General features: G+C 30.4%; 2 protein-coding genes across 2 annotated transcripts; one reads left to right on the forward strand and one right to left on the reverse strand.

Annotated features, from left to right (window-relative positions):
• Nucleotides 1-23850: 23850 nt before the first annotated feature.
• On the reverse strand, nt 23851-24753 carry LOC112274495 (chloroplast envelope quinone oxidoreductase homolog). The gene has a single exon (XM_024504058.3). The coding sequence runs from the start codon at nt 24669-24671 to the stop codon at nt 24252-24254; it is 420 nt and encodes a 139-aa protein (XP_024359826.2). The 5' UTR covers nt 24672-24753; the 3' UTR covers nt 23851-24251.
• Nucleotides 24754-45657: 20904 nt separating this feature from the next.
• Nucleotides 45658-51417, forward strand: LOC112279189 (uncharacterized). The gene is made up of 13 exons (XM_024513384.3): nt 45658-46029; nt 46700-46855; nt 47149-47400; nt 47539-47658; nt 47839-47919; nt 48043-48150; nt 48428-48520; nt 48703-48756; nt 48908-49114; nt 49441-49569; nt 49932-49997; nt 50244-50555; nt 50826-51417. Exons 1-13 carry the CDS (start codon nt 45880-45882, stop codon nt 51315-51317), a joined length of 2220 nt encoding a protein of 739 aa, XP_024369152.1. The 5' UTR covers nt 45658-45879; the 3' UTR covers nt 51318-51417.
• The last annotated feature ends 20672 nt before the right edge of the window (nt 51418-72089 follow it).

The following is a 72089-nucleotide window of genomic DNA, read 5'->3' on the forward strand; positions in this document are numbered from 1 at the left end:
GAAATTTTCAAAACGTTGGTTTGGACCATATGTAGTAACAACTATTCATGATAATGCGACTTACTCATTACGGGAGTTAGATGGTACCAAATTGAAAATACGAATTGCAGGGAAGCGAGTAAAAATATTTAAACGAAGACACGCGGAGATGAATATGGAAGACCTTAATGAAGGTATAGAGATTTTGCAGCAAGAAGATGAAAGTGATTTGGATAATGAAGGTGACGAAGACGAACAGGACAAAGACATAGAGGATATATTCTGAATCAAATAGCAATTGGGTAAATTGGTGCATACCGGAGGATGCACAGGTTCAGAGGGGGTGGATGTCGTGTTGTAACACGAGTATACCATGAAAATATAAAGAAAAGGGACTTTTATTAATGTTTAGTTACCTCGAATATTGGGAGCAACGACCAACTCCAGTGCAAATACTGAGTGGCCAGGTTCAGTCACCCCGTTACAGTTAGCCGGGGCATACTGAAATGCTCCATTCGATTCCAATAACGGGAGTCAGTAGGAAGAATAAGGACCAATTCACACGATGGGTGAGCCTGGTTCGAAGAGCTAATTGGATCCAATTTCAAGAATCCAATCCGGGTCCTCTTACCCAATATGAGACCTACATTGGTCAGGCAATCCAATGCAGTCTAATTACGGAAAAATCCAGGTCTTACTACGGGCCTCAGCCAGTTTGACGCGAAGGACCAATTTGATCCAATAACGAGAAAATCCAGATCTTACTACGGGCATCTTACCCAATATGAGACCTGCATTGGTCGAGCAATCCAATGCAGTCTAATTACGAGAAAATCGTTTATAAAAGTGTATTCCAACAGTCAAAAACTGATAGACTGCTTGACTATTGGTGAATCTCCATACTACCTTCTACAGCGAGACGTCCGGCGCATTCTCAAGCAGGAAAGCATGTAATACGACACCGTCCTTTGTGTCGTTCCGGGAATGTCCTTTCAATAAAAGGATCTCTTAAAGGTAAAAACGGAGGAGAATGCTCTGACGACGGAGCCAATTCTGGATCCAAGACGAAAGATTGAAGAAATTCAGAGGCTAGGGTTTGAAAGAGGGGAGAATTAGAGTAAAAGGGGACGATAGGTTAAGAAATGAGAAGGGAGAGAGAATAAGGTTTTGGAGGGGAGAAGGGTCAGAGAGCAAGCTTCATGCTTCGGAAAAAGGAATAAAGATAGAGAATTGGATTTTTTTTTCTTCATAGGATTTTGGGAAGACTAAGGCAATCGTTGCTGAAGTCAATGTTGTACTGGTGAATCGGGATTTTAATGAAGTGGATGTGATTACTCTTAACTGTTTTGTGAAATCAAGTTACGTCTATGATGAAGAATTAAAAGGATGTCTATAGGATTGAATATGCGGAGTGAATGAAATTTATTGGGTTAATCTAACAAGACAGTGAGTGGATACAAGGTTATGAGTATAAAGCGGTATCGGAGATTAGCAGATCGGATTGTTTGGGATTCTCTGTAATGTCTAGAGACCTATCGACTGGGGCAAAAAAGATTTCGGCAAGCAATCGAAGGACATTCGTATAGATTTACAGGATATTTTCTTGTAGTTGTTTATATTTCAACAGTCAAAAACTGATAAACTGCTTGAATATTAGCGAATCTCTATACTACCTTCTACATCCAGACGTTCGGCACGTTCTCGAGCAAGAAAGCACGTAATACGATACCGTATATATGGTGGCTCGACTTGAAGCACCTTTTAGATAATGATGCCATTCTTAAAAAGAATCCACAATTGCAAGAAGTTCTTTTGATGGATCTCATAATTGATTTCTGCTGGTGAAAATTTTCTTGAATGAAAGGCTACTGGATGAAGTTTGTCATCTGTTCCCATTTGTGATAAAACCGCACTCAGAACAAAGTGTGATGCATCTGTTTCCATAAAGAATGCTTTGAAAAAATCAACACGATACAAGATTGGTGCAGAAACAAACGTTGTCTTCAAAGATTCAAAAGCAACTTCTGCTTCTTGATTCCATTAGAGTTTGTCTTTACAAGTCAAATGTATAAGTGGAACTGTAATTCGAGAGAAGTCTTTGATGAAGATCCGATAGTAGTTGACAAATCCCAAAAAACATTGGACATCTCTTACCGTTTTTGGGATCTTCCAATCTATAATAGTTTGAACTTTCTTAGGATCCATCATAAGTCCATCATTTGAAATGATGTAACCTAAGAAATCGACTTGAGTAGTGTAGAGTACACACTTTTCTATCTTGGCATAGAGTCCTGCATCTCTTAATTTTTGTAACACGACGAACATGAAGTTCATGTTCTTCTAGATTCTTAGAATAGATCAAGATGTCGTCTAGATAACAGACCACAAAATTATCCAAAAACTCTCAAAAAATATTATTCATTAGATGTTGAAAAGCTACTGGTGCATTTGTAAGTCCAAAAGGCATGACATTGTATTCAAAATGTCTATATCTAGTTCGAAATACTATCTTCCATTCATCTCTTTCTTTGATGCATACTAGATCGTATGCTCCTCGAAGATCTATTTTTGTATAGATCTTTGCTTGATTTAGTTGATCAAGAAGTCCAAATATTAATGGTAGTGGATACCTATTCTTGATGGTAATCTTGTTGAGTCCTCAATAATCAACACACATCCGCAATGATCCATCTTTTTTCTTCACAAATAAAATTGGAGCTCCTGCCGGAGATTTAGAATGGCATATGAAATTCTTGGCTAGATTTTCTTCAATATACTCCTTGAATTAAACCAATTCATTTTGTGATAAACTGTAGATTGATCCAAATGGCGGTTGTGCTCCTCCTTAAAGGTGAATTGAACAATTATAGGGACGATTTTTTGGGAGTGTATCCGCATTTTTTTTTTTGAATACATCTTGAAATTCTTGATATTGGATTGGAATGCCACTTGAAGTCTTTTTATTAGTAGAAACAAGTGTGGCATAAATAATATATGGTGATTCTTTCATAGCAGCATGCAAGAAAGCTTTTGCCATTATAAATATGGATTTAATTGAACTGGACTTATGACTCTCTACTTGATTAACTACACTGTTAGTTATACTTTTAGAGAAAGTAAGAGTTCGGAAAATCCAATCTATTTGAGGGTTGTATTTTTCTAACCACGATAAGCCTAAAATGACTGGATTAGAAGGAGATCTAATGATATTAAATACTACAAAGTTGTATGATCATTGATTATTACTTCTATAGGAAGGATTTCGTAAGTAATATCCCGAGAAGATAATGGACGACCATCTATGACTTCTACATAAACAAGTTTAGTTTTCTTTATTAAAGATATGCTATGTCTTTTAATAAATTCTTCATCTAAAAAACATTCTGAGGCTCCTAAATCTAACAAGGCAGAGACTTTGTAATATTTAGGTCTTAAAATAATATTTAATGTAAAACAAAAAGAGGGCTCTGAGGAGAGAATAGGACCTTTAGTAGATATTGTACAAGGTTCCAGCCGCACGGTCCATATTGTAGCTAGACAAATTTATTTTCTAACATATTATCTTCTTTCAAAGCCTTACTCTTTATTTTGTGATTACGTCGTTTCTTTGGACAATGTTGAGCAGTGTGCTTTGATTCTCCACAATATAAACATAAACCTTCTTGACGATGATGAGTCTTTTTTTGCTTGGTAACGTACTGCATCAATTTGCATATCTTCTACTTCCGAATGTATGTGTTGAAGAGGTGTTGGTGTTGCCATTGAATTATAGTAACATTGAGGTCGGTTCTCAGATTGGAATTCAAAAAGGTGATTGTCGCACTTCACAGCAAAGTCAATTGCTTGGCTCAATGTTTGAGGATCAAGTAAGTTGAGTATTAATTTTTTTAACCTCATATTGTAATCCATAGGGAAATTGGCTAATAAGTGCAGCATCAGCCTACTTTATATCAGTTGCAAGTTGTCAAAATTGTGAAGCATACAATGTTACTGATCGATTGCCTTGTTGTAAAATATGGATCTTATTGGTTGCAACACGAATTGCATCATGTTCTCCATACATGGATCAAAACTCTGCCAGAAAAGCCTCTAGATTATCTAATATTGAATCTCTTCGTTCAAGAAAAGATGAAAATGACGATAGTGCTGAATCTGAATGAAACGTTCCAATGAATCTAACTTGTGATCTTGGAGTTGGATAGCTTTGGGGTTGAAGTTCAATCACAAGTTGTACTTAATTGATAAATCCTCGAAACTTGGATCTGGTGCCATCAAACTTCTCGGGTAGGGCAATTCTTGATTCTCTAATATTTGAAGGACGTTCCACCATAGGAGAAAGGACATGGTTTGGTGCAGATGTTGAAGCAGCTCCAACCATTTCTATATCTTCACTTCCTGCCAATCTTGTTGCTCCTTGTGGTGGTAAATTGAGTTGATGCATTGCAAGCATTAACTCCGTCAATCACTCTTGCATTTATGCCATTGCACTCTTCATTTCAAGAAGTTCTACAATGATAACATTTAGAAGAGAGAAGATGTCTAATATCGCTCAAGACAAATAGAAGAGAGGACTTGGGAACAAAAAAAATACTAAGGACAATATCAGTTTAGAAGAGGGTAATCCGCAACTTCTAATATGCTTATATCTTATCAAGAAAAATGGATAATCCACTCTTAATGAAGATTAGAAAAAGCTTTGATATTATAGATGTAATCTTGTCAATCTATCAAGGTCAAGAACTCGATGAAAAAGCAATTCAGATAAGTGAGCCTTCACTCAAAGAAAGGTAACAAAATATACATAAACAAGTATGTATATTGAAAGATAAACTGGAATGGCTATTGCCAAAAGACAAGAAAATTGGAGACCCTTGAAACTAGACTTGAAGCAAGAAAGGAGTTGACAAGAGTGAAGAAGGCTTCACTCTTGTCTCTATATATACTATCTAACTAAGGACTACGTGGTGACGTTCTTTAGGACCTCCAATATGTGTTGACTTTGTAGGACACATGCCTTGACTTACAAGGCAAGTTTTTCTACGTGTGGGCCATATAGTTAGCTTGATCTTCAAGCTAACAACATGTGTGGCACATGGCCAACTTGTTGACCACATTTCTAATCCAAAAAGTCAATTAAAGACACCTATGAAGTCAAAGCAGCATCTATGAAGCTTTTAGGAAGCTTCCATATTAAATATTATAGAATTAATTTACTTTTACCTACTTGTATATGTAATTACTAGCTTATATGAATATGTCCATGACAATACATTACTTAATTTGTAAGGCAAATTATCTTTATGTGCATCATATAGTTATCTTATTCTACAAGCTACTAATATATGTGTCACATGGCTAATTTGTTGACCAAGTTTCTAGCTTATCAATTAACTACAAACATGTGTAAAGTCAAAGCAATGTCTATGAAGCTTCTACAAAGCTTTTGTAGAAGATATTAAAAAATTAATCTACTTTTATTTACTTCTACTTAATCATATAGGTAATTATTAGAATAAATATGTATGTTGGTGATATTATCTTTCTTTCTAAGAATAAGTTCTATAAAAATTAATCATAATATATTGAAAAAATATAAGATACAATAAATTATATTTGCCACATATCCTGATCTTTATTCTCTTCAAAAATGGTTGATTGGTCCCTTCAACTATGGATAGTATCTCATGCCAAGGCAAAAAGACCATCCTATTATTTGATTATTTTTAAGGCCTTTGTGACTCCCTTCAAATAAATTATTTAGAATATCCTTAAGAATCATTTCTATCTCTAATAAAATCATCAAACACCAAAAATCTCTTCTAAAGTTATGATATCAAACTCGTTGTATCTCACCATTTACTTGAAGAAAGACATGTTGTTCTTCAAGCTCTTCATCTTGATTATATCGTCTTTAAGGTTGTAACAATTATAATATCTTGTTTAATAATTCAATAAATAATAGTTCTTAAAGTAAATATATTGATTGTTGGTTCTTAATCTTTTTAGTGTAAAAAATATATAAAAGCTACAAACAAGGGTAGAAGATAGAATGCTATCTTAATTAGATCTTATTTCTTTTAAAGCAAAGATTTGCTATTCTTTAACTTGATTTTGATGGATGTCATTAATGAAAACTTTCAATTTTCTTTATTGCATTAATGAGATTTTTTGTTGACTCCCATGTAAATTTATTTATATTATATCTGTACTAATGAATAAGTAATTTTAGTTTATTTTTGTACCACCTTGAATCTAAAGCTTCTTCCATCTCAAATTTTTGATTATTATGTATTTTTATAAAAAGACATGGCATTTATCTTCTTTTCGAGATATTCACTATCTTGTATGGCTCAATAAGAGACATGTAGAATATAAAATAGACCTTCATAGACTCCGATAGATGTAATCAATAGACAACAAGATTGACTTATTTATAAATAAAAAAGGTTCAAGCCTAGGATATTCTAACTTGTCATAAAGACAAGTAGTCCTAATATTATTACTTTGTTATCCATATTGAATTATAGTTGTTTCTTACAATAAGCATTTGCTGTTGTATTACATGTTGTCTTGTTTGGAAATACACTGGACATCTCACTGTGGAAGATAGGATTGTGTTTTACAAATATTCAAAAATCCTAATATGTATCATCTTTTTAAAAATAATGTAATTTGAATTTTAATTCAAAAGTGCTTAAATCCAATACTAAGTGCTCAAAAACACTCTTTTTACCAATCTCAATCCTACATAAATTCCATTTGTCTCATTACTTTTATAATTAGGCAATTTTGAATTTTTTTTTGCAATATAAATCCTAATTAGCAAGCTTTAGAGAGCTATAGTTCTTAATCTAACTATCTACTTAAAGCAAATTTTTTCACATAAATGCCACTATTAATCTTCTATGTATTCAAAAAAAATTCACCTCAATCTAACTTACAAATCATGAGAAAATATCTAAAAACCATACTAATATTACTTGGCTACCAACTTGAAAGTTGATACAAATATTCCAACAATGGTTTCTTCTTCTTCAAAAGTTAATTTCAATTCAAAATTTATGTGTAGCTTGATCTTTAAGTCTTCTAATATCATGCCAAATTTTACTTTGATTGGACTATTAGATCTTCAAATATCATAGAAATCCTATCCAATCCTAAGCTATCAACTTCTCGTACCTTCTTGTACAAAAATCCAAATATCTCTCAATTGCACTATTAAATTATCACAAAATTTCACACACACTTAGTACACTTAATTAAATAAGTATTATCAAAATTTGAATTATAGATGTAACACCAATTTTAGAAACTAGTTGAGAGTACTAGTCCTAATTGTAATGCTTAAATCCCAAATTTCCAATATAAACTCTAACTTTGAATTATAATTACAAAGTTCCAAAAAATCCTACAAAAAAAAGCCTTATGTCTTTAAAAAAAAGTTCTAAGATAGATCTTAAATCCTTATCTTTGATCTTTGAATGAATCTTTATTTTACCCTAAGCAAACATTTTGATCACTAAAGGTCTGATTTCAACCCTATCTCACAAACGATCGACCCTCGGATATCAATCTAGTCTATTTTAGGGATTTTTTAGCCCAAATCTACCTTCAACTTAACCTTAGTATCAACCATACTAATTATTTACCTCTTCTAATCTAATTTTATTAATTTATGGTCTTTCTAAGGTAGCAAAAGAGTCCTTATATCCTAAAAGGTAAAATTACTAATCAACCTTCAACTTACTAACTAGTAAGACAAAAGAATAAACTAAGAAGCTTTTTATGAATGTAGTGTTTAAATATTTGAATCACTATTAAACCAACATGATTAGATATTTAATTAAAAATTTAATTCTGATTATATTTTTACTATATAGTCATATTATGTCACAACACCGCATTAATCTTTTATCATTCTTGAGCTTCTTTTAGCTATGCCTTCATTATTACATATGACTTTGATAAAAAAAATTCCAAATTTTCTATTACAAGATAATTAACTTTTAAAAAGTCAAAAATATTAAGTTATAGATGATAACTATAATTAATAAAAAAATAAGTTTTTTGAATAGAAAAATGTATTGAATAATTATACACAAACTCTACCAATGGCAAAAGAATTTTTCAATTATCTTGATGATATTTGATGGTACATCTTAAATATTTTTTAAAACTTGATTCATTTCTTCTATTTGCTCATCAATTTGAAGATAAAAAGTCAAAGAGAGCTTTATATCTACCTTTAGAATCTTAAAAAGAGTCTTCAAAATCTTCACATAAATTGAGTCTTTTTATCTAATATAATATCTTTGAGTAATTAATGATAGTGATAGATATTGTTAAAAAAAATATTTAGTTATTTCTTTACCTATGATAGATTTTATATATAGTACAAAATATGCCATCTTGATAAAATGATCTACTATCATAAATATACAATCTTAAAAACTTAAGATGAGAAGATCTATAATAAAATATATAGAAATAGAAGAATATGGTTTTTTTAAAATAAGCAATAGCTAAAGAAATCCATAAGATCAATAATAAAGATTTTTTTTCTTCAAAAAATATCACATAATTATAAAAAAAAATTAACTCCCTTCTATAATTGAAGCCACCAAAAATATCTTAATATTAGCTCCAAAATCTTCTTATATCTAAAATATCCGACTATTAGAAAGTCATAACGAGCTTAAACAATATGCAATCATGCTTTGCATTTTGAAATATATAATTGCCCCTCAAAATAGAATAGATTATTCTTGAACTTGAATTTGAAAGTATCATGAGACTTAGAAGAATTATTCTTGATATCATAAATAAGAGAATCAAGTCACATATTTGATTGAATTTGATTGAGAAAGAATGAATCAATAGTCAATGTTGATTTCATTGCACAAAGATAAAAATACTTGAACTTCAAGAGAATCATTTTTTTATTAATTAAAATCTAAATCTCCTTCTTTTGATGGAGGATAAGAAGGTTTAGAATTGGCATTTGATAAACCTTATTATTTTTTGGGTATATAAGTGATCTTAAAATCAAATCTTGATAAAGACATATTTCAACAAACTTAACAATGATTCAAAATACGTTCCAACATGAAGTACTAAAGGTTCTTGTAATTTTTATATATGGTGAATAAACTTGAGGTGTCTTCTAGACAATGATACAATTGTTGAAATGACTCTAGGATTGTAAGAAGTTCTTTGTAATAGATCTTATAGTTAATTTCAGTTGTTAAAAATTTCTTAGAATGAAAAGCCATCAAGTAGAGCATTTCATTTGCTTTCATTTGTGACAACATTGTACCCAAAGTAAATTTTGATGTATCTATTTTCAAAAAAAATACATTAAAAAAAATTAATACAATACAAAATTGGTACAAAAATAAATGCTATCTTTAACGCTTCAAAATATACTTTGGCTTCTTTGTTCAACTCAAATTTATCTTTACATAAAAAATGTGTAAAAAGAGTCGCAACTTGAAAAAAATTCTTGATGAAAATCTTATAATAATTGATAAATTTCAAAAAGCATTGCATATTTTTTAATATTTTTAGAATCTTCTAATCTATGATAGTGTGACCTTCTTTGGATCCATCATTAAACCTTTATTAGAAATAATGTATTCTAAGAAGTTAACTTGAGTATTGTGGAATATATACTTTTTCATCTTGCCATATAATCTTGTATCTCTAAGTTTTTGAAATATACGATAAATATGATATTCATGTTCTTCTATATTCTTAGAATATATTAAAATATTATTTAAATAGCAAATATCAAAATCATTAAGAATATTCAAAAAATGTCATTTAAAAGATGTTGAAAAATAGCTAGTGCATTTGTGATTCCAAAAGGCATAACATTATACTCAAAATATCCATATCCAGTTCAAAAAGTATTCTTCCATTCATCTCCTCATTTAGGATAGATGAGGTTGTATGCTCCTTGTAGATCTATTTTTGTAAAAGATCTTTATTTCATTGAATTTATTAAAAAATCTTGAAATCAAAGGTGGAAAATACCTATTCTTGATGGTAATGTTATTAAATCCTTGATAGTCTACACACATCCATAAAGATCCATCATTTTTTTTATACAAATAAATAAGAGCTTTTATTGGAGATTTTGAATGGTAAATAAAGTTTTTAGCCAAGTTTTCATCAATTTATTCTTTTAATGCATCCAATTCATTCTATGATAAGTTATAGATTGGCCTTAATGGTAGTTGAGGTCTTTCTTACAGATCAATTAAATAATCTTAAGATTGATGCTTTAGAAAAATATCTATATTTTTCTTTTCAAAAAAGTCGTAGAAATCTTAATACTAACTAGGAATATTAATAAGGATTTGGATGTACTAAACTTATGTATTTCTACTTGACTAATAAAATTTTGGATTAAACTACCAAAAAAGTTGAGTTATAAGAAATCCAATTTATTTGAGGATTATATTTTATAATCTTAATAATCCTAAAATAGTCAAATTAAAAAAAAATTATCACATTAAATATTACTTTGTTATTATAATCTTTAATTGCATATCTAAAAGAATAGTATCATAGATAATATCTCCAAAAGATAACAAACAACCATCTATGACTTCTATATATACAAGTTTAGTTTTTCTTGCCTAAAATTATTTCTTGTTTTTTTAAAAAGTCTTTATCTATAAAATAGGCTAAGGCTCTTAAATCAAATAATACAAAGATTTTGTGATTTTTAAGTCCTAAAAATAAATCTATTATAAAAAAAAAGTGAAAGATTTGAGAAGAGAATAGCACCTTTATTAGGTATTGCACATGGTTTTAGCCACTTGGTCTCTATAGTAGTTGAAGAAACTTATTTTTTGATACATTGTCTTCTTTAATAACCTTGCTTGTTATCTTATAATTGCATTGCTTCTTTGGATAATGTTGAGCATTGTGCCTAGCTTCTCTAAAGTAATGCATAAATCTTCTTAACAATACTGAGTCTTTTCTTGCTTCGTAAAAGATTTAAAATGTATCATATCAATTTGCAATGGTTTTGGCCTTAATAAATAAGTTTCTAAAAACTTGGAAGCTATTGTTATTACTATACTTATTCTTTTCTAGCCAAGTCTTTATTCTTGATGCCTTTTAAATAATTAATTTTATAATGCAATGGCTTAAACAATAAATTTTTCTAAAGATTTTTTTTTCAATATTGTCAATAAAAAATCTTTGACATTATTCTTTAACATACATCAAAATTGATTAATAAGGACATTGTTATTCTATTCCATGCAACAAGCGAGGTTTTAAAATTCAGCAACATATATAATAGTTGATTGTAATCCTTGTTGTAAAGATAAGAATTTGGTCTGTGCTATTCTTTTTTGATAACTTTCTGTGAAAGTAGCCATAAATACTTATAGGAATGAATTCAAATCATAAAAGATTTGCAAATCTTTTTCCATCAAAGGTGCAAACTAAGATAGAACAATTCCAAATAGAAATATTTCTTTGAATTCAACTTCAGTAAATCCATTAAAATATTATAAGGGATGCAATCTTAGATAGAACTTGACTTATTGTAGAAATGCTTGAAATTTTTTTCTTATTTCATCAAACTTCTCGAGCATACTAATTCTTATTTGATTGTATTTGTAGAGGCAAAATTTTCTAGATTTGGTTATGAGATTAATCTACTTGCTTCTTTTAAGTGTACAACTTCTTGACATAGACTCTAAACTTCTTTCATATGTCTAGGATTAGTATTTTCATGATGTGTAAAATTTCTACCATAAGAATATTGTCAAATTCATAAAAATCTGTAATAATTATAAATCTATTTTCACTTCTACTAAGTGTAGCATTTATGATTTTTTCTTCTATTTAAAATAACTTAATAAATCAACAAATAAAATTAAAAGAAAGTAATTGATAACCTTTAATATTAAATGAATATTTCTACAAAGAAGAATAATTTTCTCTCTCTAAAAAAAAATAGTTTTAAAAATTAAAAAATTTATTTAAAGATTCATAATCCACAACCTTTAAAATATAATAATAAAAGTAGAGAAATCTACTCACTTCTAAAATAAGATAAGAACAATCAATTCACATTCTTTTCAAATTATTGAAGATATGAATCTTAAGAAAAGAAAATCTCAATATATTCTTATGTCACTCAAAAAGATTAAAAAATCATATATAACCATAAAAATGGTTTTGCAACATATGATATTATTTATTGTTATACATATATATGTCATATATTATGGATACCATATGAAATATATATAATAGTAAATAATACGATATGTTGTAAAATTTTAAGCTTTAATTTTAATTTTTTAATTATTTATAATGGAGCATTTTTTTATTCTTAAAATCAATTCTTGCTACATCATATACTTTATTGATTCATGTTGCACTAATTTCAAAAAATTTATTTTATGATACTATGAGCTAAGCAGATAGTAAAAAATTCTAAGCAATAGAAGATGTTGAGTAAATCATACAATTATAACTAAGGAGCATTTAATATTAGTTGCAACTTCAATTGACTTCTATAGATAGTACATAATCATTTCAATGCTATAGTATATATTACCTACATAAACTTGATCAAAATTTGAATGAATCATTGCATTGTTTGATTAGAAAAAGTTTTATATTTAAGATTTTTTATAAATACTAAAAAATAAAATAATTAGAGTAAAAATTGACATTAAAGTAGGATCAATTATAAAAAATATCTTTATATTAGAAATTGGTTCCATAGAATAAAATTTGAATAGATGAATAATTGAGATTTGATGAACTAGATTAAAATTTGAATGACATTAGAATAAAGATGAATTTAGGATTTGGATGAAAAATCATTTTAGATGAATTTTTATTATTACATAAAAATAAATTCTCAAATAAATTTTCATTAATAGATAGATTTTATTCCAAGTTGAATTTCTAATCAATGATGAATTATGATTTGAAAATTAATAGTTCTAAAAATTAATTATTTATATCTAGAAATTTTTTTAATTTTTATTATTTATTAAAGTAGATTAAAATAATTTTAAATAGTAATTTAGAGATTATAAGATTATAAATATAACTAATTAATATAATAAGTTAAATTAAATTTTTTAGTAGATTAGAATAAAAATTTATTGGATGGAATTTATTCTTATTTATTTATTTATTTATTTATTTATATTTACATTTTTTAATATTTTATCCTTATCCTACACAAAAATATTCATTGATGTATGAAATACTTTCAAAGGCTAATTCAATCATCTTTATTGGTACTCTGATGATTGGCACTTGCCTTTATCAATACTACAAGTATTAAATCAAATTTTTTTCTTAAAATAAAAAAATATTAATTCTACTTTCTAAGTAATTATTCTTTAAAAATGATATTTTAAATTAAATACTATGATTATTTAGTCTCAATTTGAGTAGAATCTTAGAAATTAAAATAAGGATTTTAAAAAAAAACATAAAGATTAAAAAATCATATGGTTCAAATTAAGTTCATATTTAAATTTTTATGAGAAGAAAAAAAAATCATTGCAAGGGAGAACAATGCCTCTTTGACTCTTTTATAATTATTGTAAATTTCTTGTCTAATATATTTTATAAGATCTATAAATAAACTAGAGAAACTTATCAAAATTGATCTATTTGTGATTGTGAGTGTAAAATTCACTTCTCAACTTAAATTATAAGATGGCCTCAATTAAAAGTTATTTATAATTGGTGGTATAAATTGGAAGTAGCAAAAAAAATAATAAAAGAAGCAAAATATAAAAATAAGTGAAATAAGTGCAATCAAGCAATTGTATACTACAAACTAGTCATAATATATTTATTACGTTTTTATTCAATAAAAAATAAAAAGTAAAAATAAAATATATATTTTTAAAAAGATGAATTTTTTTTTATCTTTCCAATGGTGTATAAAATATGTAAATTCAAGTTATTATGAATAAGTTATGAGGGTTCAAAAATAACAAGTAAATAAATGAAAAGTTAGATAAATAAATTTTACTTCAAAGATAACTTGCTTAAGAGATCAAGGATTCAAGCTTCACCAAGGCTCACAAGTAGTGTATATGGGTATCTAAGAGAGGCCACAAGGTCTTAGTCTTACCTCCTAACTACCTCCAAGGTGCTACAATCCATATAGAACTTGCACACGTCTTTTCTTACAAGGACTACATTAGCTACTGGCACTCCTATTTTCTACTAGTAAAACCAATAATTTTTTGTTTTTGACTTCTCCTCAGTATTTAAAAATATCCAATTAGCCTTAGAACCTTTTTTGGCCTTCAAATCTTAATCCATTTTTTCATAATGGCTCCCAAAAAAGTAAAACTCATTTTTACCAAAGTCTTAGAAATCACTCTAAAAATTCCTAAAAAATTCTAAATAAACTCTAAATAAATTCTAAAAATTCTTATAATAGTTCTATAATTCTATTATTATTTTAATACTATAATTTTCTATCTTGGTTATTTTTTATAATAATAAAATAAATTTAAATCCATTATAAATTCTACTTTTTATATAAATAGCTAAAAAGACATGAGGTTCTTTCTCATACTTCTTCTAACTACTAACTAATATTTATAGTTTTTTTCATAAGTAATATATATTGATAGAAGATCAATATAAATATTTATTTTAATAAATAACTCTCAATATTCAATAATAAGTAAAAAATACCAAACCAACTAAGATAATTGCCTCCAAGTCTTATTAAGATTCCAATTCTACAACTAACATTCTAATTTTCTACTTATCTAAAGATTTCTATACTATTCACCATATGTTGTGGTTCTAAGTACTCTAAATATATCTTTTTATCTTAAAACAAATAGTGAGTCGATTTGATGACTCATAGTAATATATATGGCATATTTTATATTGGCTTTAAGTACCTTTGAATTAAAATTCAAATTCCATTCTTTTTTTTATGGATGAAAGCTATTATGATTTCTTGAATACTTGTAAAATAAAACTCCACCTTCTACAATGAGGTGCCTAGTATATTTTCAAATAAGACAACTTATAATACAATAATGCTTTTGATATTATGACCTTGGAACAGATCCTTGATATTTGGTGATTTTATTGGAGATAAGTACAATACTTAATGGTCTTACAAATATTTTTTTTAAAAAAATTTATAGAGGTTTCAATAATAATCAAATAATAGGATGGTCTTTTATTACAAACATACACATGTAAGCTAGTAATTACTTATATAAATAGGTAGAAATAAATAGAAGTAGATAAAAGTAAGTTAATTCTATAATATCTTCTATAGAAGCTTTCTAGAAGCTTTATAGATACTATTTTGACTTTATAGGTTTCTATAATTGATTTTTTAGCTTAAAAAAGTAGTCAATAAATTAGCTATGTGCCACACATGTTGTTAGCTTAAAGACCAAGCTAATTATGTGGCCCACATGTAGAATTACTTGCCTTGTAAGTGAGGGCATGTGTCCTACAAAGTCAACACATATTAGAGGTCCTATAGAACATTGCCATGCAGCCTTTAGTTATATAGTATATATAGAGACAAGAGTGAAGCCTTCTTCACTCTTATTAATTCTTTTCTTGCTTCTAGTCTAGTTTCAAGAGTCTCAAGTTTTCTTGTCTTTTGGCAATAAGCCATTCTAGTTTCTTCTTAATATACGTATTTCTATATTTCTATTTTTTTACTCTTTCTTTGATACGGATTTCATTAATTTATGAATCATCTTTTAGTTCATGTCCTTGACAAATTGACAAGAGTAAATTTATAATATTAGAATTTTTTCTTTTTTTGATTAAAAATAGATTACTTCTTTCTCATCATAAGATATAAGTATATTAAAAGTTACGGATTATCTTCTTCTAAACTGATTTTGTTGTTAGTATTTTCTTCATTCTTAAGTCCTTTCTTCTACTTATCTTAAGTAGTATTAGATATTTTTTGGAGTATTATTATGACAGAGCTTGTTGAAATGAAAAGTGCAATGGCACAAATGCAAGAGCAATTGAGGGAGTTGATGCTTGCAATGCATTAATGTAGCTTACCACCATAAGGATCAATAAGAATGGCAAGAAGTGAAGATATAGAGATAATTAGAACTGCTCCAATATTTGTACCAAATCATGTCTGTCCACCCATAGTGGAACATCCTTCAAATATTAGAGAACCAAGTGTTGCTTTGCTCAAGAAGTTTGATGGTACAAAATCCATATTTTGAGGATTTATCAATCAAGTACAAATTGTGATTGAACTTCAACATCAAAGCTATCCAACTCCAATATCATAAGTTACATTCATTGATACACTTCTTTTAGATTCAATACTATCATGGTTTTTATCTTTTTTTGAACAACAAGATACAATATTAAATAATCTAGAAGCATTTTTTGCAAAATTTCTATCTATGTATGGAAAACATGATGCAGCTCATGTTGAAATCAACAAGATCCATATTTTGTAATAAGACAATTGATCTGTAAGAGTATATGCTTTACAGTTTTGATAACTTGTAACTAATATGAAGTAGAATAATGCTACACTTATTAGCCAATTTTTCTATAGATTACAATATGAAGTAAAGAAATTGATGCTCAATTTATCTGATCCTCAAACATGGAGTCAAGTAATTAACTTTGCTGTGAAATGTGACAATCGACTTTTTTAATTTTGATTTGAGAATCGCACAAATAGGCCTCAACATTACTATAATTCAATGGAATCACCAAAATTTCCTCTTTGATATCTGGACTTTTTGATCAACTGAATCAAACTAAGATCTACAGAAAAATAGATCTATGGAGAGCATACAATCTAGTAAGTATTAAAGAAGGAGATGAATAGAAGATTGCATTTCCAAGTAGATATGGACATTTTGAATAAAAAATCATGCCTTTTGGACTTACAAATACACCAGCAACTTTTCAATATCTAATGAATGATGTTTTTTGAGAATTTTTAGATGATTTTGTTGTCTATTATCAAGACGACATCTTGATCTATTCTAAGAACACAGATGAACATGAACTTTATGTTTGTCATGTATTATAAAAATTAAGAGATGCGAGATTCTATGCCAAGATAAAAAAGTGTATATTCCATACTATTCAAGTCAACTTCTTAGAATACATCATTTCAAATGATGGATTTATGATGGATTTTAAGAAAATTCAAATGATTATAGATTGGAAGATTTCAAATATAGTAAGAAATATCCAATAATTTTTAGAATTTATCAAATATTATTGGATCTTTATCAAAGACTTCTCTCGAGTTGCAGCTCCACTTATAGATTCGACTTACAAAGACAAACTTAAGTGGAGCAAAGAAGCTGAATCATCTTTTGAAACTTTAAAGTTAGCCTTTATTTTTGTACCAATCTTGTATTGCATCAACTTTTCTAAGGCATTTTTTATGGAAACAAATGCATTAGACTTTACTTTCGGTGCCATATTTTTACAAATATAAATAGATAATAAATTTCACTCAGTAACTTTTTATTCCAAATTTTTTTTAATAGCCAAGAATAACTATGAAATCTATGACAAAGAACTTCTTACAATCATGGATTCATTTCAAGAATGGCATCATCATCTAGAAGGCACTTCTAATTCAATCACCGTATATACGGATCATAAGAATCTCAAATACTTCATATTAGCACGTGTTTTCAATCATCACCAAACCAATTGGAGCATGTCTTTATCAAGATTTGATTTCAAGCTCACATATTGATTTAAAAAACAACAAGATTTATCAGACACCCTTTCTAGATATTCTTATTTTATACCAAAAAAAAAAATGCATCTTTTGATCAGCAAAGAATAATTTTCTTGAAGCCAGAGCATTTTCATCTTTGAGTAATGAAATCAACATTGACTATTGATTCGATCCTTATGAAATAAATCCAATCAAATATATCTTCTGATCCTCTTGTTCACAATATCAAGAATTCTTCTTCTAAGTCCCAAGATACTTCTAAGTTTTAGTTCAAAAACAACCTACTATATTTTGAAGGTCGATTATATATTCCAAAAGGAACAATACGATTACATGTTCTTCAAGCATGTCACGACTTTCTAGTATCATGACATTTTAGATACAATAAGATTTTGGAGCTTATATCTATAGATTTTTGGTGGCCACAAATATGGAAGGGTGTAAAAAACTTTGTCTAGTCATGTGACATTTGTTCAAGATCAAAAACTCCTTGTCATCGATCTTACAAACTTCTTCAATAATTACTTATTCCAAAACAACCTTAGTCTTCTATTTCTATAGATTTTATCATGGATCTTCTAATCTCAAGTTCTTATGATTCTATATTTGTGATAGTAGATCATTTTACCAAGATGGCACATTTTGTAGCATGTATAAAATCTATCACAGGTAAAGAAATAGCTAAACTCTTTCTTGACAATATCTATCACTATCATGGATTATTCAAGGATATTATATCTGATAGGAGAGTTCAGTTTGTATCGAAATTTTGGCAGACTCTTTTCAAGATTCTAAAAGTGGATATAAAACTATCTTTGACATTCCATCCTCAAACTGATAGATAAATAGACTGTGTTAATCAAGTTTTGGAATAGTATTTAAGATGTACCATCAACTACCAACAAGATGATTGGATAATTCTTTTGCCAGTAGCAAAGTTTGCTTATAATAATATGATACATTCTTCTATAAAATAAACACTTTTATTTTTCAATTATGATTATTATCCATGACTTGATACTTTTGACTTTTTAAAATTTGATAATCCTGCGGTAAAAGATTTGACAAATCATTTGTTAGAGCTACATGCAATAATGAAGGAATAATTAAAAGAAGCTCAAGAACAACAAAAGATCAATGCAGATGTCTATCGAAAGGAACAACCACTATTCTATATGGATGACGAGGTATGGTTACTTCATCACAATATTAAGACCACTCATCTATGTGACAAGTTGGACTATCATAGGCTTGGACCATTTCCTATTTTGCACAAATCAATCTAACTGCATATTTTTTATATCTACCAGAGTAAATAAAAATCCATCTAATATTCCACATGTCTATTCTTCAATCATACAAAACAATGGATATATCAAGAAGAAGATAAGCTCTACTTCCTCCTATAGAAGTAGACAATAATGAAGAATTTGAAGTGAAAGAAGTCTTAGATTCAAGGCGGCACCAAAATAAATTGAAATATCTTATCCATTGGCATAGATATGATATTAGTAAATATACATGGGAGCCTTGAAAGAATCTTGTAAATGCAACAAAGGTGGTGGAGGCTTTTCATCAATGACATCCATCAAAATCAAGATGAAAACCTTCTATATAAAAAAAATAAGATCTAGGCAAGATAACATTCTACTTTCAATTATTCTTTATAGCTACTTTGTAGTTGTCACACTAAGAAGATGGAGAACCAACAACTAGTGAATTTGACTGAAAACCCTTCATTTGTTGGCCTGCTGAATAACACATTACAATTTTCACAATCTTCAAGATGATGTAATCAAGATGAAGATCCTCAAAAACGACATGTTTTTTCTTGAATAGATGGCGAGATAAAACACCTTTGATATCACAACCTTAGAAGAGACTCTCGATGTTTGATAATTTTATTAGAGGTAGGAACAACTTCTGATAGTGTTCCAAATATTTTATTTGAAGGAAGTTATGAAGGCCTCAACAATGATCAAATAACAAGGTCGTCCTCTTGCCCTGATATGGAATACTATTGATGGTTGAGAGGCCCTATCAACCATCTTCAAAGAGAACAAAGATCTGAGTATGTAGCAAATACAATTTATCGCATCATAGATTTCTTCAACATATGATGACCGCTCCTTATGGAACTCGTCCCTAAAAGGGGAGAAAATAATGTCACAAATATACACATGTAAGCTTATAATTATCTATATAAATAGGTAGAAGTAAACAAAAATAGATAAAAGAAAGTTAATTCTATAATATCTTCTATAGAAGCTTGCTAGAAGCTTCATAGATACTATTTTGACTTTATAAGTGTCTATAATTGACTTTTTAGATTAGAAAAGTGGTCAACAAGTTGGCCATGTACCACAAATATTTTTAGCTTGAAGACCAAGCTAACTATGTAGTCCACATGTAAAATTATTTGCCTTGTAAGTCAAGGCATGTGTCCTACAAAGTCAACACATATTGGAGGTCCTATAGAACATCACTACATAGCTCCTAGTTAGATAGTATATATAGAAACAAGACTGAAGCCCTCTTCACTCTTGTCAATTCCTTTCTTGTTTCTACTCTAGTTTCAAGAGTTTGAAGTTTTTTTGTCTTTTGGCAATAAGCCATTCTAATTTCTTTTTAATATATATACTTCCATATTTCTATTTTGTTACTCTTTCTTTAATACAGATTTCATTGGTTTATATATCATCTTTTAATTCATGTCCTTGACATCTTCTCACCTTAGAATGGGATATTATCAATGAATGAGAGGATGTATCAACTACCTTTAAAAGAAACAAAAATCAAAATATATAGAAAATATAATTTGTTGCATCTTTGACATCCTCAATATATGATATATTTACAAATAGCTACTCTAGAAAGACTTGGATCTATTTTTTGAAAGCAAAGTTTGAAAATCTTTAAATATTTAAGAATTTTAAATTCATAGTAGAGAAGATAATAAGTGACTACATCAAAATATTTTAAATAGATAAAAGACAAGATTACACCTTATTGGAATTCAAGACATTTTATATAAAAAATTTCATTATTCATCAAAAAATACACTTGCATACTCTATGTCAAAATGAAGTGGCAAAATATAAGAATTTGTTCTTTTTTAAGCAACCACACAACATGAATTTTGCATATGATGCGTTGGATTATTTTTTAAAAAAAAGTAATTAATACAATCATATACATCATGAACAATTGTCTTTTCAAAAAGCTATGATAGAATTACGCTTAAAGAAAAGTACATGGATTACAAACCTATAGTTCAATATTATAGAATATTTGAATTACTTGCCTAAATACACATATATATCAATGTAGCAAATTGCAACCTAAATTAATTAGATATTTTTTCTTGAGCTACAATTTTATTGCTAAAACATATAGGTTGTTTAATCCATAAATAAGAACAATCATCATTAGTAATGATATTATTTTTAATGAAAGCATTTTAGGAATTAACAAAATAAAGCTTTTCTCCTCAATAGATCAAAACACAAGATTGGATCTTACTAGCAGAATTGAAAATGTTGGTTCCTCCAATACAAATACAAATGAACCTCTACAATTTTACCAAAAGCCAATTATAGAAGCTAATCATAAAGAATTATACTTGACATTGTGAAATCAACTACCACCTTTAGTTCCAATACCTACAACCATAATTAAGAGATTAATATAAATATAATAATTACAAATGTAATTAGATGAATATATTTATATAATAGATTTTAAAGAATCCAATTCCTTTAAAAAAGCTATACAATGTCTAAGATAAATTAGAGCTATTGAAGAAGAGCTTGATTTTATTCAAAAAAATCAAATGTGGAAGTTGATATCTAGACTAATAGGAAAAACCACCATCACATCAAAATAGGTTTTTAAAACCAAACTGACTACTTATAGAAAGATAGAAAAACTCAAGATAAGATTAAATACTTAGAAATTTGAACAAAAATAAATAAAAATAAATATCAAGACATGTTTGTATTGATAGTAAAATATCCACCAATAAGACTGGTGGTAATTATGGAAATCAAAAAATAATAGTGCATCTAATATCTAGATATTAAGATAAATTTTTTAAATAGAGACCTTGAAGCAGAAGTTCATACAAAATTGCCTCAAGGCTTATCTCTTCTTTTAGTGCAAGATCAAAGTAAAGTGTGACTCTTTAGAAAAGTAATCTATAGTCTCAAACAAAGAAGTAGATATTGGTTAATAAAAATCTATGTCATTTTGATAGATTTTAAAATAATACAAAATAAAATTGATTACAATTTATATTCTTATCAAAAAAGAGAATTTACTATTATAAAGTTCATATATGAAGATGACTTATTAATAATAGGAAATCATACAAATTAGATAGAAACATTAAAATAGAAGCTTGAGAACAAAATTGAGATGTTAAAATTATGTCTACTTACCTTCTACATTGGCATAGAATTTGTATGCCTTATGTAAGGGATGTTATTAATCTAAAGGACTTATGCTCATAACTTACTTAAAATTTTTGGCATATTAGATTTTGCATCAATAATAATTTTAATAAAAGAACGTACAAAGCTCTATATAAATATGGATTCAAAATTTGTAGATGCAACAAAAAATTAAAATTCAGCAAAAAAATTAATATACTTGACTCATAGCAAATCAAACTTATCTTACTCAATTAGCTCCTATAATTATTTTATATCAATCTACAACCTCATTTCAATGCTACCACTAGGATTATTTGCTACATCAAAGATACGTATAGTCACTAGATTTTCATACCAAACAATGCTATATAAGAATTGAAAGTTTTTGTTGGTTTGGATTGGAATAAAGATCTAGACAAGAGAAAGTCAATATCAAGCATGTTGTTTAAGATGAGTGAGATACTATTGCATCAAAGTAATAAAATATAATCTATTATAGTACTTTCAATAATGAAGGTAGAGTATCACATTCTTTCATATAGAGTGTAAGAAATTATGTGGATGCAACTAAAATATACTATAATAAACAATGCTCCATAAAATTGGTAAAGAATCTTATTTTATATGCAAGAAAAAAATATTTTGAACTTCAATATCATTACATCAAGGAAAGAATAAAAGATGACAACATTAAAATAACTTACATCCATACAAACAAGCAGCAAGCAAATATATTTACAAAGCCTTTGGAAAAAGTATATTTTTAATAATTAAGATATAAGATAAGAATCTACAATCTCAATGAACTTTGTAAATGTGCTTTTCACTAATAAATAATTTTATCAAGGAAGAAAATCTTTGAACTAAGCATTGACAATAGCTCCTTTGTACTTCTCTTTTAGATTTTTTTTTTTTTTTTTAATAAGAGCTGACTTTTTTTCTTACTACATAATCTCTCAAATCCTCTTCTAATAAAAACTTGAATTTGTCCATCTTAATTCTAAAGAAAAAAATCAAAGAGAAATAATTTCTTTACTCTAGTCTATAATAATACAAATAACCTTTATTATCTAACTTCAAATAACCTACTATTTGAAGAATAATCTCACAAAGCATTTCCACACTCAAGAAATTTGTTGGGATTGAAAGAAAAGAAAATAATCATTGGAATTCGAAAACTTAAGCCTCACATATGATATTACAATGCAATAAAGAAGTCCATGCAACAATGCTCAAGCACAAGTGCTTGCTATGCCATTAATAATACTATGCCCTCAAATAATAGAATCAATAAAGAAGGTGCTCAAAACCAAGGATGAGCAACCTCAATCATCTAACCAAAAAACCAAGACAACAAAACAATGTCATGCTAGATCAATTGCAAGACACACCCAGACTATGAATGGTTGCAATTCCAAAACACACAATAAATCAAAGAAGGCAAAAGTAGAAAATGATGAAGAGAAACATGGAATCATTTTGATACCAACACTCACCATCCTCAGCGGTTGAAAGTGATGCAGAATGAGGAGCATGTCTGCCTCCATTCCTCTATTATATTGAATATCAGCCATGACTTTCATTAGGATGCAAGTTCTGACAATGCCATCATAAGATGTGAGGGAGGGTGTTGAATACAATTCATACTTCATGATAATATGCTGACATGTCAGCATTGGATAAAAATATGAAACTTTACTTTGTGCAACTTGCTTTTACATGGAAGTAGGTGATGAAATAGGAACCAACTAATTCTTTAAGCTAGAATCCCTCTTGATCATAGAATTGCTAGACTTACCCTTAACCGTTATACATTGGAAGTGGATAAGCGTCTCCGCATGTACATATACAATGCTAATATCATAATGTATACACTGTTGAAGTTACGATCTGATCTTAGAACAATGTGATTTTGGTTCAATATCCTCATGGTACTCTCCTTCAACATAAAAAACCAGTATAATCCTTACTTTGCATACTAGATTTCTCAATCGCTTGATGCGCATAATTCTGATAATACAAAACCTGGCCTCTTATTCTCTGTGCACAGGTTCATCTAGACAGTCCTTACTCGTTTCAAAGTTGGCAACAAACAGTCACACGATTAAAACGACTTTTCCTGTGGAATGACCCTCGATGCTCCGAGCCCATGCATCTGGGGCTTTGGCCAGTGGGAACGTCGAGTCCACTATGACTTTCAGCTTCCCTTGCTCTACCAAGTCTGTGACCGACTGCAAGTCCGTAGTGTTCTTTGCATCAAGCACAAACGGCAAGAAGCTCTGCTTGGAGAATGTGATCTTGTTGTACCAATTCCGGAGGACAGTCCTCAAGGTGGGGGTCATATCTACGACAGTGCCTCGTTTTGTGAGCTGGGCCTTGAAGGCCTCCAGTGGCCGGTAAGGTGCCAATTGCACCACCACGTCGTACTTCTTCCCAGAGGGACTCTTGAAGCTCGCCCCCTCGGGGGTCTTGTAATCCAACACCTCGTCGGCTCCCAAGCTTCTCACAAGCTCCATGTTGCGCGCTCCACATGTGGCTGTGACGAAACAACCACAAAGCTTCGCAATCTGCAGACATGTTTCACATCCATGTGCAACCCCTCAGATCGTATCCAGAGCCAATTACCTGAGTCGATGTGCAGTTTTTTACGCAAATTGTGTGATTGTAGCAATAAAAACCTTTATGACCAGTTTTATCGCTTTTCTCACGAAAAATAAATAAATAAAGTGATGGTCTTCATCAAGACATAAATACTAGTGTGTGTCTCATGGAATAGGAGCATTTGGTCAGCTGTCAATCACTATTCTGGTTTCGGAAAATGTCATACTCATACAGCGAGTGTAGGATGCCGTCGGTTGGTGCATTAATTTGAACGTTGTAAGACTTTTTTGTTTCTGAGGTTTTACTGGTTGTTAAGCACGATACTCTTCAAAAACGCCCTGGCGGACGGTTCTAGACAAATCTGGTGTGGATGAGAAACTGCTACGTGCCTGTGTCCAGAAGATGCCAACCCCACCCGAAGCCGCAGTGATGAGAATGTTCAACTTAGGACCTGAGCCGTCTAGCTTAAGGCCAATCAAATGGACGGCACTTTGGAGGGCAGTCATTGCAGCCACTGGCAACGAGGCCGCATCCACAGCAGAAATGCTTGGGGGCCGCTTCACAGTGGATGTTACGGGAGCCAGAGCGTACTCAGCAAATCCGCCTCCTCTCTGCACGAACTCTCAAAATGTCCATACGTTATCCCACATACATCTGGTGCTCACCGTCAACCTCGTGGACCCTAGATAAGATTATATCACTTGCATTTGTATTTCTACCATACATTCCGGTTTATTGCTTCCTCTACATGCACGTTAAGTGCAGATTCATGTAGAAGGAGCTTTGGAGAACTGCAACTTCAGTATCTGCAAACCTGTAGAACTGTAGTACATAAACTTTGATGAGTTGTTTAACGGATAGAAACGGACTTCCTTGTGCCTGTTTAAAACGTTAATACAGGACGGATGCTCTAGCTTGATTCTACAATATTAGGTTTCATGATATTTGCTCGAATTGAGTACCAGTAAATCGATCCAGCTGAGAATCTTGTCGCCAGGTGCGAAGCCCTCGACTCCTGATCCAACGCTCACCACCTCACCGCTTATATCAGTGCCTGCACTATAACAGACCGAGTTAATCTACTAGTGAAGAAAGCCAACAGCATTGCCAGTGTCAATTGAAACTCCAGACCCTTGCTTGGTTTTAGGCTTCGGTGATACACCTTGCACCTTCTACTTTTCAAACACCAACTGACATGAAGCCGTTGGCAGATTAACTTCGTCGACCAGGGAATGCGGATCACCTGGAATGTGAGGGAATTTGCGAGGAAGGACATACTTCAGCAGGCCGTCCTGAATCCTCCAGTCCACAATGTTCACACTGCTGGCCTCCACCTTCACCAACATGTCGCCTTTCTTGGGCGTTGGCACTGGCACTTCTACATACTGCACAATCAACTTCAGTGGTCGAGAACACTTCCGAAACTCTTAATTAATCTGCTGCGTATGAATATCTCTTCTTAGCTACAGCAGTGTGTTAGTACATCGTCTGAGACTCTTCGGGTCCACTCACTAGATTTTGCTCCCATGGTGGATCAAACTGAGGATCTTCTATGACCCTGCACTACATCAAAAGGTCAAGCATCTGCTCAGAACACCTCAATGACTTGTTTCAAGTCTTGTGTTGAGTGCCGTTTGAGATTGAAACAAAATCCTTTTCGTTGAGAACGCCCATTTCGAAGTACAGACCATATTCGCTGCGAGACTAGATTCACAACTAAACCAGAATTCCCAACTAGCATGTAGCAGCAGCAGAACCAATGAACCCATTTGACGAGATACTGGGTGCTTTCCGCAGCGCTTGTGAGAACGTCTCATACCTCGAGAGCAGAAGGGCCGCCATGATATTTAGAGTACTGGTGGGCGTGCATCATCTTCGCCATCGAATGATCGTCAAACTGGTACAGCAGAATCCACGCGAAGGACTAGTTTGTGGTGAGTGCAGCGGGACGCCACACGACCTAAAATGCAGCGTCACCTAGTCGAATTTAAATGTATCAAATGCAGAACTGAGATCTCCCTCGACACAGAGATTGGTCACTACAAAAAGCTGGATTGGTTATTTCACACGAGATTTCCCCAGCAAGTCGTACAAAGTAAATGTTGCATACTGGTTTTGAATCTGCGGTCCAGTTATATATATATATATATATATATATATTGGTATATAGGCGTGTGAAACGAGCATCGGTAAAAGACCAGTCACTGTCTAACCCGGTCCGACAGGAAAGGGGTTGTTAACATCTCCACTTCGTCAAATAGTTTGCGCGCACCAATGTTGAGGAATCTGAAAAAGGTTCACACCATAAGCCACTAGTCTCCAGATCATCGAGTGTGTTAAGTGTTCAGCACTCCATGAAGGTGGAGTTTGCAGAATCTGTTGCATGAGAGTTCATTGTTATGTTTTTCATTGATACATAATTCATCAAATTCTCTTTACTGGAAAACTAATTATGCACTCGTAAATACTGCGACAGAAAAAAGTCAAAAAGATAAAGTGTCAATCAACTAAAACACTTATTGGAAATTTTGTAAACATAAAGTAAGGTTTAGAAGTTATAACATAATGTTTATGGTGATGTATGGGACTTAAAAGTCAGTTTTTGAAAACATGTTGACTTAAAATAATAGGCAAACATGTGAAAGAAGTTCACATATTTACAAAGCAACATTTTTATGTTGCTATGTAAATATGAAACCTTCTTTCATACTTATAAAATTAAAACTTTAAAAAAATAAATTTTCCAAATCATAATTCAAAAAATACCAAATCTATATATATATATATATATATATAAATGTATATTTATGCATTTGGAAGATTTTACATTCTTGAAGTGGTCCAAATAAGGAGAAAAAGTCATTTTGTGCCTATTTCATGTCAAAAGCAAGAGCAACTCTTTGTCAATTTCAAGCAACAAGCATTAATCCAATGTTTGATATTTAAAGAGCAAAGAGAATTGGACCAAGACTAGTATATAAGTAAATAGATTTAATACATTTCCTATGTCAAACAAACTGTTATCTATAAAGATCTTCACAAGCCTTGTGAATGTCCCAACAAAAGGGTTTTTAAAATAAGTCTCACATTTTATAAAATGCTTAGATATAGCAATTTATCTTATTTAATTTAAATAAAAATCTTTAATCTAACTTCATTAATCAAAATAACATACTTGAATATTTAAATGTATATATATATATATATATATACAAATATATGTATTATTATTAGATAAATTTAAAATTTAGCTAATAATTTAATTTATTAAATCTTCTTTGTAAAATACAATTTATTAAAAAAATTACTAATAAACATGTGATAGGATTTTTTTGATAAATTGAAATTTGCTTCAAGTTTTTTAGATTATTTTTAAAAAAACATGATAAAATAGAATTTTTATCAATTATATTAGAAATATATTTATTTATAATAATTAATTTTTTAAAGCATAATTATTAAAATTTATTTTTAAAAATTATAAATAATATATTTATATATAATTATTTTTAATATAGAAATAATTAAGTTGAAAAATCTATTTAATAGCTTCTTCTTTTTTAAAATATGTTGCATTTAATTTTATTAGGTGAGTTGCAACCTTAATCTAATCATTTATATATATATTATCCTTGTAAAATAAAATATGCTAATTTAAAATTATAAAATTAATGCATACTACTTGGATACTTATATACTTAATATCTTATTTTAGAATATATTTTATAGATGATTTTCTCTCTCTTATAGTTGATATCAACAATATTAGAGATTATACATAAAATATGGCAAAGACACTTTTTAATAACTATAAAGTTTTGTAGTTTTAGCTCCAAAACTTTATAAGACATAGTCAAGACAAAGCTTTTATATTACTAACAATATGTAATAGTGGCACAACCAAAAACATGCTTTATACAACAAGGATTTGTTTTAATAATTTTTTTTGGAAATGACAATGATTCACATAACTTAAAGCAAAACAAATCTTACTTCAGCAATGTTCTGAAGAAATCAATATAAGTAAGACCAATTCCAAAATAAGCACTTGTCAATTTTGCAAAACATTACACTAATATCAAAAAAGTAATTAATAAAATGAAAAATAAAAATTCTTTACAACCAACTAAATTCACTTACACACCTCAAAACCATTTACACGTCAAGGAAGAGATGGATGGTGTGGTGTCTTGATTGATGGTCATTAATTGAGGATATCATTGTGAATGCGACCAACTCTTACTGAAATCATCGCAATTGTTCGACATGGGTAACGTGAGCTGGAGACGGCGACATCTCACGGAGCTCCGAATGGTGAAACTGCGGCTTAGATTCAAAGGAGATGACCCCGATGACACCCAATTTCTGCGTGACAGGGAAAAATGATATCAGTCAGCGCTGACGCTGATGTGGTATATGCACTACAGAGTGCATTGCACGTGAAAGGATTTCTTTCGACAGTAGAAGCTTTCGAAGCTATCCAGACCACATCTCATTTGTAGTGTGTCGATGATAAAGGTGTTAGGCCATGGTTTTGCGATTGCCCCGTCCGAGGTCAGCCACCTGCCATCTCGCTCAGGTGGAACAACATAAAGCTATTCAGTATGTATTCCGGACATGGTCCCATGTGCTACGACAAAGATCGGTCACCGGCTTGTCACTCACAAAAGAAGTGTGCCGTCACTCCTTTTACCCAAAGTTTCTATAGCGCCTGATCTGTAATCTCTCAATCATGCCATTCTACAAGCTTCGGGGAGCCTTTACTGCATTGGACGACGCCAAGGGCAAAACTTTTACGAGGACAAAGGGTCCAACCGGACAGAAAAGGTTCAGTAATTTTGAGATACGACCCAACATTCTAGCAGGTTGGATTGCACTGAGCGAATGGACTCGAGCTCTAGAATCTCGATGATTGAAATGGGTTGTTGAATGGGCTAAAGCTCACAGCTCAGCTTGCGCAGCACCTAGATTGTGACATGACCATTTTCCGCCCTTGGTGGTTTCTACTGAGTCAAGCCCTGACTGGCGATGACTAGCCACACATCATCCCAGAATCTTCTTCGGCTTTTTAGAAATAGACCAAGTTGGCATTCATTTCGCCACAGATTTCTAGCTCTTAGACAAGATTGCCTGTCCACCTTTCCAAACCTCGTGGTACAACAAGACTTTCAGATTGTCGTCGTCGCCGTCGTCGTCTGCTTCTTCTTCTTCCTCCTCCTCTTCTTCTCCTGTTTCTACTCCTTGTAAACATTGCAGTTGTTAAATGCTGAGCTGCGGTAGGTGGTACAGGTACCTCGTCAACGCTTCCAATGACCTCGGATCACCACCCTCCAGGCCTCTACAGTGTGTGCTTTACGCTACCGCAGCAGGAGCGGCAGCAGGATTTTGAGGTTGGATCTCAGCTTTGTGCCGCTGCTCCTCCTCCTTCTTTGGATCCGCGATTCGATGGCATCATTCACACCATTCTCGCCGGTCTTGATAGTCTTGTGAGTGTTGATTGTGAGTCTTGTGGGTGCTGATTGTGGGTCTTGATAGTGTTGTGGATCTTGAGGGCTAGAAGGCAAACTCCAGGTGGGCAAATCCATACTCCTCTTCGATTCTAAACTTCATGCACATTTACTCCACACCTCAAACCCAACACCAAACCAACATTCTTGCATGCATGGCAAGAGCTATGCAAGAGTCCTCCATCCAACTCAAACCTCTTGGTGAAGCATGAACAGTCCTTGCAGACTTTGATATTGTCATGTTTTGTTGCTATTTGTGCAAGGGGTTCATATATATGTCTAGATAGATAGATAGATAGATAGATATTACTGATCATGAAACTAGATTCCATGCAATTGAATTAATGTTTTACTTAATAAAAATATCTTGAAAATTTAATCAGAACTTTATTAGATAGTTCTCTTCTTTAGGAGTCATTTTATATGCACAAAAGTATCAGAATTTTAGTTTATAAAATGATACTGAAAAAATAAAAATAAATTAAATATTAAATGTAGAAACTATGATTTATTTTTTAGTATATAAATTTATTATTATTATTTCTGAAAAAATATATTTAATCATTTGTGATATACAATTAGACCAAGTGCCAAAAATGGCTAACCATTTGTAGAATATTGAAAGAATCAAACTCCCAACCTCTTCCGCCCTAAGTAAGAACTATACCAAGAAATCTCCACTAGGATTAGTTTTGTACAAAAAACTCGAGTTTATGTGCCACCGTACTAGTTTACGAGGCTATTGGTTAGATATGCAAATTTTACCATGTAATTTTATCTACTTTCTATCTATTACCTAGGATATCTATTATAAGAAAAAAATACTAAAAATGATAAAATAAAGTATGAAGTATATTAATAAAATAACTTAAATACATCATATTGATAAGAGCCTTTTATATGTTCTTGTAGAAAGAAGTAATTGTAACTTCTCCATAACTACTTTGTAACTACTTAAAGATAATTCTTTATTTACCAACATGTATTAATTAATCTAATATATATATTAATAAATCTAATATCCCTCTTTAATCATTATAGACTAAAATTTATTTGAATTGTTGATGTTGATTAAATCTTTTATGAAATGGTTGTACTTAGGCTTTGAAAGTGATTTTATTATTATATCTGCCTTCATTTCATTAGTAGGAATAAACTCCAAGACAACTTCATTTGTCTTTTTCTTGAATATAATGGTACTTATCAATATATTTTGTACAATCATGGAAATGTGGATTTTGTATTATCGTAATACATGATTGATTATCACAATAAATTGTGCTTGGTAAAATTAATTAATATCCAATTTCTTTGAAAAGAATTAGAAGCTATATTAATTCTTTTAAAGATGTTGCTACTACAATATATTCTGCTTTTATACTTGATTATGCTACTATAGCTTATTTCTTAGAATGCCAACTCAAAAAAAATGAGTTGAGGTAAAATAAGTATGTAGAAGTAGATTTTTGAGCATCTAAATTTCATGCCTAATCTGCATCATTCCAACCATTAAATTGTGGTAAAAAGATAGAAGAAGAATTTGAATAATATAGTCCAAAATTTTGAGTTCCTTTTAAATAACAAAGTACATACTTTAAAATGGTCCAATGTGTTAGACTAGGTTTAGCCATAAATTGTGCCATATGATGTATGACAAAGACTAAGTCATATCTAGTATAAATAAGAAGATATTGTAAACTCCCAATGATGTTGTCGTATTATGTAAAGTCTTGCTCGAAAATGCATTGGGCACCTGGTTGTAGAAGGTGGAATGGAAATTGCTACAATAAAATCTTAACTCTAATAGAATACTAAATAAACTCTAATTAAACTTTAATAATACTAAACAAGCTTTAATTAAATTCAAAAGAAACCTTAAAGAAATTACAAGAGAAATAATAAGAAATCTTAAAGGAATTAAAAGAAAATCCACAATAAATCTTAAAAGAATCTTTAATAAATCTTAAAAAATATTTAAATAATCACAAATATATTTTAAATAAATTTCAATTAAATTCTAATTTAACCTCCATTGAAATCCTAATGGACTTCAATCAAATCCAAAAAAAATCCTAAATCAAATCCTAGACAAATCTTAAATCCTAAATCAAATCCTAGATCAAACCCTAGACAAATCCTAAATCTTATACCAAATCCTATGCAAATTCTAAATGCTAAACCAAATCCTAGACAAATTTTTAATCCTAAATCAAACTTTAGACAAATCCTAAATCCTAAATTAAATCTTAATTCGAAATCTAAATCCTAAATCATATCCTAAAAAAATCCTAAATCCTAAATCAAATCCTAAATCAAATTCTAGTCTTAAACCAAATCCTAATCAAACCTCAATAAATTCAATCTAATCCTAGTACTATTTAGAACCTCAATATCTATCAATCAAACCATTGATCTTACTTAAAACTTTACATACTTTTCAACAATTAAGTTAACAACAAGCACACAAAATTTGAAGGTAATTGCACTTATCAAATGGAAGAAAAATCCTAAAATCTTCTTAGGTATTGGCTGGCCTCCTACTCCAATCTAAATGTTGAACTTCCAATACCAGTATCTCATTTTTTAATTTTTTAATTATTTTCAAATTTCACATATGTGTAATAAATTAAGTCTATTATTCTTATGTATAAAGTTTATTCCAATCCAATTAGTAAATTGCTAAAGATATTAGAAACCCTAATTGCCTCTCTAAGTCCAATTTTCAAGACCTCAACCTACTTGAAATTCAATAACCTTCAATTCAATTGTTTGATCAAGCTCATACTTATACAATATACCTTAAACAACTATTTTCATAAGTCTTCAAAATTTGAAGTATAGACCTACTACCAAACTCAAGAAATTTTCCAAAATATATTAATCTTTTTTATTTCACAAATTCCAGAGTCACCGAAAACAATTGTGATTTTGCAAAGCTCTTGCAAAGCTCTTGCAAAGCCATTATACACTCAAATCATTCAAAATAAATTCTTAAAGAAACCCTTTCAAGTTTGCTCTCTAATCCTACTTTGTAATCTGTAGAAAAAACCCTCCAAATTGCTATAAGTGCCCAAAAGATGTGCCTTAGAGTCTGATTTGTTCGAAGTTAATAATTGGTCCTCTCGGGGTATCAAATTTTGCTCTTTTGAGTTAATTTTGGCTTAAATCAATTCATAGCTTTCTTCTACATATGCTCATATTCTTTATTTTTTTTTAATTTATCTTTTTTTTATATTTATGGTCTTATAAAGTAAATAGAAGACTACTTTGTAAAAAGATATCATTTTACTTTCTTTTGGACTATTGTCTATATTCTTAGATAATTTGCTATAATATTTGAAGTAAGATCTTCTATAATATATATATCTTTTTTTTTTATTATTCTTTTCACCTATTAGTCATATTATATTATAACAATGTATGCATATAAAATTCATGCCATGAATTCAATATCTCTTCTTAAAAACAAGACCTTGAAAGAAGAGATTATTGGCTTAAAGAGGAGTAGAAATGACATAGCAATCATTCATAGAAAAAAGATTTAATACATTCAATACATATTTGTCTTGAGAGAGAATTAAAGTGCAAGTAGCACAATTACAAAAAATTGGAATACCTAAGATGTAATCAATTTTATTGTTATTTGTCACAAAAAAATTGAATAAAAAGAAAAAATTACATATTAATAATAGAAATTAATAATATTATATATTTCATATTTTTTATAACTTGTAATTGATATCAAGTAAAATGATGCTACATTTATTAGCTAATTTTTCTATAGATTATAATATGAGGTTAAAAGATTGATACTCAACTTATTTGATCCTCAAACATTGAATTAAGTAATTTGCTTTATTGTAAAGTGTAATAATTGACTTTTTAAATTTTGATTTAAAAATAGCAAAAAAATACCTCAATATTATCGTGTTATAGTTTAGCTATCATGTGAAAATATTATATTTATATATTTAATATATAATTTATTAAATAACATGGTAAGAGCCACGTTAGTAGATTTTAATTAATTGTAGAATGTAGTTTGATTATACTTTAAAAAGAGGTTGTTTAAAAGAATTACTATTAGAATTTATATAACTTTATTTTTTTTTATAGTTACTTTTAAGATTAATTTTGATTCATAGTAACTTTTATATATTTAAAGTCACTTTTGTTAGACATTAGTGATCATTGAAGTTTTATTTTGTTTCTTTTATTTGAAGTTTAGGGCATATATTATGTAAAAATTATTAGAAAAATAGTAAGAAAAAGGTCTTGGTAGCAAAAAGAAAATTTAAGGCATCAATATGGATGAATAGAGATAGATGATAAAAATCTCAATTCCTATTGGCCAAAAATCATACCTAATAGGCTTTAAGGAGGCTGATTGAGGATTTATTTGAAATTAGGGTTACTTTTTTGACGCCATTTGAGCTTTGGAGGCAAGGATCAATAATTTTAGGTTTTTGGCTATGATTTTTGTAAAATTTTTGTGTGATTTGGAATTTATATGAAAGAAATATGGATGCTCAAAATTAAGGTGTTGATTTTGTACTTATTGTCACTCTTTTGGATATCCGTACGCATGGGTACAAAAAGTAATAAAGAATTGGCTAGATACTCCATGTATTCTTGGATTGCAAATTACACCATATGACAACGTTATTATAATTCAATGACAATATCAATGTCTCTTCAATACATACATTTAAAAGTAGAAAATATAAAATTAATATAATACATTTCAAACCTCTTATTAAATAAGAAAAGACTTGTTGTTGTCAGAAAGGGTTATACTTGTATTGTAGAGAATCTAAATACACTACTCAATATTGTTCAAAGAAGCGATGTAACCACAAAAAAAAGAGTATGGTTGTCAAAAAAGATAGTATGTTGAAAAATGAGTTTCTTCAATTAAAATAAGGATTATACAGTTAAAATCTTTTATAGTACCTAGTGGAGGTTTTATTCTCTCTTTAAAATCTTCTCCTTATTTTACATTAAATATTATTTTATGACCTAAATATCACAAAGCCTCTATCTGATTAGATTCAAAAGCCTTAATATATTTCTTAGATGAAAAATTTGCTAAAAGATATAGCATAATTTTAGTAAAGAAGACTAAATCTATTCATGAAGAAGTCATAGACAGTCGTCCATTATCTTCAAAAGATGTTACTCATGACATCCATCCTATAGAAATAACAACTAATAGATAGTAGCTTTGTAATAATTAATATCATTAGATCTCTTTTTAATCTAATTATTTTAGGTTTATCATGGCTAAAAAAATATAATTCTAAAATAGATTGAATTTCTTATAGTCTTAATTTTTTTAAAAATATAATTAAGAGTGTATCTAATGAAATAAAAAGTAATAAGTTTAATATAACTAAGTTTGTATTTATAGGTGCAAGAACTTTCTTCCATGCTATAAAAGAAGGATTACCTTGTGTCATTTATGTCGCACCTATTTTCAATAGTAGAAAGACTTCAAGTGGCATCGTAAGCTAATATCAAGTTTTTTAAGATATATTTGAAAAAAAATAGAATTATTCTTGTAGAACATTGTATCTATGACTACTCGATTGACTTTCAAGAAGGGACTCAATCATCGTTTGGACCAATCTATAGTTTATCACAAAATGAGTTGACTAAATTCAAGGATTATACTAAAAAAAATCTACCTAAGAACTTTATATGCCATTCCAAATTTCCAACACGAGTTTTAATTTTATTTGTTAAGAAAAAAATAGGTCATTAAGAATGTGTGTCAATTATTGAGGACTCAATAAAATCACCATAAAAAATAAGTACCTACTATCTTTGATATCTGGACTTTTTGATTAGTTAAATCAAGCTAAGGTCTATAAAAAAATATATCTATAAAGAACATAAATATGATACACATTAAAAAATAAGATGAATGGAAGAGTACATTTCAAACTAGGTATGGATATTTCAAATACAATGTCATGCCTTTTGGACTTATAAATGCATCAGTAACTTTCCAACATTTAATGAATGATTTCTTTCAAGAATTTTTAGAGGACCTTATTATCTATTATCTACATAATATCTTAATCAATTCAAAGGATACAAGAAAATATAAACTTCATGTTCATTGTGTGTTATAAAAATTAAAAGATACAAAATTCTATACTAAAATAAAAAAAAAATGTACATTTCATATTACTCAAGTCAACTTCTTGGAATACATCATTTCAAATGATAGATTCATAATAGATCCTAAGAAAGTTCAAACTATTATGGATTGAAAGATCTCAAAAATAATAAGAGATGTCTAATGTTTTTTGGAATTTGCCAACTATTATCAAATCTTCATCAGACTTTTTTCACATTATAGCTCCATTTACACGTTTGACTTGTAAAGACAAATTTCAATAGAATCAAGAAGTAGAAATAATATTTGAAGCTTTGATAACAATATTTATTTCTACACCAATCTTGTATTATGTTGACTTTTTAAAGCCATTTTTTATAGAAATAGATATATCAGATATTTCTTTGAGAGTCATATTGATACAAATGAAAATAGATGGTAAATTTCACCTAGTAGCTTTTCATTTAAGAAAATTTTCAATAATCAAGATCAATTACAAAATTTATGACAAAGAACTTCTTGCAATTGTGGATTTATTTTAAGAATGGTGCCATTATTTAAAAAATACTTTGAATCTAATCACTATTAATACTAACCATAAGAATCTTAAATATTTTATGTCAATACATATTTTTAATCTTTGCTAAGCTTGTTGGAGCATGTCTTTGTCAAGATTTGATTTTAAGATCATTTATCAATCCAAAAAACAACAAGATTTTTCAAACACCCTTTCTAAATATTTTTATCTTATATCAAAAGAAGACACATCTTTTGATTAAAAAATAAAGATTTTCTTGAAGCCAAAGCATTTTCATCTTCAAGCAATAAAATCAACATTGAATATTGATTCAACTTTGTCAATAAAATTGAATGATATATGTTCTCTGATCTTCTTGTTCATGATATCAAAAATCCTTCTTTTAAGCCTCATAATGCTTTCAAGTTTAAGTTTAAGAACAACCTATTATATTTCAAAAGAGGCCTATATATTTTAGAAAGAGAAGCACATTTATGTTGTCATGATATAATACGGCTAATGAAGAAAAGAAAAAAGAAAATATTATATTATAGAAGATCTTATTTTTAAATATTATAGAATATTATCTTAGAAAATAGGTAATAGTCAAATAGATAATAAAACTAAAGGGTGCTATTACTACCTTTTTACAAAATAGGCTTCTACTTATTTTGTAGGGCCATAAATAAGTCAAAACCTAGTAGATTGAAAAATTATATAATATAGGCATATATAAGAAGAAGTTAAGAGTAGTTTTTAGCAAAATTTACCTTAAGAAGCCAAGAATTGATACTCAAAGAAGACAAGTTGTAACTTAGATCAAAATCAGACCCTGAGATACAAAATGATGCACCTACAGTGACTTGGAGGTTTTTAGGAAGATTAAAGAGTAGAAATTGAGAGCATACTTAAGAAGATATTTTTAGGCCTTAGTCTTATATTAATTGAGTCAATATTGAGTTTCTGAGGAATTTGTAAAGTTAGTAATATTTTTGGTTGGTTTAGATTTATAGAAATAAAAATATGTTTACAAATTTGAGGATTTCTTGAATTTTGTGTGTATATATAGATTAATTTTTGGTAATATGTTGATGTACTAGTTATTAATGTATGTACAAGTTTTGAGATCAATCAAATAGTTAAATTAAAGTGTATAAATGTTTTTGTGGATTGAGGTCTCCAAAATTGGAGTTTGAAGATCAATGAGTATTTTTAAGTTTTTTAACAATCTATCAATTGGATTGAAGTAAAGTTTTTTGATATGGATATGATACTTAATTTTCAACATTTTAAATGTAATTTAGAAGCAATTCAATGGTTCAAGAAAGAGATATTGGTACTAAAAATTTAGAATTTAGATTAGAATAGGAGGCTTCTTTATACATGATTGGTCTATCTTGCTTTTCTCTCAATTGGTAAGTGCGATTCAATTTATTTTTCTTCTGCCTATTTCTAACTAAGATATTAAGAAGTATGAAAATTTTGAATTGATATCAATAGTTGGATCATTAATTGTTGAGGTTCCAATTTGCCATAGGATTTGATTTAGGATTTGTCTACAATTTGGTTTGGGCTTAGGATTTGGTTAGGATTAGGATTTACTTAGAGTTTGATTAAGAGCTTGACTAGGAGTTGATTAGGATTTTTTATGGAATTTTTTTAGGACTTAGGATTTATTTAGGATTTTATTAGGATTTAACATAGGATTTACTTAAGGTTCAATTAAGATTTCAATTAGGATTTTAATTAGGATTTGACCTAGGATTTAATTAAAGTTTAATTAGGATTTGAATTAAGATTATATTAATTTTTTTATTTTTATTATTTCTTTAAATTTCTTTATTATTTTTTTAAAATATTTTTATTTTCAATAATTCTTTAAGATTATTTCTATTTATTTAAATATTTATTTTTATATTTATTTAAGATATTTTGTTATTTTTCTTTAGAATTAATTTAAAACTTCTTTTATAACTTCTTTTAAATTTATTTTGGATTGGTCAAAGTTCAATAAAAATTATTAAGATATATTTAAGCTTATTCAAGATTCTATTATACTTGATAGAATTATTCTTGCATTTCAACTTACCTTCCATAATTGGGTACCTAATGCATTGTCAAGAAAAAACATACATAATATGACAACATGTTCTTCATGCACATTGTCATATTATGTGAAGTATTGCTTGAGAGTATACCAAACACTTGGCTGTGGAAGGTAGAATGAAAATTATAATAACAAAATCTTAATTCTAATAGAATACTAAAAATACTCTAATTTAACCTTAATAATGCTAAATAATCTTTAGAAAAATTCAAAAGAAACCTTAAAGAAATTATAGGAGAAATAATAAGAAATCTTAAAAGAGTTGAAGATAATCTACAATAAACCTTGGAAGAATCCTTAAGAAGTCTTAAAAATATATTAAAATAATCATAATATATCTTAAATAAATATCAACAAAGTTCTAATTTAACCCTAGTTGAAACCCTAATGGACTTCAATCAAATCCTAGACAAATCCTAAATCCTAAACCAAACCTTAATCAAATCTTAAACTCTAAAGTAAATCCTAAATCCTAAATCAAATCCAAACTATATCCTAACTAATCCTAAACTTTAAACCAAATCCTAATCAAATATTAAATCTTAATTAAATCCTATATCTTAAATCAAATCGTAAAAAAATCTTGAATCCTAAACCAAATCCTAATCAAATCCTAAATCTTAAACCAAATCCTAAGGTAGTTTAGAACCTCAATATCTTTTGATTAAACCATTTATTATGTTTAAAATTTTATACACCTTTCAATCTCTTAGTTACAAATAAGTATAACAAATTTGAAGCCAATCCCATTTATTAAATAGAATAAAAATCCTAAAATCTGCTCGTATGTTAATTGGCCTCCTTTTCTAATCTTAATGTTGATCTTCTAATACTAACATCTCCCTTTTGCACTATTTAATTTATCTCAAAATTCTCATATATATATATAAAAAAGAAGTCTACTATCCATGCATATAACTTTCATTCCAATCCAATTAATAGATTGCAAAAAATCTTAGAAATTCTCAATAGACCTAAAATTCTACTTTTCAAGTCTTTGACCTAATTAAACCTCAATAATCCTAAATTCAATTTTTAGATCAAGATAAAATTCATAATACATATTAAGAATAATTATAACCATTAATCTATAAAATTTTACTTACAGATTTGTTTTAAAACTCCTAAAATTGCCTAAAATGCCAATCCTATTATATTTCATAAAAACCTGAGTCATCCAAAACAATCTTAACTTTGTAAAGCTCTTACAAAGTCATTACAAATCTAAATCATACAAAACTAACACTCAAAGAAATTCTATCAAATTTTCTATCAAATCCTATTCTTCAATCTCTAAAAGAATCCTAGAATCGCTGTAGATATGTGGTTTTGTGCCTCAAGGTCTGTTTTCAATCCTAGTTGTTAACTACTCCTCTTCAAGTAACAATTCTTGGCTTCTTGAGGTGAATTTTATTAAAATCTACTTTAAACTCCCTTATATATATGTTTATATCATTTAATTTTTTAATTTATTTTATTTTGCCTTATTTATGGTCCTACAAAGTAAATAGAAGCCCATTTTATAAAAAAGTAATATTAATACTTTTTAGTTTTACTACCTTTTTGACTATTATCTATATTTTTAAGATAATTTTCTATAATATTTTGAACTAAGATCTTCTATAATATGATAATTTCTATATTTTTTCACCTATTAGCTATATTACATCATGACAATATCATGACTTTTGAACGGCTGAACATTTTGAATATAATAAGTCTTTCAAGCTTATATCTAGAGACTTTTAGTGGCTACAAATATAGAAGGCAATGAAAGAATTTGTCTACTAATGTGATGTTTTTTCAAAGTTAAAAACTCCTCATTGTCAATCCTATAAACTTTTCAAACCATTATCCATGTATAAACAACCATGGTTTTCTATTTCTATGGATTTCATCATGGATCTTTTAATCTTAGGTTTGTATAATTCTATATTTGTGATAATAGATCATTTTATGAAGATGGCATATTTTGTACGATGTACAAAATCTATGACAAGTAAAAAAATAGTTAAGTTTTTTTTAAAAATATCTATTTCTATCATAGATTATTCAAGGATATTATATTAGATAAGAAGACTTAATTTATGTTAAGATTTTAGAAAATCCTTTTTAAGATTCTAAAGATAGATATAAAGTTATCTTAGGCCATTTATTCTCAAATTAATAGACAAATAAAGCGTGTTAATTAAGTTTTGGAGTTATATTTGAGGTGTATCATCAATTACCAAAAAGATGATTGGATGGCTCTTTTACCATTGGTAGAGTTTATCTATAATAATATAATATAATTTTCTATTTATCAAATACTTTTTTTTGATAATTATGGTTATCATCCACAACTTAATGCTTTTGACTTTTTAAGAGTTGATAACCCTATTACAAAATATTCTGTAAATCATTTGTTAGAGATACATGCAATAATGAAGGTGCAATTAAAAGATGCTCAAGAATGACAATGAATAAATACAAATGCATATTCTAAGGAACAACCATAATTCAATGTGGATAATAAGATATGATTACTTTGACATAATATCAAGACTATTTGAGTTATAACAAGTTGAACTATTATAAGTTTGGACCTTTTCTTATTTATAAATAAAATAATCCACTTGCTTATTGATTATACCTAATAATATTGATGAAGATCCAACTTATATTTGACATATCTCTACTTGAACTATACAAAATAATGAATATACGAAGAAAAAAACAAGTGCCACTTTCTTCTATAGAAGTAGAGAATAATGAAGAATTTGAGGTGGAAGAAGTTTTAGACTCAAATCAACACCAAAATAAGTGAGAATATCTTGTTCATTGGGACGGATATGATATTAGTAAAAACACATGGAATCTAGCAAAGAATCTTGTAATTGTAGCAAAGAAGGTGGAAGCTTTTCATCAATGACATCAATCAAAATCTAAATGAAGAATATCAAATCTTTGCTATAAAAAAAACAAAATCAAGAGAAGATAATATTCTATCTTCTATCCTTACTTGTAGCTTTTGTATATATTGTGGTAGTAAAAAGATAGAGAATCAACCACTAGTAAATTCAATTCAAGAGCTATTATTTGTTGACTTGTCAGATGACACATTATAATTGTCTCAACCTTCAAGTTGACGTAATCAAAATGAAGATCTTCAAAAAAAATATGTTCTTTCTAAAATAGATGGCAAGATACAATGTACTTAGTATTATGACCTTAGAAGAGATTTCCGATGTTTGATAATTTTATTAGAGATAAAAATAATTCTTGATGGTGTTTTAAATATTTTATTTGAAAGAAATTATGAAGGTCTCAACAATGATCACATTATAAGGTAGTCTTCCCTCCTTGGTATGAAATAATACCAATGGTTGAAAAGACGTATCAATCATATTAGAAAAGATCAAAGATTAGAGTATGTGGCAAACTTAATTTGTTGCATTTTAAATTTCCTCAATATATAATGACCACGCCTTGTCGAACTCATCCTTAGAAGAAAGAGTAATATCATGAACATACCCACTTATTTTAATAATTACCTACATGATTAGGTAGAAGTAAATGAAAGTAGATTAATTTTATAATATATTCTAAAAAAGCTTCCTAAAAGCTTTATAGGTATGGTTTTGACTTTATACATGTTTATAGTTGAGTTTTAGATTAGAAACTTGATCAACAAGTTAGCCATGTATCACATATGTGAGTAGCTTGTAGAACAAGCTAACTATAAGGTGCATATATAGAAAATTTTCCTTGTAACTTACGACATGTAGCTTGCAAAGTCAACACATATTGGAGCTTTTATAGAACGTTGCCACGTAGCTTTTATTTGGATAGTATATATAGAAGCAAGAATGAAGGCTTCTTCACTCTTGCCAATTCCTTTCTTACTCTAGTCTAGATTCAAGAGTCTTTAGTTTTCTTATTTTTTGATAATAGCCATTCGATTTTTTTTTTAATATATATATTTTTTTACTTCTATTTTGTTATATTTCTTTGAAAAAAGTCTCACTTGGTTATTTGCTTTTATTTGATTTTTGTCTTTAAAAGTCTCATAATCAACATGAAGAATATAGATATATGACTGTTTTGAAAAGATTATTAAGTATTGATGGTTATTGTTATAAATGTGAAGTAAAGTAGATATTGATAAAACTTCTTCATTGAAGGAATATAAATTGTGTCATTTAGAGAATGAAAAACAATAAATCTTACTAATCTAGGGTGATTTAGTATTAATAATACATGTATTATTGATAAATTTAATTTATGTGTGTCAAATCATAGTGAGTTGAGCCACTGATAGAAGATTCTTTTCATATCGTGGAAAATATAAGATATCTAAAATATATATATATATATATATATATATATATATTGACCATATTTGAGTTATAAGATGATAAATCCAATTCCTTGAGAAATATAAAAGTTGTTATTTTCTAATAAAATAAGTTTTGGTGTGGTAAGTGGAGTATAGTTGTTGAAGAGGTCTCTCAAAGGAGACATATGATTGTTAGCTCCAAAATCCAAATACCATAGTTAACAAAGAATATCAACAAATATTACTATAAATAGATATAATGGTGTCTCATTAATATAGAATCTTGTAGATTTTGATTTATTCATTTGATTTCTTTATTTTTTGTGACATTTTGAGAATTTGTATTCTTATTTTGTATAGTAATGGAATTTATTATTTTTAGTTAGTAGATTGGAATGTGAAGCATAAGAGAGTTTAGAATAACATTGTCAAGAAGAGTTACTACTTGATTTTGGAATGTGTGAAGGTTTATTATTCTTAAAAAAAAATCCTTCTACATAAAAGGTACTAGTTTTAGAATTGTCATATTTTGAATAATTGATTATTGTTTATTGTAATTTATCAAAAAATAACATTGAAAAAATTAATGATTTTTTATAATTAATTTTTATAATTGATTCTACCTTGAATAGTAATAAATGCATTTTATTATTTATAAATATACTTGATATAATCTCAACCCACTTTTAATATAAGTGGTTTGTATAGTGCTCTCATATCATATAAGAGAAAGAACATTAAGAATGATAAAATAAAGCATAAAGTATATTAATAAAATAACTTAATTAAATCATATTGATAAGAGCCTTTTATATTCTCTTGTGGAGAGGAGTAATTGTGACTTCTCCATAACTACTTTGTAACTACATAAAAGTAATTCTTCATTTACCAACATGTATTAATTAATCTTATATATATTAGTAAATCTAACATCTATTTCTTAGATTAAAGTATCTTATGCCATCTTCCATCTATCGGCAATAGTCTTCGGTTAGATTGGTGATTTCTCTAGCTGTATGCTCCTCTGTTGTTATGCTCATGGTGGCGATCTCCTTGTGTCTGTCTGTTTCCACCTCCAATAGTAAGTCATCTATCTTGTTTTGAAGCACCATGTTCAGAAAGTTGGCAGTGTCTGGGCTGGATTGTCTGATCAGCTTCGCCGTAGAGTAATGGGGGCTTACTTGTTCCAGTAGTCGCTGATGACGTTCTGGTTGTTGCAGCCGAACATCTATGGGTTTCGTGGGTCAATCGACGTGTGTAATTAGGAATGGCCAGTGACTTCGGTCCTCTTCTAATTCATCCGGTGTCCCGACTGTTTCCTCGTTGGGTGGAACGTCTTCTTGTGATACCATTCTGTGGTCTGGTTTTGTGGTGATTATTGGTACATCTTGTCTCTCAAGTTGGCTCCCTAGTTCCAATAACACTTCCTCAAAGAGAGCGTTGATGGCATTGTCGACGCTGGCCGATTGCATGTTGCTGGCATCCATTGCTTATCTTTCAGACTGTTGAGAGTCGCCTCTGTGGAAATCATTTCTGAGGGGTTGTGTCTCTAGAGCCGGGTTGTATGTAGCAAGGTGGTGCGGAAGGAAGGCTTCCGGAGGAGTAGGCTTCCATTGGGGTTCGGATCCTTGTGAAGCGAAGATGTCGTTTTGCGTCTAGATGATCAAAAGCCGACCTACTATTTCTGATATTCTCTCCGGGCCTCTCTTGTAATAAAAGATCTCGTTCCATACCTCCATTCCAACTTGTATTGTGGTCTTCAATGCCTGGTACAGAACAACTCCTATGTTGAATCTTTCTTGATTGAGTTCTTGTGCGCATTTTACCACTCATATGCTCCATATGAAAAATGTCTGCTACGAACGATTAAAATAAACTATAAAAACTATTGATTTTGTGGCATCATATAAACATGATGATACATCACAACTAAGCTAACAAATAACTACATATTAGTTGGATGAGAGCAATGTTGGTTTTTCCAAATCTACCATCGATTGTTGCATGAAATAGACTGCAACATGGCAAAGAAAACTACACACGGGCTGACGAAAATAGAGCCCCATTGCTTCACAAGAGTAGAATCAGCTCCAGCAAAGCAAACCGATTCGCCTGGAGCAGTGGGAAATTAGACTTTTCCATATCCACCTCCTCCCTCAAGACAAGCCTATAAGACGCACACATTGTCCGATGAGGATCTCAATTTAGCAGATTCCATAACTTCGGAGTCGTATTTACTCCGACGATTGTCCCGACCACGGTGTCATGATTCACCTCCCATGACCGCGCTTTAAGGCTCGGTCGAGACTCAGTGTCCTCCTTCACCAGGAGCACCACGCTGCTGCGTTTTTGCTTCGGATCGATCTTCTGTAGGAATTTTCAGCCAGGAACAGATTGTGGGTTGTTCATGCCTCGCGGACACGGAGTAGTGCATGCGAAATTTTTGTCGTGGACAGTCTGTGGTTTCTGGTTTGGTGAAATTTTTTGCTGTGATGCCCTGCGCCTTCAGCTAAGTTGGGAGACAGTGTAGGATGCTGTGGTTCGGGAGTCATGCGGTGTTCGGTTTATTTCCAGGGTGATAGGCGATGCGGTAGAGGGATTGATGGGAAGAGAGGAGCGGACTTGATTGCAGCCATCATGAGGAAGCGCGACTTGGGAATTCTGTTGCTCTCGGCGTTGTCCATTTTCTATTCGCTCCAGGTGAGCAGCGTGGCCGATATTTTGCGATTGGAATTGTGGAATTCGTGATCTAATTTTGGAATCTGTCGGTTAGAATTCTTTGAGCATCAAGTAAAACTGCTGTGAAAAATTGTTACAGGATTCCTCCTTAGTTAACTCTGTGAATGGCTGCAATGTATTGAGGGTTGTCTGTTGTTTTTGGCGAAGATGCATGTCACTGCATACGATTCGTGACTATTCGCAGAAAGGAAGTTTGCAAGCAATTTGGCGTAGTAGGGTTCTAGGCTGTGATGTGTGCCTACATAAATGAATTTGCGCAAAAAGTTTTGAGCGTAGAGGATATAATGGAATGCACCGAACAATGGGTTGTTTTCAGCTTTCATGTTCTGAGGCATAACCTAACCGGTGGAATCGAGGTCTATAAGCCTAGGTGCTAAAAAACAGGGTTTGTATCACTCATGCTCGTGATTGAGGTTGGGTGTGACTCATATCGTGTACTTGTGTCCTCGTGAGAAGTGCAATTTTGTAGAGTACTTGTTGCTGGTGAAGTGGGCTCTTTTGCGCCATATTCACCGACGGCATCTTAACCTTCAATCAAGTCACTACAAGTAACCAAGTCGTCGAGGGTCGCAGGCATTTGGTCTTGTGGACTTTTGTAAGCATTGACAAGAGTGTGGTGTGTGTTGAGTAGAACGAAGGGAGCCTTTCGTTTCGACCAGCGTGGGTGCATTACAAGAATAGTTCACCTATAAAGCACGAAGCGGAGCGTCTACCACCGCCAGTTGTTGCCGATCTGAATGGAGATGGTCACGTGGAGGTTGTTGTGGCCTCCGAAGACAATCTTCAGGTAGAGTCAAGAATGCACGGGATCGAGTTTCGGAGTTAGACTGGGGGGTAATGCATTGCTTTGGTAGGGAGTAAATTTTGTATTTCTTAGAGCACAGATCAATGCGTTGTTGCCGATGGGAATTTGGGGGGGGGGGGGGGGGGGGGGGGGTCATCACGCACTGAATGTATCTTCAGTGCCGCTGTGATGCTTGCGTGTTTCCTTTTGTTTGCACACAAATTTAGCATGGTTTAGCAAAGTTCCTGAGAGAGTGTTGTATGGCTTTGCTGGATCATTGATTTTCGCCGGATCAGGTTCTCGACCCACGGGTGTCATTCGCTGAGAATGGATTTTCGCAAGCAGGGGTGTTGGCGGAAGTTTCTCTCCTGCCGGATAGAGTGCGAGTGAGCGCTGGAAGGAGACCGGTTGCTCTAGCTGCAGGCGAGGTGAAACGCTTCTACAGAGCGCAGGATTTGAAGAAGAAAGTGATCGTGGTCGTGACAGCTGGGTGGAGCATCATGTGCTTTGACCACAATTTGAAGAAGCTTTGGGAAGATGATGTTCAGGTGTGTAGTTGTTGGCACTGGGCCCTTCTTCATCTGCGGAAAAGTGTACTTTTAGTGCATATTCTGTGCGTTCGATGTTGACCAAGCGAGAGATAACTTTCACTGACCTGTTCAAACGTGGAGTGACTTGGTTGACAGGATGACTTTCTACACGGTTCTCACCACAAAGAAGTGGCTATCTCCATCAGCAACTACACCTTGAAGCATAGAGATACTGGACTGATCATCGTGGGCGGGAGTATGGAGGTTCAGCCTCAGGTATGACTCAACCTTGAATCTCTTACGATTTGCATTCATTTTTTTAGTGGATTTGGTATCCTGTAGAGGATTAACCAGTGACTGAGTGATGAGAGAATGTGGCACTGAGGTTTGGGTGAGGTGTTTAACTTATATTGATGCTCAATCCTAGAGTTCTGAAGTACAAGCTGGGTTGTTCAGATGCACTTGGATCCGTTTGAAGAGGAATGGCTCGCTGAGAAAATGTTTGAGAGTCACCGACGTGCAGCTGGTGCCAAAGAGGTAGCGTGCTCGACTGGGTGGCAGCAGTTCGTAAAGCATAGATGCCTACAACGTGCGATTTGGATTTATAGCGAAATATGAGTAGTGGTCAGTCATGTCCTCATTGGTTCTGTTATGATGCAGGAGGGAGAGGATGTGACAAAGAAGATGGATGGTGGCAAGGAGCGACATTTTTCATACTACGCATATGCCGGTATGAGTGGCACTCGTCGGTGGGTTCATAGAAGTGAGGTAAGGACGAGCTTTAAGCCACATGATGATAGGCCTCCAAGGAGACATAAATTGCCCAAGGCCAGTATAAAGCACGCACTTTAGAGCGCCTTTGCTGCATTGGCTTCTTCATAGATCGCAGTTTATATCGAGGTTTATTTAGCTTGCTTGGTGTGTCAGGTTCACACTGATTTTGCAGTTATGAATAAGGGCAAGGTTCTCGAGCCACTTTGCAAGCAAACGGGTGTGTGATAGTTTGAAACAGAGTTTGTTTTGGAGCTGATGTTTATGTTATTAGGACTTTCAACGTGCTACCAACGCTGGCGCATTGCAACCGCAACACAATTACAAGTTGGATGCGAGCTCGCTTGCTACTCGGCACCTTGGAGAGGTGTGCCTAATCGCTGTACCTCACTAGACTAGCACGTCTGAATTCGATAGAACGTACGGGGTTGGTGCGGTTCTAGATGGGCATGGAGAGAGTGGGTGGTTGTGTGGCTGCTGAGCATCAATGTGACACAAGGATTGTGAAAGAGAGACGTTTTTGAGTTGGGGTTTTGGATTCTGTGGCAGGTTGAATGCAGAGAATTCCGGGAGTCAGTTCTAGACGTAATGCCACATCGATGGGTGAGTTTCCGCTCTTGAATTTATTTATTTATTTTTATTTATTTATTATTTTTTTTTCAATTCATTGTTTTGGCTATGTTTGGTTTTACTATATGATCGGTGCGTCGAACGCAGCGGATCTCTGATTCTGTTTGGTAATGGCACGATTCAGGAGCACAGAGAGGACACAAGATTCGAGTTGGCACATTTTCGGAAACATCGCCGAAAGTTGGTGAAGAAGATGCAGGGCAAAGGCGGTAGTATCCCATCTGAGAAACCTGCGGACAAAAGTGCTCCAGGCAAGGATGCGCATGGTAATCCCATTGCCAAAGTTGTGGGCAAGGCTGCCGACCTAGCAGTTGGTGCGAAAGTTAAGAAGGTGACAGCGAACTCCTCATCTCTGATCATCCTGAAGCTCCTAGTCGCTAACAAACGGTGGGGTTGTTGAGTACATGAGGTACAGTGCAGTGCATGCAGAGTGCCATGGCTGTGTCAAGTGCTAAGGAATTTTTTGCAGGTATCAGTATATGGTTGCTACTTTGTCACGTGTCCATGTGATGTGTAAGTCTGGGTCTGTAAGCGCATGATGTGCGGCGGTGGCTATAGCATCAGCATTTTGGTTTTTTTTGTGCACGATATTAAAGTTTTCATTTCTGGAGTATTACTGCAAGATTCTGTTCGATGATATAATGAATGATTGTGCAGCAACAATTTCAGTACGTTCCGATGATAACGAATCACACGTCGTTTTGGTGGGTTCCCAATGTGGTTGTGGCACACCTGAAGGAAGGGATCGAGGCTGTACACTTGGCTACTGGCCGGACTGTGTGCAAGGTAATTATCGTACGTGTGATTTAAGGAAGATGCTGAAGAGATAAACTGGAAGCATTTGGATGGAATTCATGATTAGCTGAAACCTTTTCAGACTTGGCCAAAACCGAAAATGGAGTCTTTGAGGGTGTTGGTTGCGTGCCTGTACTTCAGTGGATGGTTGAGACGGTCGATGGCGTGATGGGATGATTTTCACCCATCTTGGTGTGAACGAAGGATTGGTGGTATTCGGGTTGGGGTCCAAAGACGAGTGACGCAATAACTGTTGTGTATGAACGTGGGCATGGAGCGTGCAACTTGCTAGTTTTTGTGGTGCCGAATGTTTTTTTTTTGACATTCATCACAGCATTGGTGGGTATTTGCAGCTGTTTCTACCCGAAGGAGGCCTTCATGCAGATGTCAACGGTGATGGGGTTCTTGATCATGTTCAGGTGAGTTGCAATTTATTGGGGATAGCGGCCGTTGCGAGTACTGTTGATTTAGTCGATGTAGTTGAGGACATTCTTAGGTGATCATCCGTCGAGAGTATCAGGTGTTGGCGTAGTCGATGATACCATGTTCCAAGCCCAGTTAGACACAATCATATTGTCACATGATCGGCATGATGGTAAAGATGTAGTTTGAATAGACATGATGCCCTTCTTTGAAACTTCAAACAAATGTGGTTCAATGTGCAGGCTGTTGGAGGTCATGGATCAGCACGTATAGTGCCAACTGGAATGACGGAAGCTCTGAAGCCGTGCTGGGCGATTGCTACTTCAGGTGTACCTGTGAGGGAGCAACTTTTTAATGGCACAGTGTGCCGGCATTCACCTTTTCAAATTTTCCGTTACCACGAGTTTTCTGGTGAATTCGGGCGACGGCCGCATCCAGGAGATGCTCAAGAGTTTGTAGAAGTTCTTGCTCCAATCATTCTGCCACATCCAGATGGCCAGCGCCACCGCAAGGGGAGTCATGGTGACGTTGTCTTCCTGAATAGCCGTGGAGAGGTAAATTCTTCGTCTGTCAATACTTGAATACTGTTCTTTACTCGTCTCTCACCTTCGATGGTTGGTTCTCTGTCCGGACTAGAAACTCTATGAAGTAGAATAGCCTGGACATGAACACGTTTTGACAGTAACTGCAATTTACAATCAAGGTGTGGCAGGTGTTAAGTATCCGTCGTACTTTAGGTGGTTGCAGCGTATCCATTGTGTTATTTGGGAGGGAGGGTCTTTCTTGTTCTTATTGTGTTGGGATTCATCGTACCACTGCTGTAGGTTACCTCTTTCTCTGTTTTGGGCCCGAAGCGCGGCCAAGAGGCTCAACACCGTTGGCAGGTTGCGACTACCGCGTTCTGGACGACGTCACCTGATTTGGAAGGGGTTGGAACAGACCGTGTCATTTCGACGTTGACAGCATTGCCTCTGAGGAAGAATGGGGAGGTTGACGCTATTCTCGCAGTGGGGGAGCTCGAAGCTGTGGTGCTGTCACCGAAAGGCAGCCACGTGGCGCAGGTGCCCCTTCCATCAGCCGGATCAGCGCCTATAATATATGATGATTTTTCAGGTGACAATTTGAACGACCTCATCCTTGTAACCAAAGATGGCATCTTTGGTTTTGTACAAACCAGGCAACCGGGAGCTATCCTGTTTCTTACCTTGATGGGTGTACTGATATTGGTGATGGGCGTAATCTTTGTCACCCAGCACTTGGGCTCTGGTAAAGGGAAGTCCAAAGCGGGAGAGAGACGTAGTGCTACTGCCATTTAGAGCCTTTTAGTGTGCCGACTTGTACCTGACGGCGAGGTAAATTGTGTTTGTAACTTGATCTTCAAGATAGAACAGAGGGGCTGTTTCGCCTCGATTTGTACGGGTCAGTGTCGATGCTTCTCTTTGTGCACATGAAGATGTGGGTGATTTTTGAGATTGCAATTCGCTTTGTTTTTTTAGATTTAGGGTTTTTGGGCTTTATTTTTTATTTTGTGAGAGGATCGGGATTGAAAGTTTCGCATGGTGAACGGAATGGCTGCTATGGGTGTGTGATGTAGGTATAGCACAGAACTGGATGAGAGGAATCTCAGACCTATTATTGGATATGAGGTGCATGATATGAGGTTGTTTTTCTAATGAAGTGGTCCTGAACTTGTTTGTCGTGGACGAAGATGGAATCTAGGATATGGTTGCCTTGAATACTAAGGCAGCAACCAAAGTACAAGTCCAGCAATGCAAATGGAAGAGAGAAATATTTGGATCAAATCACCTACCTCTCAAGTTTTATTCATGTTTGGATTGCAGAAAAACAAAAGTAATCTAAACAATAATTCCAACATTTCTAAGTGGTTTTCCATGCTTAGTTGATAGCATGAGTATGGTAGTATGTCTTGGTTATATCATCTTACACACCACCATTGCATACCGTGACAAAATAACTTTATTAAGGTATTTCTTTTAAGTTAAAAGATAATAGATAAAAGGGAGTTCTTTGGCAAGGCTTAAGTGGGGTGAGAACACTAGAAAGATTTATAAGATTTGTAAGTATTCCAAAGTTTTATTGTACAATTTCATATGTAATGTTTGAGTAAGTTCAATGATATAAATTATAGTATTGGTGGTAGACCAAGAATATTCATTATAGCTGATTGAAGAGCATGAGTATGAGTAATCATTATTGGTGGTTTTGAATCAACATGAAAGGTAGATATTTATATAAGAGAAAAGGCCTACATTATAGGGTCTATTTCTACTATAAGAAGAGTATTGCATCAAGTAGGTTTGAAATCCAAAGTTAAATAAAAGAATCCAAAGTTCACACCTAGTCAAATAAAGTCAAGGTTAGAATTTCAAAACATTATGAATATTGGATAGATGGTGATTTGACTCATTTAATATTCTTTGATTAAACAAAAGTAAATTGGTTTTATTCTAATAGTTGTAATCGATATTGAATTTGTAATAGAAAGTCTTTAAGTATCAAAGGAGTATAAAATACATTAAAGCTTGGAAGTAAAAGAATAAAAATGTGAAATTGTATGATTATGTGAAATAGGACCAAACTGTCTTAAGATCCTTCTATTCCACAACAACATAAAATCTCATCACAAAATAGGATAAAATAGACTAGAAAAAAACTAAACGAAATTACACAAAATAGGATATGAAAAACATGTAAGCATATGGAAACAAAAGAGAATAGAATTGAACAAAAAGATGTAAAATCAAACTTTACTAAGAGAAAGGGTTTGAAGCCAAATCTGACCAGATGTTCCAAAAGGCTAGAACTAATCACTCATTGCCAAGAGATAATTCGGAGATACTATTGGTAGTGAAACAAAGATGTCCCATTGTCATATAGCATGATTTTCTATCTGGAAATATACTGGGTATCTAGCTGTAGAGAGTATAGCTTAAACCTTTATATGAATCTTGTCTTAGCTTCCAAAAACTCCTTTATTTTGCATAAAACTCAAAATATAACAAAATCCCTTCAAAACATATTTTTTCCACAAAAAGTTTTCTTTTCTCCAACTTTAGAAATTCATAACTCTTGATCTAACCATTCAGTTTGTCTAAAATTTATAGAGTAGGTAGAATTCACCCTTACGTTTTACCACAAAAAAACCAATTGCAAATTCACTCCTGATCTTCAAGAATCTAAGAAACTCTAACAGACTCTCTAAACCCTAATTTACAAGCATTTGAGCACTATTTTCTTAATATTGCAAGAACACAATACTCAAATGTCATCAAACTTATATAAAAAGTTTATTAACATGAATTTACACATTCCTTGAAATTTTTAGCCAAAACCTTGTCAAGTTGCTCAAGATATAGCTCAAAACTTAGAATCCAGCAAAAAATATGCAAAAAGTGTAGCCGCAAAAGTGCTCTCTCCAATCACAGTCACCGATCCTCAATTGCCCTCCGTACGCGTGCGTTATGCCAAAAAGAGTGACAGTAGCTCCCAAATCAACGCCTTAACTTTGAGCGCCTATATCTCGTTCATATAAACTCCAAATCATACAAAACTTGTACCAAAACCATAGCCAAAAACCTAAATTTGCTGATCCTAGCCTTCAAAGCTCAAATGGCTCCGAAAAACTAACCCTAATTCCTAATATGGCCTCGGGCAGCCTCTTCAAAGTCCATTGGTCAAGATTTTTGACCAATAGGAATGGAGATTTTCATCATCCATCTCCATTCATCTATATTGGTGCCTTAATTACTCCTTTTGCTACCAAAACCCTTCTTCAATCTTTTTTCTTATAAGATTTATATAATTTATACTCTAAACACCAAATTAAAGAACCAAAATAAGTTTTCAAAGATCACCAATGTCTAACAAAGGTGACTCTAAATATTTAGAAGTTACTATCAACCAAAACCAATCTTAAAAGCTACTATAAAAAAAAATTAAATTTATACAAATTCTATAGTAATCTTTTTAAACAACCTCTTCTCAATGTAATAATCAAATTATATTCTAGAACCAACTAAAATCTACTAACGTGGCTCTCACCATGTTACTTAATAAATTATATATTAAATACATAATTACATTATTTTCATATAGTAGCCAAACCACAACACGACACTACATTAGTGGAAGTGGATTAATTGTAATAGGGTATAGAAAAGATAATTATATAGATAGTTAGAATCATGGAAGTTTTTAGAGTTGGAATTAGATTAGTGGATCATGTAGGATCCACCATAGAATATTTTAGAATTGTTTAAGGCAGTTATTTAGGTAGGGCCTATCATAGAATCTTTTAAAAAAAGAGTTTAAGGCGGTTATCTAGGTGAGATCCACCACCTAAGAATATTTTAAAAAATCTAAGGTGGTAAGACAAGATATAAATAGGATTGGCCATGGTGTTAGTTTACAAATTTGGATTGATGTAGCAAGTGGCAAGTTGGCATTAAAGAGTAACTCCTGATCACCCTCCCAAAAGATCTTTTATTGTCTATGGTTGTCCGCATACTACTTCTGTCAATTCTATGTAATAAGGAGGCACTGCCATACCTCTTGTAAGGCCATTGTAAGTTGTTGTATAAATTCCTCCGTTATTAGATTGTTGGTGTTGATGGAATAATAAAGAGTTACTAGCGTAATTGGATGTTGACTGATATTAAAGAAAAATGGTAAATGACCGATACTTGCTTGAATACTATCATTATAAACAAATTCCAAAGGTATCAAGTATTCATCTCAATCATTATGATGAACAGCCACAAATGTCCACAGTATATCTTCTAGTGTCTAATTTACATGCTCTATTTATCCATTTGTTTGGGGATGGGAGGTTTTAAACATGGCAAGTTATGTATGTAATAGCTTAAATAAGGCTTTCCAAAAACTTCTCCTGAAGCATGGATCCCTAAGTAAAATGATGACACAAGATAATCCATAGTGACAAAAGATGGTATCATACTATAATTACTTATAGTATGTAAAAATTAATTAGAACCTATAATATATTTATAAGTCTTGGTGTGTGTTAGAATGGTTTATAGAATAATTCAAAGAGAGTTGGTATAAGAAATTTTACTTTATTTTTTTTTACTTGTTTTGATTTTGACATTAAAATAAAAAAATAAGACCTAAATGTATAGTATGAAGCCTTGGGAGAAGGTGGAAGCCTAAGGATGAAAATCTAAACTAGTAGGAGGCCAATTGAGAGGGATGAAAATAAGGGATGGTTGGATGAAGGTAAGGAATAGAGAACTTCATCCCTATTGCTCGAATACCATATCCAATGGACTTTGAGGAGGTTGCTTGTGACTTAAACAAGAGTTTTGGTGACTTAAAAGAAGGCATTTGGAAATTAGAAGATAGAGTTGTAAAGTTTAGGATTTGGACTACAATGTGTATACAAAAATTAGAATATTTGGAGTTAGGATGAAGAAGTTATAGCCATTTAAAATTAAGAAGTTAATTTAAGATATATTGTTACTCTTTTGAAGATATGAGGAGTTGTATAGTAACTTTTGAAGATCAAAAGGTGTGATTAGAATGGATATTTTAAAGCCTATATCTTTTATAAAAGAATTATTGCTTTTGAAGTTCATATAAAGGAATTATAGAGAGTTGAAGGCGGCACTTCTAAATCAATGGTAGTAAGTAAGCGGTTTTGTTTATAGTAATGGTTGGAGCCATAACTTGAATTTTTGAACGAATTTTTGGTTCAAACTTTTTGGAAAATATGATATTTTGTATTAAAAAGCTATAAATATAAATTTTGTGGTATTTGAGCTTATATTTTGTGAGATATGAAGAAAATTACATACGGATATATAAAAATAAGGGTTTAAAGCGACTATTAGGATCTTCAAGATATTTCAAGATCCGTAATGAATTTGCACTTGAAATTTATTGTAAATGTTAATAAAAATACATTAGTACCTCATGAAAAATTTGAGTTTCTTTAGATAGTCGGATTAACAGATATGAGGTGTTGAAATTTGGAAAATTTTCCACATAAGGATATATAAGGTTTTAGAGGATTTTATCATATTTTGGGTGTTGTTGGTTACTTGAAGCTTATGTATTTGGTGTAATAGCTCAAAAAAAAAATTAATATATAAAATTATGGCTTCTCTTATTTTGAAGCTCGATTGAACAATTAATGATAGCCAGAAGCCTAACATTTTTTTGAGGCAAATTCTCTCTATCTCAACAATGGTATCAAAGAAAACTCGTGTAAGTATTGAAGCATCAATATCTGAGTGCATCACGGCCAAGTAAAGTTGCTTCAAGAGTCAATCCACAAAGACAGCAACTGAGGTGTGTTTATGAGGTATCTATGGCAAATATGTAATGAGATATATAATCACCTGCTCTCAACATACCATAGGTAGGAAAATTGGCTATAATAGACTAGGATATGATGCATTGCATGCTTTATTTTTTTGACATAATTCGCAAGAGCATACAAATGCTTAAACATCATGATCCAAATTTTTTCAAAATCATGCTCTTGAAATCCATTTTAGGGTCTTCTCTCGTCATAGATGTCCAAATATTGGGATGTCATATCTCTCTTGAAGTATGTACGTCTAGAGTTTAATATTGTCAGGTATATAAATTTGATTTTTAAAATAGAGCAAGCCATTACTAAAAGTATAATCTTGATATTGTATATCATCTACCTTTAGTCGACTGCTATCCATCTTGAAATAAGCATCTCGTTACATATCTTCCTTCCATTCTACCTCTTTAGTTAGATCTGAAATAATACTACTAATGGTAGCAACTTTTGTCTTATCTTCTAATTCATCCTTCAAGTTTCGTCTTCGTGATAAATTTTTTGATAAAGTATGTTGTCACCCTTGCTTGTACTCAAGCTGGATATTAAAAAGTTGCAATTATTTTTTCCAACAATAATGTTTCAATTTCATGTTTTTCAAATGCAAAGCATGTAGCAAGGATCAATGTTAAGTCCAAAAAACCACTGGCTTTTCCAATAGATAGTCTTGCCACATCTTTGTGGCATGTACAATCACTAATTACTCTCGATCACATACATAGTAATTATGCTTTGTCTTTTTGAGCTTATGTGATTCATATGCCATAAGCTAAAGGCCATTACCAAAGTCTTGTTGAAAGACCACTATCGAATTATGTGGTTTTTTATTTAAGAATATACTCGATATCTAGCTGTAGAGAGTTTAGTTTTAACTTATTGGCCAATCTCCAATAAGTTATTTAACCTTTAAAGTAGAAGACAAATAAATACTATAATATCAAAAAGATATTGTACTAGTAAAATCTTTTATATTTAAGAAGGTTTGTACATAAGGCTTTCTAAAATATCTAGAAATTCCTTAACATTCTTGATTATACCAAATCATAACTAATCATTTGTTGATAAGTTAGATTTTCAATAATTCCAAAGAAAATCCATAATCTCTTCTCAAAAACTCATCGTTATAATAAAATTTAATCATAGCTCTATATATTCATCTTCAATATATTTATATATAAAGTCTTGACTTCTAATAAATTCCTTTATTTTGTATAAAATAATTAAATTATAATAAAATTCCTTCAAAACATATTTTTTCCGCAAAAAAATTCTTCTTCTTGAACTTTGGAAATTCATATTTCTTGATTCAACCATTCAATTTTTGTCAAATTTATAGATAATATAGAATTTATTCCTAAGTATTATACTTTTTAGATTCCATGTATTAACTTCAACTTTTAATATCTCGCTTATTCTAATTAAGAATTCATTGAACAGTATATGTAAAGTGTAGCTAAGAAAGTATTCTCTCTCCAACCTCAATTGTGAATTCTTTGTTGTTTTTCATATACGTGCATTATACCCAAAAGAGTGATAGTAGGTACAAAATCAATACCTTCACTTTGAGCAATTATATCTCTTTCATAAAAACTCCAAATGAATTAAAATTTGTACCAAAACCATAGTCAAAAACCTCAACTTGTTGATCTTAGCCTTTGATGTTCAAATTCCTCCAAAAGATTAATCCTAATCTCTAATATGGCCTCAAGCAACCTCCTCAAAGCCCATTGGTCATGATTTCTGACCAATAGGAATGGAGATTTATATCATCCATCTCCATTCATTCATATAGATGCCCTAACTATCTTTTTTGCTACCAAAATCCATCTTCAATCCCTTTTCATATGAGATTTACATACCATATGTCTTAAACATCAAATTAAATAATAAAAATAAAACTTTAAGGATCACCAATGTCTAACAAAGATGACTCTAAATGAATAAAGTTACTACCAATGAAATCAACTTCAAAAGTGAGTGTAAAAAGAAAATAAAGTTATTCAAATTCTAATAGTAATCCTTTTAAACAACCTCCTTTTAAAGTAATAATTTAACCACTTTCTACAATCAACTAAAATCCAATAATATAGCTCTCACCATGTTGCTAAGTAAATTATATATTAAATATATAAACATATTATTTTCATATAGTAGCCAAACCATAAGACAACATCGCTCCAATAGAAAAGTCAAAAGCATCAATGTCATACGTACAAGGAAGATTAAAATCATATGGTTGCAATATTGAAGCAGTAATGAATGCCTCCTTTAACATATCAAAGGCATTTTGCTGCTCCAATTTCTATTCAAATTGAGCATCTTTCTCCAATAGGTTTGTCAATGAGGCAACAATGTGAGCAAATCGCCAAACAAAATAACAATAGTAACCAGCAAGGCCTAAAAACGACCAAACTTCAGAAACATCTTTGAGGGTTGACTAATCTTCCATTGCTTTCACCTTATCTTGTTCCATACGCATGCCTTTGGAGGACACCACATGCTCCAAAAAGATAAATTTTGACTTCCAAAGTTTACATTTTGATTGCTTACAATAGAAGTAACTATCTTGCAACCAACACAATACCTCTTGTAGGTGTTGCTCATGCTCTTCGAGGATTTTACTATATACAAGTATATCATCAATAAAGACAACTACATACTTATTCAAAAGGTCTTAAAGCAATCTATTCATGTCATCTATAAAAGAGGCTAGAATATTGGTGAGACTAAAGGATAAAATCAATGATTCAAAATGTCCATAGTACATATAAAATTTCATCTTTTCCACATCTTCTCTTGTAATAGGTATTTGCCAATAGTCACTCTAAAGATCCTATTTAATAAAGATGGTCGTATCTCAAAGTTGGTCAAAAAAGATCATCCACGCATGGAGGTGGATATGCATTTTTATAGTTTGCTTATTGAGACCTCGATAGTTGATGAAAAGGCAAAGTCTACCATCTTTTTTAAATGCAAAAAATATAGGTGGTTTCTATGGTGATGTGCTTTCTTAAATGAGGCCTTTTTCTAAGAGTTCATCCAATGTCTTCTCGAACTCTTTAAGTTCTTTTACTACTAGGCAATAAATTGGTCGACTTGATGGTTTGGCTTCAAGTAATAATTCTATTTGAAAGAAAACACCTCGATTAGGAGGTATGCCATTAGGCAGGTCAATTGAAAAGACCTCGTGATATTCTTGTATAAGTTGCTCTACCTATTCTATCTCTTCGGCTCTCTTTTCTACCACTGCCATAAGATTTGAAACCATTATATATATATATATATATATCGATTGCTCATGTTGTATTTGCTTCTTCATAAATGTCATTTCTACAAGTAAGTCTTTGGTTGTAGGTTGTCTTTCATCTTTACTTGATATGGAGGTGCAAAGAGTTGCCTTGCATCTTCCATCTTCAAAAGAAATTAGCTTTGATATCCAATCAACTTTCTTATTTTCTATTTCTATTCTTGGCATATTAAAGATAATATCATATTTTAGCTTTTTTACCTTAAATCTCTCTCTTAAGATGTAGGTGTTTGTCAATCTCAAGGTTTCTTCTTTACACATCTCATTCAATATGTTGTCTCGGTCATCTGCAAGGTATATACTTCCTCTATTGATTTCTTTGATTTTAATTCTAAACCAATTAGTGATTTCAATTAAGATGCAATTTTTTTTAGAGCCACAATCTACAAGTATTCAACATGATTGTCTTCTTAATAGTCCCATTAGATGCATCGATTAACTCTTTTGATAGTTGTCCAAGGCTATGCCATTTGTCTTCAAGAAATAGTAGCTATCCCTAGTACTAGCCCTTGGCAACTTTACTGAGAAGCCTCATTTTTCTATTTTAATTCATTATCAAGTTAGTGAGTTTAGAGACTATGAATTTGATTTGTCTAGCCAATACTTTCTTTTTGGCATTTTGGACAACCTCCAATCTGATGGCGTGACTCTTGATAATAAAAACATAATCCTTTTTGTACCAATATTTGTCATCTTTGTGGTGTCAATGATCCTTATAAGGCATCAATCTTTATTGGCCTTGGTTGTTGTGCCATAATATTAGATAGTGGCATAAGACTTGGTACTATAGGTCATACTCTATAATTTCTAAAATCTATAGTATCAACCCTCTCTGTAATTTGAATCACATCTTCAAATGTTTGTAGATCCCTTAGCTCCACTTCTTGCTAGATTTCAGATTTCAAACCTCATAGGAATCGATCCATCATCTTTGCCTTTGAAACATTGCTAATTTGGAGATATAGGGACTTGATTCAAGAAACATAATCTTATACTGATCTAGCTTGTATAAGATTCACTAACTGATTGCATGCTATATTTTTTGCATTGATGAGCCAAAATTGATTCCTAAACTTGGTCTCAAATTCCTTCTAGTTATAAAATCTACCTTAAGCTCTATATGTTTGAACTCAAAGTTGCCACCAAATGGCTACTACATCCCTCAAATAGTTGGCTATATATATAATTCCTTCAATGGTATTTGTCCTAGATAGTTGAAAGTATTCTTACATGTTCAAGAGCCATTAATATATATCTTTTTGTCTTGAAGTTCTATAGTATATACTAGGCTTACTCAATTTCAACTTAGCAAATATTGACTCTTTTATCCTCAAGGCTTCTATTTGCTCCTACAAAGTAGATATCTAGCCTAAGAGATGTTATATTTGAGCCTCCATTTCGGATTGTTCCACCATATCTTCCATATTGTAATTTCTCCACTTGACTCTACTATTGTAATATCTTTTCATCTCGAAATTGATTTTTTAAGAGTAGCTCATATTAGCCTCAACATAGTATTCAATGTGACTACAACAACTGATCTTAGACTATATGATGACTATTGATACGATACCAAAAATAAACAATTTAACACTTGCTCTAATATCAATGAAATAGTACCAGACTATATTAAGATCGTTCTATTCCATAGCAACATAAAATCTCATCACAAAATAAGATAAAATAGACTAAAACAGAAGTGAACGGAACTACAAAAAATAGGATATGAAAGACATCTAAATAGATGGAAATAAAACATAATAAAATTGAATAAAAGGATGCAAAACCAAACTTTACTAAGAAAAAGGATCTGAAGCCATATCTAATCAAATGCCTCAAAAGGCCTTGATGAGTCCTATTTATACCTTGTCCTACTACCTTGAACTTTCTAGAATGTTCTTAGATAGTGTACTCAATCTAAATAACTATCTTAAGTCTTTTTTAGAAGGTTCTATGGTAGGACCTATCTAAACTCTTTTAGAATATTCTATAATAAATCCTACCTGGTCTACTAATCTAATCCCAATTCTAAATACTTCCATGGTTCTAACTATCTATATAATTATCTTTTCTATACCATGTTACACCATGAGAGGTTCCTGCATGATATATAATATTAAGAATATATCATGGATATACATATTTTCTCCAATAATAACCTAAATATTATGAATAAATAAAAGTATGTTAGTTTGATAGTATCTTGTAGCAAAGCTTCTTCAAAGCTTTATAGATGCAATTTCACCTTTATATGTATATATAAGTGATTGGTAGGATAGAAACTTAGCCAACAAGTTAGCCACGTATTGTATGTATTGGTTGCTTGTGGTACAAGCTAACAATATGCTACATATATAAGAAACTTACCTTGCAAGTTAAAACAAATGTCTTATAAATTAGAAATGTGTCACAAGTCTTGTAAAATATTGCCACATAGCTTGTAATTAGATAGTATATATAGAAACAAGAGTAAAGCCTTTTTTATTCTTGTCAATACATTATTAGTCCTTAGTCTTGTTTCAAGACTTTCTAATCTTTTTGTCTTTGACAATAACTATTCCAATTTCAATACTATATTAATTTTGAGTAAATATCTATTCTTTTAAAGTTACACAAGAGTATATTGAGTTTTTGATTTGTCAAGATTTATGTCATTGACACTTTGGCAAGAATAATAATTCAATATTCTTATATAATTTTTAGAAGTGAATCGACTATTCTACTTCTACTATTGTATTTTGAAGGTTGTGGACTATTTATCTTCAATCTAACATTTTTTTCTAATAAAATTTTTTTCTTTAAATAAAAAAGACTATCTCTGTTTGTGGAAATTTTTATTTGATATTAGAAGTTGTAGATTATCTTCTTCTAATTTGACTTATAGATTTATTTAAATTATCTATAGAAAAGAAAATTATTGATGCTACTCTTGATAGAAGTAAGAATTGATTAGTAACTATTATAAATCTTTATAAGCTCGTCAATAATCTTAGGATGGAAATTTCACATATTTCAAATGTCAACAATAGAAGTAGTATGAAGAAAACAAGAATAAGTATGTTAGAGAAGTTTGATGGAATAAGATCAAAATTTTGAGGATTTTAAAACAAATAAAGTTCTATCTAAGGTTGCATCTTTTTCAATACTTCAATGGATTTATTCAAGTTGGATTTATAGATGCATGTCTTTTTGAAAGTGCTTTGTCTTAGTTTATTCCTTTGATAGAAAAGAATTCATAACTATTCTATAATTAAAATTTATTTTTAGAAGATTTCACAACCATAATTCAAGAAAAGGTAGCAAAAATCAAACTTATAATTTTAAAACAAGAATCACATTCAACCACCATATATATTGCTGAATTCCAAAACCTTGCTTATAACATGGATTAGAATGATAAGATCTTTGTCAATCAATTTTGAAATAGATTAAAAGATAATAATAAAGATTTACTGTTAATAATATCAAGAATAGGCTCATTAGAGCAATTTATTACTCAGGCCATTGGATACAATAATTAATTCTTTGAAAGATGCTAAAAATAAAGATTTCATTAGAGTGATATAAGCCAAGTCATGGCAATAGCTTCTAAATTCATAAAAGCTTATTCATGAAGAGCGGAACCTATACAAATTCACATAGTATATTTTAAACCTCTTATTGAGCAAAAAAAGATTTCATGCCTTCAAAAAAAGGTTGTATCTATAATACAAATAATCTAATAGAAATTTTGTTTAGAATCAAAAAATCACAAAGTTTTAGCCTTGTTAGATTCAAGAGCCTCAGCTTTTTTTATTGACAAAGACTTTGTCAAAAAATAAGAAATATTCTTAGTTAAAAAAACCAAATATGTGCACATAGAAGTAATAGATGGTTGTTTGTTGTCTTCCAAAGATGTCATTGTTAAGGACATAAATTTCAAATAAAAAGAACCTCAATACACTCTTTTATCATTCAAAAAGTCTAAAAAATCGCTTGAAGATGATATAGTATTAAACTAGAATAGCTATTGCCAAAGACAAAAAGACTAGAAAGTCTTGAAACAAGATTAAAAACTAAAAAGGCATTAATAAGAGTAAAAAAAGCTTTATTCTTTCTTCCATATATACTCTTAACTAGGAATTATGTGATAATATTTTATAGGACCTTCAAAACGTATTGACTTTATAAAATATATAATTTAATTTGCAAGTTAAGTTTTTTATATGTATTCTATATAGTTAGTCTATTTTGTAAGCTGTCAATATATGATTAACTTGTTGACTAAGTTTCTAATCTATTAATCAACTACAATTACGTCATCTTAAAGGTTGTGGCAATTGCAATGTCTTGTTCAGTAAGTTAGAAAGTGATAACTTTTGAGTTGAATCTGTTGGTTGTTGATTTTTCATCTCCTTAGCATTACAAATAATCAAAAGTTACAAACAAGAATATAAGTTAGAATGCTATCTTCTCTAGATCTTATTTCTTTTAATGAATAGATTTGCTATTCTTTATCTTTGTTTTAATAGATTTTATCAATGAAAAGCATCAATCTTTTTTATTATATTTATAAGATTCTTTATTGGCTCTCATATTGATTCATTAATATCATATCCATACTAATAAATAAGATATTCTAATTTATTTTGGCCCTGCCTTGAATCTAAGACTTCTTCTATTTCAAATTCTTGAATACTATCTACTTTAATAAGAAGAGGTGGCATTTTTCTTCTTTCCAAATTATTTACTATCTTATATGGCTCAAGAAGTGATATGTGAAAAATGGGATAGATCTTCATAAACTCCAATAGATATAATTGATAAGGAACAAGATTGACTTGTTTACAAATAGGAAAAGATCCAAGCCTACAAGATTTCAACTTATCTTAAAAATGAGTAGTCTTGATATTGTGACAAAGTAACAATACCTTGTCACCCACATTAAGTTATGGTTGCACCTATTGCAATAGGCATCTACATTGATCTTTTTTCATTCTTAAGCTTCTTTTAATTGTACCTTCATTTTTGCATGTAGCTTTAACAAATAATTTGCCAAATCTTATATTGTAAGATTATTAACTTTTAAAAAATTAAAATTATCAAATTATAGATAATAACCATAATTAGCAAAAAATATGTTTATTGAATAGAAGAAAGTACCAAATTATTATATGCAAACTCTACCAATGGCAAAAGAGTTGTCTAATCATCTTAATGATAATTGATGATATACTTCAAATATTGCTCTAAAACTTGATTCATCTATTATATTTTTCCATGAATTTGAGGATGAAAAGCCAAAGAGAGCTTTATATCTATCTTTAAAATCTCTAAAAGTTTTCAAAATTCTTGATATAAATTCTTGATACAAATTGAGTCCCCTTATCCAATATAATATCTTTTAGTCATCCATAATAGGAATAGATATTATCAAGAAAAAACTTAGTTGTTTCTTCACTTGTGATAGATTTTGTACATGGTATAAAATATGCTATCTTGGTAAAATGATCTAATATTATAAATATAAAATCATAAAAATCTAAGACTAAAAGATTTATGATAAAATCTATAGGAATAACAGACCATAATTGTTTCAGAATAGATAATATTGGAAAAGTCCATAAGATTGATGATGAAGAGTTTTTGATCTTGAATAAATATTACATGATTAGACAAAGTCTTTAACTGCCATTCAAATTTGATGCAACTAAAAATATCTTAATATTAGTTCTAAAGTCTTATAATATCTAAAATGTTTAATTTTTAGAAAATCATGATAAGCTTAAAGAGTATGTAATTAAGCTTTGCCTTTTAGAATATGTAATTTTTTCTCAAAATAAAATAATTTATTCTTAAACTCAAATTTAGAAGTATCATAAGACTTAAAAGAATTATTCTTAATATTATGAACAAGAAGATTAGAAGATGTATTTGATTGAATTTATTTGACAATGTTGATTTTATTGCTTAAAGATGAAAATGCTCTAATTTTAAGAGAATTATTCTTTGTTGATAAAAAATTATATTTCTTTCTATTGATGTAAGATAAGAATATCTAAAAATAGAATCTAATTAATTTTATTATTTTTTGGATGGATGATTAATCTAGATAAAGACATATTATAATAGAATGGAAATAATTTAAAATATAAGTTGATATAAAATACTCTAGATTCTTGTGATTTGTATATATAGTGAGTGGACTAGAAGTGCCTTCTAGATAATGATGCCATTCTTGAAATAAATCCATGATTATAAAAAGTTCTTTGTTATGGATCTCATAGTTAAACTTAAGTAGTAAAAAGTTTTTGGAATGAAAAGCTACTAGATGGAGCTTATTATCTGCTCCTATTTCTAACAAAATGATATCCATAGCAAAGTTTGATGAATCTATTTCTATGCAAAATGCCTTTGAAAAATCAACACAATATAAGATTGGTCAAAAATAAATATTGACGTGAAGGCTTCAAAAGATTTTTCACCTTCTTTATTTCACTGAAGATTATTCCTACATATCAAGCAAGTAAAAAAGGCTGTAACTTGAAAAAAATTCTTAATAAAGATCTTGTAATAATTGAAAAATTCTAAAAAATATTACACATCTCTAATTATTTTTGGAATCTTCTAATTCATGATTTTTTGGACCTTCTTAGGATCAGTCATAAAACCATTGTTTGAAATGATATATCCTAGAAAGTTAACTTGTATAATATAAAATATACACTTTTTCATCTTGGTATATAATTCTACATCTCTTAGTTTTTTTAATATATAACAAATATAAAATTTATACTCTTCTTTGTTCTTAGAGTAGATTAAGATATTGTGTAAATATTAGATAACAAAATTATTAAGAAACTTGCAAAAAAACATCATTAATTAGATGTTAAAAAGTAATTGGCACATTTGTGAATCTAAAAGGCATGACATTATATTTAAAATATCCATATTTAATTCAAAATATAGTTTTTTATTTATATCTTTTTTTAATGCATACTAGATTATATGTTCTTTATAGATTTATTTTTATATAGATATTTATTTAATTTAATTGATCAAAAAGTCTTAAAATCAAAGATAGATGGTATCTATTTTTGATGGTGATCTTGTTGAATCCTTGATAGTCTACACACATCTATAGAGATCTATCTTTTTTCTTTACAAATAAGATAGAAGTCCCAACTAAAGATTTAAAATGGCATATGAAGTTCTTAGCTAAATTTTCATCAATATATTCTTTAAATACAACCAATTCATTTTGTCATAGGCCATAGATTAGTTCGAATGGTGGTTGAGTTTGTTCTTGAAGATGGATGGAACAATCATAAGAATGATACTTTAGAAGAATATTTACATTTTTTTTTTCAAAGATATCTTGATAATCTTGGTATTAGCTTAGAATGCCACTTGAAAACTTTTTTCTATCAGTAATAGATGTGGCGTATATAATAAAAGTTGACCTTTCTTTTATAGCACGAATGAAAGTTCTTACAGCTATCAATAATAGTTTAATTATATCAATCTTATGGATTTTTACTTACTTAACAAAATCTTGAGCTAAACTATAGAAAAAATTAAGATTTGAAGATATCTAGTCTATTTGAAGATTATATCTTTTTAATTATAATAATCTTAAAATAATTAGATTAAAAGGAGATCTAATCATATTAAATATTATTAAACTATTATGACCAATAGTTGCTACTTCTATAGGAACAATTTCAAGTGTAAAATCTCGAAAAGATAATAAACAATTATATATTACTTTTACATGCATATATTTTATTTTCTAAATTAAAAATATATCTTATTTTTTCATAAAGACTTTGTTTATAAAACAAGTTGAGGCTCTTGAATCCAACAAGGCTAAGACTTTATGATTTTTTGGTCCTAAACAAACTTCTATTATAAAATAAGTTGAAAGATTTGAGGTAAAAATAAGATCTTTATTAAGAGTTACATGAGATTTCACCCACATGGTCCCTATTATAGCTAGAAAGACTCATTTTTTAACACATTGTCATCTTTAGCAGCCATACTCTTTATTTTGTATTGCATTGCTTCTTTGGATAATATTAAGTAATATGCTTGGATTTTCTTTAATATAGGCACAAATCTTCTTAACAATAATAAGTCTTTTCTTGCTTAATAAGAAATTTAAAACATACCATATCAATTTATATTAGTTTTAGCCTTGATGAATAAGTTTTTGAAAACCTAAGAGTTTCCATTATTACTTGACCTATTCTTCTCTAGCCAAATCTTTGTTTTTGACCCCTTTCAAATAGTTGATTATTGCATGCAATGGCTTGAGCAATAAATCATTTTAAAGATTCTACTTTTGGCATTGTCAATAAAAAATCTTTGATGTTATCCTTCAATCCATATCAAAATTGATTGATAAGAACTTTGTCATTCCAATCCACATTGCTAGTAAGGTTTTGGAATTCAACAACATATATAGTCACTAAATGTAATCCTTGTTGTAAAGATAAGACCTTGATCTCTACTATTCTTTCTTGATCACTTTCTTCAAATGTGGCTATAAACACTTCTAAGAATGAATTCAAATCTTAAAAGAGTTGTGAATCTTTTTCTATTAAAGATAAAAATTAAGAAAGAATAATTCTACATAAAAGTAAGCCTATGAATCTAACTTAAATAAATCTATCAGGATATTGGAAAGGATGCAATCTTAGGAAGAGCTAAACTTATTGCAAAAATCCTAAAAATTTTGATCTTGATTTATCAAACTTCTCAAGCATACTAATCCTTATCCCCATTGTACTTATAGAAGCAAAACTTCGTGGATTTGGTTGTGAGGTTGATCTACTTACTTCTTTTAATTATACAACTTTTTGATGCAGACATTGAACCTCTTTCATAGACTAAAGATTAATATTTTTTTTAATTGGCAATGGTGATGCATGAAATTTCCATCGAAAGAGTGTTGAGAAGTTTATAAAGATTTGCAATACTTATAAATCTATTTTGTAATACTTGTAAATAGAAAGAAAAAATATAGATGTTACACTTTACTTTTGTCAAGTATAACATCTATATTTTTTCTTTCTATTTCAAACAACTTGAAAAATTCATAAGTTATATTAAAGGAGGATAATTTGTAACTTCTAATATCAAATAAAAATTTCTACAAAAAAAGATAATCTACTCTATTTAAGAAAAAAAAATCAGTGTTAAAAAATTAAACAATTTATTTAAAGGTAGATAATCTATAATCTTTTAAATACAAAAATAGAAGTAAGATAATCTATTCACTTCTAAAATAAGATAAAAATAATGAGTTAAGACTCTATTTAAACTCTCAAGGACATGAATCTTGAAAAAAAAAGAAAAAAAAAAAAAAAAAAAAACTCAATACACTCTTAAGCCACTCAAAAAGACTAAAAAATTATTCAAAGATAATATAGTATTAAATTAGAATGGCTATTATTAAAAATAAAAAAACTAAAAAGTCTTAAAATAAGACTAAAGACTAGAAAGATATTGAAAAAAGTAAAGAAGGCTTTATTCTTGCTTCTATACGTATTTTTAATTAGAAATTGTGTGATAATATCTTATAAAATCTCTAAAATATGTTGACTTTGCAAGACATATATCTTAACTTATAAGACAAGTTTTTTACATGTATACCAGAGAGTTAGCTTGTTCTGCAAGCTATGAATACATAGTTAACTTATTGACCAAATTTCTAACCTATCAATGAACTACAAATACATGTAAAGTCAAAAAAATATCTATGAAGCTTTTAGGAAGCTTTTTAGAAAATATTATGAAAAAAAATCTACTTTTATTTACTTCTAATTAATTATATAGATAAATATTAAAGTAAATATGTATGTCCATTACAATCATCTACTAAATTATTCCTTTAGATGTAATAATTAATGGTCATAATAGCTTGGTAATATTTAATATAATTAAATCTCCTTTTAATCCAATTATTTTAAGATTGTCTTAGCTAAAAAAATATAATTCTCAAATAGATTGGATTTTTTATATAGTTTAGTCCTAGATTTTACTAATCAAATTAAAATCCATAAGTTTAATATGTCGAAATCCTTATTGATTGATGTAAGAGCTTTCATACATATTGCAAAAGAAGGATCAACTTTTATTATATATGAAACACCTATTTTTAATTAAAAAAAAACCTTCAAATGATATTTCAAACTAATTTTAAGAATATCAAGATATTTTTTAGATGAATAATATTGATATTCATAGCATTGCTCCTATGATTGTATTAATGATATGAATTGGAAGAAGGTGAATAAACCTCAAAAATTTGTATCAAAAGAAAAATGACAAAATAAAAATAAAGTAGTATGTGTATTAATAAAAACTAGAATAGCTATTGCCAAAAGACAAAGAAATTAGAAACTCTTGAATCTAGACTAGAAGTAAGAAAAGAGTTAATAAGAGTGAAGAAGGCTTTATTCTTGCCTCCATATATATTATCTATTTAGGATCTATATAGCAACATTTTATAGGACCTCCAAAAACGTGTTGACTTTGCATAATACATATCTTAACTTGCAAGGCAAGTTTTCTATATGGTGGCCATATAGTTAGCTTGTTCCATAAGATACTAAAATATGTGGCATATGAGTAGCTTTTTGACCAAGTTATTAACCTAACAATAAACTACAAACATATGTAAAGTCAAAATAGCATCTAAGAAGCTTCTAGGAGACTTTTCTAGAAGATATTATGAAATTAATCTACTTTTATATAATTCTACCTATCTAGGTAATGAATAGGTATATATTCATGACATTATTCTTTCTTATAGAGATAAGTTTCATGAGGAGCAGTGATCATATATTAATGAAGTCTAAGATGTGACAAATTATATTTTTCATATATATTCTTATCTTTGTTCTCTTCAAATATAGTTGATAAGTCTTTTTAGCCATCGATAATGTCTCATTCTAAAACAAAAAGACCATAGAGTGATTTAATTATTCTTAAAAGCTTTGTAACTTCCTTCAAACAAAACCTTTGTAACTTCCTTCAAACAAAATATTTGCAATACCATCAGGAGGCATGCCTACTTCCAATAAAATCACCAAACATCAAGAGTCTTTCCTAGGTCGTAATACCAAATGTGTTGTATCTTACCATCTATTTAAGTAAAGACATGTCATTCTTGAAGGTCTTCATTCTTATTATATAGTCTGAATGTCTATGATAATCACAATGTCTTGTCTAATAAGTAAGTAAATAATGGCTCTTGAATTAAATCAACTGATTGTTGATTCTTCATCTCTTTAATACTACAATTATACAAAAAATATAAACAAAGATAGAAGATAGGATGCAATCTTTTTTAAATTATGTTTCATTTATATCAAAGGTTTGCTATCTTTCATCTTAGTTTTGATGGATGTCATTGATGAAAAGCTTCTATTATCTTTGTTGCATTTGTAAGATTCTTTTCTTGCTTCTATGTGCATTCATTAATATCATATTTGTGCCAGTCGATAAGATATTTCAACTTATTTTAATACCACCTTGAGTCTAGAACTTCTTTTACTTCAAACTCTTCATTATTGTCCACTTTTATAGAAGGAGGTAGGCCTTGTCTTCTTCTTGGTATATTCATAGTCTTATATGGTTCAAGAAGAGATACAAAGAAGATAGGATGGATCTTCATTGACATCGATAGATATAATTGATAAGTAATTGGATGGATTTGTCTACAAATAAGAAAAGGTCCAAGCCTATGGTAGTCCAACTTATCACAAAGACAAATAGTCTTAATATTATGACAAAGTAATCATAACTTATCACTTACATTGAATTTTTGTTGTTCTTTTTTATAGGCATTTGCATTGATCTTTTGTTGTTCTTGAACTTCGTTTAATTGTACCTTCATTGTTGCATGTAGCTTAGAAAAATGATTTTTCAAAACTTTTGCCTAAGGATTATCAACTTTTAAAAAATCAAAAGTATCAAATTATAGATGGTAATTATAATTAGTAAAAAAATATATTTATTCTATAGAAAAATATACCATATTATTATAAGAAAACTCTAATAATGGCATAAGAGTTTTCTAATTGTCTTATTGGTAATTAATTATACACTTTCAATACTACTCCAAAACTTGGTTTACATGTTCTATTTATCCATCAATTTGAAGATAAAAGGTCAAAGATAGCTTTATATCTATATTTAGAATCTTAAAAAGTATTCTTCTAAATCTTGATACAAATTGAGTCTTCCTATTTGATATAATATCCTTGAGTAATCCATGATATTGATAGATATTGTCAAAAAAAAACTTGGTTGTTTTTTCACTAGTGATAGATTTTGTATATGGTACAAAATATGCCATTTTTGTAAAATTATCTTTATCATAAATATAAAATCATATAAATCTAAGATTAGAAGATCTATAATAAAATCCATAGAAACAGA

This window comes from Physcomitrium patens, chromosome 2, assembly GCF_059467195.1.
Source record: "Physcomitrium patens ecotype Gransden chromosome 2, ASM5946719v1, whole genome shotgun sequence".
Classification (NCBI taxonomy): Eukaryota; Viridiplantae; Streptophyta; class Bryopsida; order Funariales; family Funariaceae; genus Physcomitrium; species Physcomitrium patens.

Coding starts and splice junctions, on each gene's coding strand:
- LOC112274495 (XM_024504058.3), bottom strand. CDS start 24,671: ATGGAGCTTGTGAGAAGCTTGGGAGCCGACGAGGTGTTGGATTACAAG.
- LOC112279189 (XM_024513384.3), top strand. CDS start 45,880: ATGCGGTGTTCGGTTTATTTCCAGGGTGATAGGCGATGCGGTAGAGGG. Junction 47,659..47,838: donor GTATGGAGGTTCAGCCTCAG/GTATGACTCAAC, acceptor TGGGTTGTTCAG/ATGCACTTGGATCCGTTTGA. Junction 49,115..49,440: donor TTGGTGCGAAAGTTAAGAAG/GTGACAGCGAAC, acceptor ATGATTGTGCAG/CAACAATTTCAGTACGTTCC.